The sequence below is a fragment of the Strix aluco genome, chromosome 3 (assembly GCF_031877795.1).
Source record: "Strix aluco isolate bStrAlu1 chromosome 3, bStrAlu1.hap1, whole genome shotgun sequence".
Classification (NCBI taxonomy): Eukaryota; Metazoa; Chordata; class Aves; order Strigiformes; family Strigidae; genus Strix; species Strix aluco.
The window spans coordinates 78,738,517-78,794,368 of NC_133933.1; the positions used below are offsets into that span (position 1 = coordinate 78,738,517).

Genomic DNA, 55,852 nt, shown 5'->3' on the forward strand with positions numbered 1-55,852 from the left:
CTGGGACTCTAGTAGCTGATGTTCACGTGTGCTTACCATGGGGAGTGACTGCTCCAGTTTCTTCCATGTCATTAGCTTTAGCATAGAACGGCTGCCACGTTGCTTTCTTAACAAGCAGGTTTGAATGTATCTGCAGAACTTGCATTTCTAGAAGTGAGACTGGGCTAGGAATTCACCCTTGTATACATACCTTTGAAACTTAATATTTAAGCTTTACTGACCTGTTATATCTAATAGTGTCCTTACTGTAATCCTGAATTCAGTGAATGAATTCTCATCTCTTGGGCTAAAGGATAACTTCATATGCTTGTTTTCACTTGCTTGATTCAGGTATGAGTTACTACTCTAAGAGTTTCTCTAAACAAGAGCTACACTTACATAAATTGAGGTGCTAGAAGAACATGTATAGTCATTTTTACCCTGAAAGCGAAGCAGCTTCTCTTGATTTAGCCAATGTCACTTCACTTTCACTTGAACCAAAATAAGCTGTTTCTATATGAGGTTGAGTACCCATCTGAAACTAATTGTGTAACTCATCAATTATTAACTTTTTTTCTTTAGATAAAGTCCTTAAGAAGAAATTTGACAATATGTCACTGCTTGTGTTGAATTCCCTTCATGATGCAAGTAAAAGTATTCCTCACACTGAGATGGCTGACTTGTGCTGTTATATTGTTTGGATGTGAATGTTTATTAGGCAACTACAAAACACTGAGTAACTTCACAAACACATTGAATTTCAATGGTCAAAGTGTATAATACTTTATCTTGTATTAGGTAGCCAATGTATGGAGCTTCTGGAGTCCAAACTAACTCTGTTCAAGCAACAGCATTAAGCAGGCTAAGACTGAAAGTAAGTTACTGGTAAGTGAATAATATCATGCCTATTATAGCTTATAATGTCATGTGCGTATTTTGCTGCAGTTTGCAGCAAGAAGCACATATCAGCTGTATGATAAGCTGTAGAAAAATTTTGTAATTTCTGAGAGAAATTTCCAAATGGAATATGGCAAATGCTTTTTAAATATGCTACACCACTTGGCTACATGACAAAATAGTATCTTTTTGTTACAACATGAAGAGAAGAAAATCCAGAACCTATTTTTATTTCAGCATATCCTAGGTTTATCCTCAGGGTGTTGTGTGTATATATGTGGTTTATGTAAACTTATTTTACAGTTGGTTCTCTCTAACAATGTAAAGACAATTTTTATCAGCTACAAAGACCCAGCTTCCTGCTAGGTATCTCTAGGAGTGAAAATAACTTAGTTCTGGGAACAAAAATTTAACCTGTGTTTGGGCATGTACTAGTTTTGATAAATGACATTGATAATATGTAGGCACTTTAATATAAAGGTATGTCACAACATTCAGGGTTTCTAGGTACTTTTAGACTCCAATATATCAAGGAACCTTGGTCAAGACTTCTACAATGAGTGTTAAGTCCCTAAATATTGGATTTTCATGTCAGTTGAAAAAACAGTAATCTTTTGTGTAACTGATGCACATCCCCCAACTCAGATATATCAGACTTCAAGTTCTAACAAGTGTGAACCCCTATATAAATGAAATACAAGAAAGCTGTAGTTAGTATAAATGTGATCATGTTAACTTTCTGTATTTCTTGTCTGTAGCTGAGCCAAGGCAGACAGAAGAAACTGCTGGCAGATCTCAAACTAAAACCTGATTTGGCTGTCAAGCCCTTCATATAAAGCTACAATTACTTTCATCCTGCATAGCATGCCCTAATTTTGGAAAAATTGCTATGCATCCTGTGAAGCATACTTTTAACTCCCTCTAGAAGAGGGACACTGAGCAGCAACAGGTCAGTAGGGCCCTTGCCCCATCAGGAGACTCCTACACTGCATCAGCCTGCACTGGACTCCAGCCATCTCTTGCCTCTGGTACCTGGTGGATGGGCAAGTGGGGCAGCAGTTCAGTTCTTCTCAAACAAGGGTAAAAAGGTCTTCCTTCAGGCCTTTATTAGCTAATAAAAGGGGGGGGGGGGGGGGAAGTACATAACTCCAGCACTAACAAAAATCCCCAACCGTTTTTGTTGTGGAAAACAGACTGTGTGACTTCTCACTCAAGGAGGCCACACGAAATGAGACCCCCAGCGCGCCGAGCATCTGCACCCACCCCGTACTGCTGTCCCGGGGAGACGGGCCCGGGCTGAGGTACCGGCCACCGGCCCCAACGCAGCGGGAAGCACTTCCCCGGGACCGGGCGGGGCAGCCCCACGGCCCCGACCGGTCCCCGGGGGGCGGCTGAGGGGAGTCGCCGTGACTCTAGCACTGGGCAGGGGGAGACCCGCTGTGAAGTGTGGGGGGGAGTGGCTCCTCCTCGCTGCCATGCAGAGCCGGGCCTGCAACGCGCCGGAGGGGGCAGCCACTCCGCGCATGCGCCAGAGGGCGCCGCTGAGGGGCGGGGACAGAGCCCGACGCCCGCCGGCGGACTGTACCACTGCGCGGCGTGGGGGTGAGCGAGGGAAGAGCTTCCTCCAAGAATTCGCTTACGAGGACTCCCCGCTGGCTCCTTCCCTGGTTGTGTGTGTGACTAAGTGCCAAGCCCAGGGACAAGCAGGCGAAAGACCGCGCTCGCTCGGACGCGTCCTCTCCGCCTCCTTCTCTCCCTCGCCTCCCCCGCGGCGGCGGATTGGGCGCGCCCCGGTTGCTTCCCCCCTCCCGCTGCCGATGGTCGGGCCCGCTCGCTTTGCCCGTGGCCCGGCGTCGCGAGTTCCCGCTCTCCCGCGTCCGCCTTCTCCCGCCCCCTCCCTCCCTCCCTCCGTGCCGGCTCGGCGCTCGCCTCGGCCTCCCGCTCCCTCCCCCCGGCCCCGGCTCGGCCCCGGCGCGGCGGCCTTATGGCGTACAGTCAGGGCGGCGGCAAGAAGAAAGTCTGCTACTATTATGACGGTGAGCGGGGCCGGCGCGGGAGCGCGCGCGCGTGTCTGAGAGTGGGGGGAGCCCCTCCAACGGCCGGCTGGGCGGCCTGACCCCGGCCCCCGCCATCATGGGCGCCCCCTCCCCCGCGGAACCAGCCCCCCTCCTGGCTCCTCGGCGGCCCCGGCCGGGGGTCCCCGCCGCCTCCACCTGCGCCGCCGCGCCCCGCTCCCGCCATCGGCCCTGCGCACCCACGCCCCGCCGCGGGGCTGAGCCCCGGGGGCTGCCAGGGGAAGGGGCGGCGGGAGGCGGTGGTGGCGGGGAGTTGGAGCCGGGTGAGGTGCGGGTCGGGAAGTTGCCTGGCCTGCCGCGGAGCGGCTGCCGGGCCCGGCGGTGAATGCTGTGGCTATTGTTTCCCGCCCCCCCCATATCCCCCCCCCCCCCCCTCAAAAAAAGAAGAAAAGTTGAGACACTCCCCTTCATCCGCTAAGCTTAGGGGCGTTGGAGTCGCTGCCGTGTCTAGCTCCTCCCCTGCAAAAAAAAGTCTAGGCCATGTGTGGCTTCGGCACCTGGTGGTTCTTGCGCTGGGGCCTTCCCCTTCCTTTGGCTTTCCTACAGAGGTCTGGTGTGGGGAGGGGGCAGGGGGGCTCGGCCCTTCCCCCAGACGGATACGCATCCCAGCGGGGGTTTGGCTTCCACGAGCCTCTCTCCTAGCAAAACACGAAAGTTACGTGCGTAGGTGTTTAATAATAGTGAAATTTGAGTTGCTCGCAGGCCTTCTAAGTTTGCACGCTTGTCTGATGAGGACACAGTAACTTGTGATCTGCATTGTCGGTCACGTCGAAAAACTACATGGAGCTAGTGCTTAGTTTCAGATATTTGTAGCAACTTGTTTGTGGTTCTCTCTGGCCATAGCAGGGAGAACTTTTCGTTTCCTTCTTGAGTTTGCGTGTGTTTTTCCTTTTTTGTACTGGGAGGGTAAACTCGGCGGTCAGATTAGTTAAAGAGATTTGCTTTTTTAAAAAAAACTTGCCTCCCGTTGGAACAATCCTTTAAGTTGGCATCTGAGACTGGTATTGGTAGTATCCAGGAAACAGAGGTTGAGGCTCTTCGGCCGTAGCGCTTTGGTGTTTTCACCATTTTGGAAATGAAGATGAATGGCTAAACCCACTAAGGTATCAGAGGTGTCTGTTGCTGTAGCAAATCTGCCATTCTTTAGAAATGGCAGATCTTGTGGGGCCTGTCTTGGTTTTTTTACCACACTAAAGGAGACGGAGTGGTGGTTGCCGCCCCCTTCTCTTTGTTGCTAGCTCTGGTTCTTTGTTCAGCCTAAAGGGGAAAGGAGGCCCCTGTTAGGGATAATTTTGGTGAGGCTGGGATCTTGCTTTTCCTAGGGAAGAGGAATCACTTTTTGCCTTGTTGAAAGGAACACTGCGGTGATAGTTTAGAAGCTTTCTCTCTGCAAATGTTTGAATGGTTTGGGTTTTTTTAATCAATATGCTTTATTTTTTTTAATTAAGTCAGGTGACCATAGTTTACTAGATATTGATATCTTCAGTTTTTCTGTGATGCCTGGTTCAGTGTTAGTATCAGACTCCTTTTACAGCCAAAAAGCTATACTAGTGAAGAGGGGGGAGAAACTGGAGAAGAAAGAAGTTCGGAGGTGGCAGGATAATGGCGACTTAAAAGGAGTTATAGCTCATATCTTGCTTGAATTTGTAGACTAGGATAAATGCAGTTAACAATAATGTAGAGAAAAGACTATCCTTTGTAAAGTGATTTTAAAAAATGCTTTCTTCTGTGACAGAAATGAACAGCTTTGGAATGTTTTTGATGTCCTATTTTTTTTTTTAATGCCAGAGCCAACAGTTATTTTATACTTCTTCGGGAAATAGAGTTATTAGAAGAAATTTTAGAGTTAATACCTGCAGTAAATATTTCTAATGCTAATTTGTGGTTCATTTGGCAATTCTGAGTATTTTGTAACTGTGTTCTACCAGCAAAGTCTTGAATCAAAGCAAGGGGAGTGTTCAAAGCCTTAAATAACCCAAAACCAAAAAATGCAAAGATATTTCATCTGAGGTGGTGGTATATCTCCAAGGATATCATAACTGAAGTAAATGACCATTTTTTGTCATGGTTGTCCCTCCACACATACTTTCACTCCATTTCTTTAAAACTATACACTAAAAAGTGTTGAAAAGTACTAGAAGCATATATGTGTATTTTCAGAGATGCATTAAATTTCTACATGCTTTTTATGAAACTCAGTGTGATTGTCATCTAAAGTTGCTTTTTTAAATTAGCCTGTCACCAAGTTTTCTCAGAGTGTGCTGCTGTTGACGTTTTCTGATAATTAACAGTTTTAATAGCCTTCACACTATACTCAAAACCAATAAACTTTGGATAGACGAAGCTTGATTTAATTTCCTGCAGTTTGTTTGTAATAGACTGTCAGCCACATCCAGTTTGCCAAATTTACATTGCTTGTGATAGTGCTCAGATCAGGAATTTTGTTTAAATTTGAGCCAGTATACCATGGCAAGAACTAAAACCGTACAAATTAAAATACTTCAGTCGTCTTATCTGAAATATGTTTAAGAAATGCTTCTAGTCTTAATATATATATGGCCATAGCTTAATGAAAGCTGTTCCCATACTGCTATCCATTCTAGATATGGAAGGATATTGTAGCTTTTATGTTAGCCTCTTGACATGTGTCTTCAGGTAGTTGCAACGGTCTCGTGTTGCTCAGGTAGTTCGGTGGCCTCCTCCAAAATAGGTATGTGTTGTACAGTTGCCCGTAGCAATGAGGGCAGGACGCAGATGGTCTTTCAAACTCTGTGTTCCTGTACAGCAAAGCACAGTTCTAGAGAATCACACAGCAACTAGCATGGTTACAGTTAATAAGTGTACTTATTCTGTGCCGGTACGCTAGCAGTATTGTTTAGATTGCTGCTTGTGCATAATTTAATGTGGGTGTTCAAAAGGCTCTACCTTCATGAAAAATTGGAGAGATCTGTGTCAGAATGTGGTTGGTTCCACCCATAGAGACGAGAATAAACCTGTTTTAATAAGGCAGTATGCTACTATATTCAGACATGAAGTACATTAGCACTTCTAGTTTAAGTTCATCTTATCTGCAGATGTAAGCTTTAACTGAAGTGTTTCATGGAGATTCATCAGTGCTTTGCGCAGTGGCTTCCAAATGTGGCGGTGGTGTCCAACCACCGCTCAGGGCTCAAAAGTCATAACTTTGGTAGTTTTCTGCTGTCTGCTTAATATTTAAAATCAGAACAAAACCCCCAACCCTTCAGATGCCAGTGCAGTAATTTTAGGCCTGTTTGAATAGCTGTTTGTTGGAGTGATCAGGCATTGTTGATCTTTTTTACATTCATGTTTACATGAGTTCACCCATTAGTATTGTAGAAGTCAATCTAAATGTAACTACCACTATTAAGTTTTTTTTTCCATGTGGTTTCCATTGTAGTGGTTAGATTTCTGCATTTACTGCAGTTCTGAAATACCCCATGATTTCATGGTAACTGTACTTAAAAGTAAGGAGAGATACAGTCAGTGTACATAAGAATTTATCTGTATCAAAGTTACAACGTAATGTAACTTATAAGTTACAAAGTATCAAAAAATATAAGTAAATGTCATTTCTTGCAGAGCTCTGTGTTCAGGCTGTTAAGACTTTTTTAATGGATTAAGCTGTTATTTTTCTATATATCTTAGTAACTAAAGAGACTAATGTACTTTTTGGGAGACATAGCAGGTTTTGTTGGTTGTGTGTTTGTCAGACATAATTGAAGTTCCTTTAGGGCATGTAGCCTCTTATATATTTCTATATATTAGAATATTTAACATCCGTAGACCTTGCTGAAGTGTCAGATAGAGAAGTGAGTGTCTAAAACTTATGTTCATCAAAGGAATCATGGGTTTATTTTTATTTGATAGCTCTCTTCAGAATTTAGGCGAGTAACTTCTATGCATTGAGAAGTAATAGGGTTTTTTTGTATATATTTGAACCTAGAACATGACAACGTATGTAACGACTTAATTTTCAGGTAGTCTGTTTCTGGTCGTATGTTGGTATCACATTTTGTATTGTGTGGTGAACAGTGTGGGACAGTAAACTCGTGCTAGTGGTAAATTGGTTCATCTCTTTTTAGTTAAGGACTCAACTTTTCATTGATTATGTTGTTCCTTCTCAATGAGAGCCATTTAGATGATACTTTTACTGGTATAAAACAGTAAATTTCAGTCTTTGAAGCATTGCTGTGAAAGGTTAGTAATTTGCAAACTTTCTGCATATACTACTTTGCATTTTTTCTCTCCGCTTCCTCTTTCAGTTATGTTCTTTTCTTTTGCATTTTCCATGTGCACCCACACTGGTGAGTGATATAAAATATGCTCATAACACTTCTGTATGATTTTTACCTTTGTATTGACAAGTTTAGGATCAAGTACTCATACTACTGCAATACTAGTCTTGTGCAGTTGGCCTCGCTGTACCTATTTCTCGTATATACACATACTTTAGTCAGAGTTAGTCTGGCACTATGTGCAGAGCAGTTTAGCTCCATCAGTGAGGGAGGTATCCCATCCCTGCACACACTGGCTCTTGGTACACCTTGCTTTTCTTCCCAGAGTACTCCAGTAAGACTGTGATATATGAAGAAGAGATATATAGACTTCAGAATCAGTGGATGAAGTATTTGTACCAGGAAGGGCACCTTTTCTTTCAGTGGGTAAAGGAGGAGAGACTTTTGATACCTTTGCCTTCACCACAGGATGATGGTGGGTCCCCTTTGTGATGTGATGCTGGCTGGAAATCAAGGTGCTAATGAAGAAGGAGGAACCTCTTGCTTACCTTTTCCTTCCCCACCCCTGCCAGCATACACATCGCAACAGTCCCTTGAAACTTAATGGTCTTTTTGCCCATATGTTTGAATTTATTTTTTTATGAGGCTAATGGCAAAACTTTTTTTTTAGTGGTGCTAAGATCTGAAAGATGTAAATGGTATTGCCTGTTGCTAAAGCATATTGATACCTATTGTTAGTCATTACTGTTGACCTCTAATATTGAAGGATCAATATGCTTCTGCCAGATACTCACCCACAGATTTTCTGTTTGATTAAATAAGCTCCCATTAAATTTACCAACTTGCCAATTCTTTTAAAAGTTGTCCTTTCTGGTCAAAAAGAAAATGAAAGTTAAAAGGTATGCTTAATTTATTGATTGATTTTTTTTTTTTTTTTAAGTGTACACTGCCGTGTATGGTATGTAGAATATGCTTTAATTTTGAATCTGTTTAATAGATTAATTGCAATATATCAAAGGATATGTTGCAAGTATATTTGGGAAGATTGTTAATGTTTTGTTTTGTTTTTTTCTTTTACATAAGGGAAAATAACAGATCTTACATTTTACATGAGATAGAAAGTCATTATTAATTGTCTGCTTCCTCATCCATCAGTTTTCTGAGTAAAATGTCAGTGATGACTATACAAGCTGAAGTAGTTAAAATTGAAATGACCTGTTTAAAAAAAAAAAAGATGTATGAATTACATACATGTTCTTTAAGCCACAAATGCATTTGGAATGAAGTTTCCTCAAAAGCTATTGAAAGTCACTACTGTCTTAATGTAAAAATTTGAAGTTCTTACTAGCTTCAAGCTTTGTAAATCTGGGACTTAAGTTCACAAAACAAAGTAGGTAGTAAATGGTTGGTTTCCATCTTCTAGTCATTAGTTTCAAAGACCAGTGATAGATCTTTCCTAAACACCAAATTTTTAAGGTGATGCTTTGTAAAACACTTGGAAATGGTTTTGCTGTGGGGAAGGAGTCTGGTTATACTCTCTTAATACCTTTTGCTCTTGATCTGCATGTGACCAAAACTGCAGGCTTGCAATAAGTGTCTGCAAGACTCCAGGTCTTAGTAACTGACAAGAAGTGCTAATCTTCCATTTAAACACCTAAATTAGGAGTAGATCCAAGTTCTTCAAAGTATTTAATGCTAAAACTTGGTATTTCCATAGTTACGGGATGACTAAGAGCTAGGTGTTGAGCAATTGTTTTTCTAGATAACTTCATCTTGCATTGCATCAGGTCATATCTGTTTTCCTAAGTGTCCTTACGCTCCTTGTCACTTTGAAAACTGAAAGCTGGATTTTAGAATGCTTTGAGATTTAGAATCTTACTGTAATGCTTGCTTTTCTTGGTAGTTGGTGTTGCTACTGCAATCTGAAATTTTCCCTTCGTCCTGAGCTGAAGCTCATGTTGAAAAGGTGAAACTGTTTTGAAGTGCTGCTGCTTCTTGCCTCTGACTAACAAAATTTGTAAAATAGTATGACATTGTGAAAATAGTGTTTCTTTCGTTCCCAGTGGACAAGGCAGAGCATATTGGAGGATGTGAAAGAAAAGTAAAAATTTCAAGAAGGTAAATCCTACCAGGAAATTTGGTCAAAAAGAAAAGAGTTGCTATTGCGAAGAGTTGTTATGGAATTCTCCAGCTGAAAGCCATTGACAACTGGACATACCTTTTAGGCTTGTCTACATTTCCGGAAACATATGGACTGCTAGTTCTTTTAAAATGGTTTGTGTCTTGGGAATGTCAGTATTCAAAGTGGAGGCGTGTATGTTCTAACAGTACCCAAGCTGCGGAGAAAACTTACTAGCCCATGAGAGCAGCCATTCTTTTCTTGGAAATGAGTGTCAAATTTGTTATTTTAATCATGTGTTTAGTTGCTCTCCAATTTGACAGAGCTGGGCTAATCTGGATTACAAGGTTCTGTTGAAGTACTGTGGATCTCTAGCAGCAGGTGTCCGGGGAATGTTTGCACATGTGGTTGCAGCAATGAATCTGAAGCTAACTTCTGGAATGTAACTGCTAGGGTTAGTAGTTAAGGACAGGTTGAGGACAGTATCTTAAAATCAGCTCCTGCAAAATGGTAGGTTTTACTGCAGCCTCTGTTGTGGTATAATGTGGCTATGTCATCAGTAGTTTCTACTCCCCTCTTAATTCCAGTTCTGTTTCCCGTTATTTTTTCTTCAGTTCCAGCCCACAATTTTCTTGACTGTTGATTTGAAACCACATCTTGTAGGCATCTTTGCTCCCCCACTACTGTTGTTTGTAGTAAAGCTGTTCCATTTGGCCTTCTTTTTGCCCCCTGCTTCTGACTTACAATCTTTTATGGGCAGTTTTTCTGATATAGAGAAATGACCACTTTCCTTACAAATTATTTACTTATAGCAACATACGATGATTTCTGAACGTTGCCTAAGAATCCTGCTTGCCCAGACTGTTGTGGATTCAGTGTAGCTTACCCCAGATAGTTCGGGGATTGGCTATGATAAGAAAGTAGCAGGTAGCCCTGGGGTATGAATTAAAAGGATAACTCACTGATAGCAGACTCAAAGCCCTCAGTGGGCACTTAGGCAAACTTAAACTTGAACAAAAGGACTCAGAGATGTTATCTAGGGAGGGTGATCTCGCCGATTTAGGAAGAAGACACCTGGACTTTGCTTCACAGCGCATGCTCTGAAAAGAGGGGCACCGTCAAGAAGACCATGTACTTCTCCCCTTGACCACCAAAGACCCTCACCCTATTTCTACTACGCATGCTCGGACTGTGCAAAGAGTTCCGAGAAATAATTATAATAACCACGCCTATTCCCCAAACTAATTGTAATAACCTGGCCTTTCCTAATGAATATGTCTGCTTTGGTGTTATAAATATTTGGCTACTTGCCAGAGACGGTGTGCAAGCTTTGTGGAGAAATCCCCTTGCACCCCTGCTGGAATAAACATACCTGCTTTATAACTCTGTCCGAGTTGTGCGTCATTTCCTCGTAGCCTTTTTGAAATAGACAGTAGGCCCTTTATCGGGTTTTTCGGTTTTGGTTTTTTTTTTCTGGAATCGTATCAGCTTGCTTGTCTGAGAATGATTCTTTTAAGTAGCAATAAAAAGTTGGTTTGTATTATGAATAGCTGTTCATTTGTGTAATATTGACAGGTGATATCGGAAACTATTACTATGGACAAGGGCATCCAATGAAACCTCATAGGATCCGAATGACCCACAACTTGCTGCTAAATTATGGCTTATACAGAAAAATGGAAATTTATGTGAGTATAAGCAATAGAATGTCCACTGAAGCATTTTAAGGTATTTTTAAAGGGCTTCAAGTTTTCTCACACAAATAAATGGAGAGAAGTGGAAATAGAAAATACTTAGTGTTTTCAGAGCTCTCTTAGAAGTGAAGCAGTATTTTGTGACTGGTGAGGATTGCAGTATTGTCCATGTCTGAAAGAAGTGAGGTAGAACCCCAGTAGAGAATTTTCACCAATTTTTTTTTTTACGATTGGGGGTGTGGGGTGTTGGGGGGACATTGGGGTAACTGCAAAGAATTAATCAAGTTGTATACTAACAACAGAATAGCCCTTGCTTTATGTAAAACAGCTCTACTATCAGTTTAACTGTTGTCCCTTCAAAGTAGATTAGATTTCGCGTTGTCTTAGCAAACTGTTAGCTGATTTTGCAGAGCACTCTTGATTATTTCTATAATTTGTTTTTGTTATCAGCGACCCCACAAAGCTACTGCAGAGGAAATGACCAAGTACCATAGTGATGAATACATCAAATTTCTCCGATCAATAAGGCCTGACAATATGTCCGAGTACAGCAAGCAAATGCAGAGATGTAAGTGTCAACATTAGGCTAAATCTGTGTGTATGTGCTTTGATGGTTAGCATCAGAGGTATGAACATGGCTTAATGATGTGGGTGGGTTAGAGAAATACTGTTAACAAGAGTAACATATGCCTGCCTTTAGCTACACTAATCTTGAGACTTTTCTATTAAAAGCAGCCATCTTGGCAAAAATGTTCTTTAAGTTTATGGAAGGATTTTTGCCTCCCATTTCACAGGGTGTGTTCTCGATGTGAAATAATGCTTTCTGTAGGCTTAATGCACAGATTAAACTTTACTTGTGAGCTATTTGCAAAAATGTCTTAAAATCCGTTCTAATGCAAAATCTTTCTGACAAAGAATGGCTTTTAGAAGAAGAGAAGTAAAAATCAATATGTGAAAATGTGTTTAAGTCAAGAAAGGGAGTTACTCATTCCTGTTGGAGGGAGATATTAAAAATTGTACATTATTCACTGTTCATCCTTTCTGTTATTTTTTTTCTTTAATTATAAGAATAGGCTCAAACTACTATTATATCAATTTAAAAGGCAGTATTGTAGCCTCTTTATGATGCCTCATTCTCAGCAAATTATTTTTCCAAGTAATTGTGCATTTCTTAACATGACCTATGTTAATCAGCGCTTCTTCAAAAATCTATAAGTTATCTAACTTCTTGTTAATGAGGAGGCAAAGCTTCCTGTGGAAACTAAAAAGAAAAAAAAAAAAGATAGTTGGAGTCAGCTTGGTTTGTAAAGACTTTACATTGTTTTCAGTGTTTAAAGTTTAGCCTGACAAAAATGAGGTGGGGGGGAGTAGTTAAAATGCTGAATGAACTGTGCATTGCATCTATGTTATCCATGCATATACCAATGCTGTTGGAATGATGTTTTTGAAAAGTAATACATTTCTTACACAGTTAATGTTGGAGAAGATTGTCCTGTATTTGATGGCCTGTTTGAGTTTTGTCAGCTGTCAACTGGAGGCTCTGTTGGTAAGTATAGGTTGTTTGCCAGCTATTTTGTAGCTTCATTATGTTTCTGTCAGCAACTTAAAACTTTGATAGTATGTTTAAAACTGAAGCAAATGTAAGTTGTTTTTTTATAAAGAAATAATCATATCTCAATTACTTGCTATATCTCATATTTGACAGCCATATTTCTCAGTATTGGTAAGAGATCAGATATAGGATCAACTTATTTAAAAAATAGTATCCTATTGCATGTAACAGATTTAAAAGGCCTTGAGAAGTTTCTGACTGCACTTCCTTTAATTTTTGTGTGTGTCTTTTTACAGCTGGGGCAGTAAAATTGAACAGACAGCAAACAGACATGGCTGTTAATTGGGCTGGAGGACTTCACCATGCCAAGAAATCGGAGGCATCTGGTTTCTGTTATGTCAATGATATTGTGCTTGCCATCCTTGAGTTACTGAAGTAAGTTTATGATGGGAACAAGATAAAATTATAGAAAGTGTCAAGCTCAAGTATTTAAATGTTTGAAGATATGGATTGCAATTATTATTTTGGTGACTTGTACAGTTTCAATTAAGAAAACTCCAAGCTCTGACCAGTTTGACTTCAGCAAGAAGTTTAAACTAAAATACAGGCAAGCTAGTAAGCTAACTAATAGGAGATAGGTTTAAAACAGGTATTTAGAAGTACTTCTTTACATAGAGGATAGTTAACTTTTGGAACTTGCTGCTACAGAAGGCTGAAGGAAGCAGAGGGCAACAGCAGATTCCAAAAAGAGATTAGACATAATCACGGACAAGAGATCTGTGAATGGATGTTAAAGATCCTAGCAACCATGGGCCCTGTAGAATGCCTTATGCTGTAATTCTAGATGGTGGGGAAGTACTAGGGTAGTAGACTTCAGAAAATGCACAGGCTTACATACTTTCTGTAAATGTTAATCTCCTGTTGCTACTCATGGGGACAGAATAGTGGGCTAGATGTATCACTGCCCTGACCCCCTTAGGGCAGTCATTATGCTCACAATCATACACCCATTTGGTTTCTCAATATGCCTGCTTGTTTCCTATCATTTGAGTCTTTACTAAACTGAACAGGCATATTCAGGGGAGATCATGCACTGAGCTTTCTTGGATTGTTACATGAATTACTGTGGCTGTTATGAATAAATAATGAAATGACAGCTGTGCTGCTGTGACTGCCAAATAAAAAATGAGGGCTGCTGAAAAAGTGGTCATATAATTAACTTCAAGCAGTAATGCTTCACTAAAATTTCAAATCCTGAGTGTTACTTGTACTGCTTTAGGGGACTCTGTCCCTTTTAATAACACACAAATCTCATTTTTTACAAAAAATATTCTAGGTATTTGACTCTTGTGAATGGAGCAGCTGAGTCTGCTGGTGAGGGGTGGGGAAGGCAGCTGTAATCTAGAAGTGTTTTTTAAAGATGGAAAAAGTTTCTAAAGACACTAACAAATAGTTAATATTAACTTTAATTAAGACATTCATTTTAATGTACAGCATGTATTCAGGATCTGTCTCTGCAGTCTAAGAAAAGTGATACGAATTTCTGTGGTCCAGTCTTTATGCATGTGAAGGAAGGCAACTTTCAAAATAGTTATGGGTTACGTAACCATAGGAAACTGTTCCATTCAGTGTCTTGTTAAGCTAAAAGTCTTAGCCCACCTGAAATTATGGCTGCTCAGACTCATATTCTATAGCACTATGCAAAGCGTGATGAAAATGCATCTTCTGGTGTTGATAGACTGTTCTTTACTGAACAACATAGAATTTAAGGGATACTTACTGTTGTTTCTAATGCTCTGAGGCTTCAAACAACTGGTTTCTTTGTCCATCTCAAATATAGTGATCTAAAACTTACAGTATTTAAGGAAATGCTAAGCAGTAGTATAATAATTTCATGCTAATAGTAAGTGTGATACACTTGGAAAGAAGAGCGTGCCTATCTTTACAAGTTGCGGAGGTGAAGAAGAAAAGTTGATGGAAAATAAGTATTTAAACTTATTTTTTGTGGGCTTATGGAACATGGATTATTCCTGCTCCTGGCACAGCTGTTTGAAGTGTGCACTAAGAGATGTTTTAGTGTAGACTGTGTTGGTAATTACTGAGAAGGCAGAAAGAAAGGCCCTGTGAAAGGAGCAAATTCAGCAGATGTGAACAACAGAAAGTGTGAACAGAAACACAAGGTATAGCTTTGACAAAGTGATACAACTTGGGGTAAATACTAAATACGCTACATACTTAAGTTACTTATTTTGATGAAGATAAACTTATTTTCATTATTATCCAAACTGTACTGAGAACTAAGAGAGTATGGTCATTTCAACCAAAATCATCAAAATGATCATAATACTGGATGTGGTTTGGGTTTTTTAGTCAGGTGTTTAGTTTGTTTAGTGGTTAGGGTTTTTTTGTTAGGTTTTTCCTTGTTAGGTATCGGTATATTATGAACATAACGTATAATGATGATTTCTTATACATTATTTTCTTTCTAGGTATCACCAAAGAGTGTTGTATATTGATATTGATATCCATCATGGTGATGGTGTTGAAGAAGCATTTTATACCACAGATCGTGTCATGACAGTATCATTCCATAAATATGGTGAATATTTTCCGGGCACAGGGGACCTTAGGGTAAGGTCGAACATGAAATTTCATTAGGTGATAAATTCCCTTTTGCTCTCTTCCTTGTAGATACTGTTTTAGTACTAGGTTACAGTAACTACATCTATAGTTATATGTCTATAACTGAGCAGTAAGTTTTCGGAAAATATGTTATCTAGACTGATTTGTTGAACCACCTTAGGAAAAAAAATGCAGGATAGTGAGGAAGTAAATTCTTCACTTCTACACAAAATCAATACCTTCACCTCTCGATAAATTGTCTGAATTTTAGGTCAAATATATGATTAGTTCACTCAGATTTTGGAAATGTCTCTAGGAAGATAGTGTGGTATATTTATTGTGGCATATGGTTATCTGTACGTTTCAATTCTGCTCATACAGTGAAAAGTAGCTGTTTGGAGATCACATGGCTTCAAAACTTACTTCAGATCTTAGGATAACTTCGTGCCAGAGCTTTAATGGTCACAAAGCTTCAGTTGCAACTTAAATTTACTGTGTTCTATTTGCCTAGTAATACAGTTGGCTCAGTTTTAGAATATTTCTTATGTCATAAAGTGTGTTTTCGAGTTCTCATAATGCTCACTGGAAGAACTTTAGCATGCCCCACAGGCAATTGTGTACTAAGCCTTATAGCTAGCTTGAGGGAGGGAGCACTGGCCTGTGAAGAATTATCATTTCAGCTGTTGTAGACTCTGGCAAAGCTGAGAATGGAAACCAGTTTTCCTGGCCCTTCATATTAAGTTAGCCATTCCTCATGTTAGCACAGGACATTGTTTCACTTCACAATTTGGAAGAGTATTTCCAGTATTAGGATTAACATATTCCTAGCTTCAAACTCTTAAACATCTTTTTATTAGAGGCATTTCTAGCTTAAGTCACTCCTCTGGTATTAGCAACTTTGTACTTTAGTTTGTACATACGGTTAGTAATTTTTTAAAAAATTGTAAACACTTCTAAGAAGTTGACCTACAAAAATGCTGCGTTGAGAAAGAATTCAGTATTATCCTACTATCTTTAAATTGGTTCAAGAGGTGCAGGTATTTGTGTTTCTGCTAATATTCCCGGAATTTGTGCTCCCTGGTGTGCTGATGATACCCAGAGGACACAGAAGTAGATGAAAGTTGAGCTTTAAATCAGTAGAGTGCTAAGTGTTCATTTCAGTGTTGTTGGAGTGAATGCTATTACGGTTGATAAACTGTGTTCTAAGTTGATTTAGGTAGAAATCAAATTAGGCATTGTTTTTTATCCATGTGGTTTAACTCGACTGGCCACGAGGTGGTAGTGGTGCTTCAAACAAAAAGCAAGTCAGACCAGAATGTTTTATCATGACAACCTGTTGTTGCTGAATTTGGCTAGAAATTTTTTTTGATGGGTTAGATATCTTGGCTTTTTAGAAACAGCACTTCCTATTGACAGAGAAGTTTATGGACTCTTCACCTCACCACACCCAGGACAAAGAATTTAAACATAACGCAGTTGAAATAAATAGCAGAATATTGTATGTTACTGTTTGTGGGGGGTTTTTTTAGCAGTGTTGGTGACAAACTACCTCAGGCATGGTAACTTTTATTCTGTGCTGTTAGCTAGTATTTTGAAATGAGCATTGTCTGCGTACAGACTTCAGTAGACTTTATGGCAATTTTTACATCCCCATAGGAAATAAACCACTAGCTTTTTCCTATCTCCAGAGCTTGCAAAGCTAATTGAGCTAATGGGAGAACTAATTCTCCAAAACGTCAGTGTTCCTTCTGGAGGCCAGTATTGTGCTGCTTGCTTCTGCTCAACTTGATCTGCCATTGCTGGTTGTTTACATCAACTTTAACAGCCAAATCTTATCTTGGTTTTTGTCAGTGGGCTCCATTCAAGCTTTGTTTCTGTAATTCTTTAGTTAGTTGTCTAGTTTGCTGATCAGGTTACGCTTATTTGATGCAGGAACAAATCATGCATCAGCTGATGATTTTGTGGTTGCAGCTCCATCTGTGTAGCTGAATCTCATGGAGGTTATGTAGTTCAGCTGCATTCATCCATTTTCTGCTTGAAGCTATTAGGCAGTCTGAACTTCAGTGTCCTTAGTAAGTTATTTCACTTTCTACACATCTTAGATGATAGCACTCATCTTACATATACATCGATAGGTCAGTTGAGACTGCAGTGCTACTTTGAGGCCCAGGTTCTGTGAGGAAATTTGGTCTGTTGAGGAATGGGCAACTACCAGAATGCTATATTGTTTCTTTAGTGTTTATAACCAATGCAAGTATCAGTTTCAAAAAACATCCCTTGAGTAGCTCAGGCTGAAAGTAATTACCCTGTTTAGTGGGAAATAGTGTAACATTTGGCTTTGCTATGTTTTAGGATGAAATCGATTTAATGATTGATTTCTTTTTGTTTTTTTTTCTTTTAAATCTGGAAAGCAAGGCATTGTCACCTCAGAAAAATCAGCATCTGAAAGCCAAGGTGGTTCACTTTGGGAGATTTTGGATAACTGTCATGCTCCAAATCAGCCAGAGTTGATTTCAGCAGGGGACTTCAGTGTCACTAATCTTGCAAAACTATGAAATGTTGCTAATGTGCTGAAAGGGGGGGAAGAAAAGTCAACTTTTTAACACTGTGCCAATGCTGCATTGGCCATTCATCCCTGTCCCCATGTCCCTCTGTTCCCTCTCCTCCCCCAAAAAAAGATAGTTACTGGAAGTGACACATTACCGTTGCATTCACTGCTAAGGAGGCTTTGTTCGGGAAGAGGAAAAAGTCCATGACTCTTTCAGTAGCTGGTGTCCAGAAGTTTAGTGTTTGTATTGCTGAGCCATCCTACTGGTGACTTGCAGTTTTTCAAGCGTGCTGGATTTGAAGTGTGCTCTTTCAGCAGAGCTGCTGCTTGATAACAGTTTACAGCCAAACTGAACAGGTTAAATATTCCTGTCTTCCCCACTTCACCTTTATTAGTGTCAGAGAACTGCTCTGTAAACTGGATCAGTTTCTGTGTGTCTTGGTGATGAGCTAATGGGAGGAAATTGGAATGTGTGGCAAGTAGGGATCTTCAGGTTTTAAGCTGATCATCAAAACAGAAGTGGATGGATTCAGGGTTTATTCACTCAATTTTCTTACAAAGAGGTTTTTTCTTTTAATACATACGTTGTCTAGGAAAGCTGGTAAGATAGACTACTACAGTTCCTGCCTTGTCACCTGATGGAACTGAGAATAATGTGCAATGTTTTTTCTTTAAAAAGTAAATTTCTTCAAGGGCACCTATAAATAGCTTCTGTTTGATTTTCTTCTCTCCCTTGTTCTGCAGCTAGTTCTTCATCCTATGTTTGGAGCAAAGAATACACTTTTAAAAACATTCTTAAGTCCACATCTTCTATACAGCAATGAAAACATGCATTCTTGCTCTTTTTGGTTTTCTTGCTTATTTTTGCTCAACTATTTTTACTGGGGTAAACTGATCAGTTATGTTTTGTCTTTTTGCCTTAAATCTTCGAATTAAAAAGTCAAGTGTGCTTACTGCAAATTTATTCTTGGTGTGCAACTCTTACACTCCAAAATTATTTTATGGGAGAATGGGAACCAACTAAGGTACTTCACCTCTTTTCTCTCGCATACATGAATAATGGTACAAAATAGCTCAGCAGACTTGTGTAGACTTTTTTCCATGATACTGTCATGTGTTTCTGTGTTTGTAATAAAACATTTGTCATCTTTGCTTGTAGGACATTGGTGCTGGAAAAGGCAAATACTATGCTGTCAACTTCCCAATGAGGGATGGTATAGACGATGAATCGTATGGACAGATATTCAAACCAGTGAGTACTTTTTTTTTTTTTAAGCTCTCTGGAAAGATGCTAGTTTCATTATGTAAATTTTGTTTCATAACATGAATTAATGACTTGCTGTTTTATATTGATTATAGATTATATCCAAAGTAATGGAGATGTACCAGCCCAGTGCTGTGGTATTACAGTGTGGAGCAGATTCACTGTCTGGTGACAGGCTGGGATGCTTTAATCTTACTGTTAAAGGTAAACAGAAAAGTGTGTGTTTGTTGTCTGTAACTTCTTATTTAGTAGAAAGCTCTACCCTTCATACTATTTTTCAAGACACTTGAATGATGAGGACTGGAGTCAGAAAGGTTTTGTTCATTACTACGATTAATCGCGTCTTTCTTTGCTGTACAGGGAAGGCTAAAAGAAACCCAGACGTTGCCTCTTTCTTTCCATCTAAAAAAGTTGATAAGCTTGGTTTTCCATGTTCCTCCTAGCCACTCAAGTCATTCCCTTTCTTCTATGCACAGACTTTCCATAGCTTTAAAGCAACATCTGGAATGACAGGATGACAGCAGTTGTCCTACTGCAACGCTTACTATCATGGGCAAATAACAAAACTAGTGGTTCACTTAGTAGGACTACAGATACTAAACATCAAACACCTTGTTGGGTGTAAAATAGGTATTACTGAAATGAGAATACTTACTGCATCATTAAATTTATAGTGTTGTTTGTTATACTGAACCTTATGTTAACATTTATTTTTATTAACATTATAGAATTAATTTATTTTACTAATACATTTCTACCCAAAAGCATGATTCTCAAAATTGGAATGAGATGTTAAGTTAGCAAACAGAAATATGACTATTATTAATAATAATAAAAATTTAAAATTAATAATTATTATTTAAGTGATAGAATGTCAAATGTATGTTGAACTTTTGCTAAACCTTGAATGCAGCCTGTTTGAATCATTCACTTTCTGGGTTTTCTTGGCTTTGTGTTTTCTTAATGAGGAAATTAGAGTTTTTTAGGCAACAAAATGCAGTATAGCATCTGTCAGGTCTGCAGTGTTTCAGGGTTCTTTTCTTGATTTGCACCAGGTGGCAAAGCTACTTCAGTTGCCCATACAGCTCAGATTTTTTTCCATCTTACATATCTTGGAAACCAAGAGAGCTGCTGCCTCCTACAGATGCCTTTCAGTATGCTGTATCTCCCTGGAGTGTGTACTGTCTGGGCACCAGTTCACTCTGTAAGCAAGACTTAGCGACCTCTAATACAGGTTCAAATTTAGAAATAGAAAGGACCAAATACTGATTAGCTGTTTTCCCTTCTTCCCCCATTGCGTTGACTGAGAAATTGTCCCTAGATTTGTCACTGTATATTGACATTGGTTATAAAAAGTCAAAACGCTAAGCATTCTAAGAGAATTTCAGAACAGCAGCAATAGACCATCATGCAAAGTCTCTGAAGACTGGGGGTGGATAATGTATTTTGTATATGTCTTATCTGTAGGTCTTGACTTCTTGGGAGGTTGTGCTTAACTCTAAGGGGAGGCAGTTCTGTTTTGCTTGAATCAATTCAGTTCTTACTTGATAAGTGCGACTGCTTATGTCTGATTAAATAATTCATTATATATGTTTTTGTTTAATAGATATTTTGCATATATTGTCAACTCATTTTGTGTTTGACAGGTCATGCTAAATGTGTGGAAGTTGTAAAGACTTTTAACTTGCCATTGCTGATGTTAGGAGGAGGAGGATATACAATTCGTAATGTTGCTCGATGCTGGACGTATGAAACTGCTGTTGCCTTAGATTGTGAAATCCCTAATGGTAAATATTAATACCCAAAGTAATATTTTATTAAGAAATAATCATTAAGTGAACAGATAGCAAATATTTCTATAGCTAACTGTAATGCATCAGTTTAGAATAAACTGCGTAGAAAGTTATTGTTAGGATGTAGCCAATAAATTTTCAGTAGCTTATGGACTAAACAAATTTAAGCTTTTGTGCCTTAGCAAAAGCTTCAAATGCTTGAATCATTTTTGGAAAATTCAAAACGTGTAAAACTTACAGAACCTTACTTGTAATGATTTGTAATATGGACGTCATCTGTATGATAGAATATATGCTGTGTTTCGATTGTAACAGTGTAGACCTGTGTAAGTTGGGCACCATGGACATGGTATTCACAAGAAATTAATGAGTATGCAAGTGTCTGTTTTACATAGTAAACTGTTTCTTCGTTGTATCTATGACTTAAAAGTAACTGTGAAAGTATATCGAGTTCCACACTTCCATTTGACTCAATTGTGGCTATACAAGCTATCTTAAAAATTTTAAAATCAAAAAAGCAATAATAGACTTCTTTCGAATAATTGAATAGTGAAATAATTTCTCTGAGGAAGATCCCCAAAGATCCTGCACTCCCTTTACTTCTGGCCAAATATGCTTCTGGACGTGTTTTTGGAATGCCTTTTTATGAAATTGTTATTTGGACTGTTTTGTTGCAGATTGGTCACTGGCAGTTTTCATCTTGGACTGCACTTTTGCTGATAACCTTTTGCTATTGTATCCCATGCCAGATCCATAGTGTTTCTGTCTGACTTCAGTGGAATGCTGCGGTCAGTGAGAAAAGAATATTTGGACAGTACCTTTCAAGATGTATATTTTCAATTTTGCACGTCAATATATTCTTTGTCAGACAAAGATTTTGAAGAGACAGTAGTATTTCCTTATCTTGGGACTCTTCTGCCATCAGCGTGTCCCGTTCAGTGGATATATATGTATATGAAGGTTTTTTGGATTTTTTTTTTTTTAATATTCCTCATAACTTTGTGGGTCCCTGTCATCTTTAATCTGTTCTGAGAAATAACAGTGCATTTCTAAATGTTGCAATAGCAACTTAATCTTCCTGTCTCCTTTCTGTCCACCTAACAAGATTGGTCATCTTGTAGTCATCATAAAAAGACAAAGGGTTCAATTAGAAGTGGATTTCAGTGTCTTATTTCTTCAGGGTTCTATGTTTTTTAGATTTCTGTTATTTTATCTGGGAAGATACAGTCCTATTCAATATAAAATGCTACCATTTTCCTGGATATGAAGTCTTCATCAACTTCATTTTGGTGATGAGATGTTCTAGTCGGGGAACCACTATTTATGCAAATACAAAAAGCAGGGGAAAGGGAAGGGGAAACGAACAGACATTGGCATCACCAAACCACTGTACAGCGATTACCATGGATATTGAACTTGCTGTGACCTTCAGCCTAGTAATATGTATTATATGTTTTACTGAAGGAATATTTTGAATGGCTCACTTAAACCTTTCAAACTGGACTAACTTTGAAAACAGCTATAAGAAATAATCAGCTGATCTTCTCTTTTCTGCAGAAGTAGCATTTTTTATTATTATATCAGATTTGTTACTTATGTTGTTTCAGTGTATGTTCTAACATGATTACAGTAGAACTTGCTCTTGCTCTTTGCATTTTGCTAACAAATTTAAGTTTATCTACTGAATAATTTAGAGGAAAAACACTGAAAAGTTCAGGCAGTACTTAAGTATTGCTTACCTGAATGCTTAACTAAAATCTTGTCAAAGCTAGTGATGTATTTAAAATGTTTAAAATCTTTTTGGGTCACAAAGTTGTCTTTTGTGTTTTGGTTTATAGAGTTGCCGTACAATGACTACTTTGAGTATTTTGGACCAGACTTCAAGCTTCATATTAGTCCTTCGAATATGACTAATCAGAATACACCAGAATATATGGAGAAGATCAAGTAAGTAGTGATTAACTTTCTATCAGGTAGGTCATGTGGATGGCATTTCAGAGGCTTAATTGTTAGGCAGTTCTGAAAACTGTATGCCTTTCTGTTACACACTAAAAATAAGTACTGGATAGATTTGACATATTTTTCATTTCTGTCAGAAGAGGAACTTTTTAGAAGTCTGTTCCTACAACAGTATGTATGTTTATGAAGTCCTGTGACTATAAATATGAAAATTTAAGACTTGAGTTTGGATTTTTACTTTTTCCAGCAACTAAAGAGATTACTGTTTTACTTGGCTTCCCATTCTAATTTTGTAGAAAGTTTATCCTGCCAGGAAAGAAGCTGGTATGCTGTGATGATTAGGATTTCTAATTCTCAGTTCCACGTCTAAACATGAACTGAGATTGTCATTCTTTGTAGCTGTCAGCTGTAAAAATAAAAAGTCACATGTGAGCTCGGACATCCAAAACTGTGGAAAGATAGCAATATGTGTGCAGGCAATTGACTGTGGTTAAGTGCTCGTTGCCAAGCTGTAGCAGGTATGTGTTTTTAGCCTGTGCCTCTTTTGATACTTAGTTTATTCCTCCTCACATCCTGAAGCTTTGATTGTAAACAAATATTTTACTTCAGGGATGGAGTAATGCATACATACAATTAATTCTATACTCGACTGATAAGACATAATTGGTTAACCAGAAGTACTCTGTGCTGAAGTGACTCTTGTCCCTTCTCTGGGTTTAAAAGAATAAGTCCCCACCCCTGCCCCGAGTTTCACGGTCTGTTAACAGTGCACAGGAATTCGTTTGGTTACTAAAAATAGCTTCACAATGAAGATGTGAAACTAGCTGTATACGTTTGCCTGTACTGCTATAACCTGTAAAACTGTCAAATTGCAAAATTCACCAAAGCAGTTAAAATACTAATTTTTGCAGTAGTTGGTGTATAGACAGTAATTGGTGTTCGTAACACAAGTATATAAATCACCATCAAATGAAAGGGTTTTAATTTTTAATAATGTGCGAGGGGGGGGGGGATAAAACACCTATTTTTCATTGATGCAATTCTACCAAATTTCTTGTAGCAATATAGTGCTCCAGGAGGTGATCTGCTAGGCTGCTTGCTGTGTATTGTGTATTGCTGAGTTGTGATGGTTCGAGTAGGCTGCAAAACTTGCTTGCTCGCTCTTTAACACATCCCTGGGCACAGATTGTGTGTTTTCTGTTGACAGACATACAATCTCATACCCTCATATTAGCACCCACAAGAAGAGCAATGACCCCTCATTTCAGAGACTCCTCCTTCAGTTAGTTGTATACTTTCACAGAGACCTGGCTTTAGGGGACTCCCTGAATTGGCAAAACTGCTTTGCCAGGCCATGTGATTTGAACAGAGGCAAAGACTGTAAGGATTCCAAAGAAGCATCGGTTGCCCTTTAGCTCTTCAGACTGTGCAGAAGGATGCTAAGTTAGTTGTTACAAATGCTGATATTTGATGCTTGTCAAACCTTTCTCTCTACTTGTACTTCTTTGGAATGATGGTTTTGAGTCCCAAGGGAAGCCTAGTGTCCTTCCTGTTCCTGCACTTGGTGCTTTGGAGTGTGGGGTTCATCACATCACGTTGCTTAGACAGGAGAGAACTTACCTCTGTTCTCCTCGAAACAGCCAATAAGGAGTTTCATCCAGATGGGTCGCTTTTGACCCTGACTTCATTGCTGCGTGAAGTTGGGAGGGCTTCATGCTTTAAGTGTCTGACTTTCTTTCTAAGAAACTAGAGGATAGTTTATTATCTAACTTGATACTCTAGCTTATTACAGAGTAATACTCTCACTCGGAAGTACACTGTGGGTACTGATGATCTGTTAGAGATGGAAAACTTTCTGAACTTGGGATGCCTTTTTTTTTCAGTTTTGTTTTTTAAAAATAAAACAATGACTCTAAAGGAAAGCAGGTTAACTTTGAGTGCAGAGTTTGCAGAATTTAATACAAAATCCAAGGAAACGATACTTCTGCGTAGTAATAACTTTCTTTGTCTTGCAGGCAGCGCTTATTTGAAAACTTGCGCATGTTACCTCATGCACCTGGTGTACAGATGCAGGCCATTCCTGAAGATGCTGTTCATGAAGACAGTGGAGATGAGGATGGAGAAGATCCAGACAAACGCATTTCTAGTAAGAAATATCTTTTCATGATGGAGCACGAGTAGAGTCTTTTTGGATTTTAATTGTTCAGAAATTTAGTCCTAGTAGTGCAGTATTGGAAGACTGGCAGTTTTGTTTCCCGAGTGCAACATTTTGCCACTGGTCTGCCAGTTTTGCTGTTCTTAAGGTGGAATCTTTGCACAAATCTGAACCTGTTAAAGAGACCTAAAGAAGTGCTGAAATAACTTGGTTTTTTGTGTCTTATGAATCATTCTGGCTATTTCAAATCTAAAATAGATAGTCCAGAAGTCTCAGATGAATTTTAACTAAAGGAATACAGGACTTAGCTTCTGGTTTTTGCTATATACAAAAAAGTAATGTTCCTCCTTGATGTAAAGTGAGATACTGTGTTTTCAAAAAGATTATTTTATTTGCTTTTTTTTGTTATGAGAGAGGTTTTCCACACTTGCAACACTACCCTTCACTTTATTACCATTAGCCTTTGTATGCACAATGAGTTGTTCTTCAGCTATAGCTAAGTTTCCTGCTACATTTAACCTTTTTGATGGTGATTGGAGTAATTCTATAACCTCCTATTGGTGCCCTGTCCATTTTCTCAACTGTTGAAACCATGTTTTCTCCCATGATTAGTTTTCAATATTTGAAATTCATTTGATACATGTTAAAATACTCCCACCCTCTCCCTGTGTCTCTGTAAAGCCATTTTGGAAGCCACTGTGAGAGTCCCAGAGTATCTTGAAAGATAGTATTTTTATCCATAATTTAGTTCTTCAACATTAATTTATTATATTGTTACTCATTCTTAACTTGATAGTTCTTTTTTATTAGACTTATTGTAGTTGGTCTTTCAGCTCAGTTAATTTCATAACTCTGAATCCTAGTTCGAGCATCTGATAAGCGCATAGCCTGTGATGAAGAATTTTCAGATTCTGAAGATGAAGGGGAAGGTGGACGACGAAATGTTGCAGATCATAAGAAAGGAGCAAAGAAAGCCAGGATAGAGGAAGACAAAAAAGAGACGGAGGACAAAAAAGCAGGTAGGACTCTGGTGTGATTTCATCCTATATTTTAGAACTGCAAATGTCAGTTCTGACAGGAGAAAGATGTGTTTTTCTGTTAACAGTTAATTAGCTGTTGAGATGATGATTTATTTTTTCCATCATATTTTAAGCATCTATTTTAAATTAATCTGTTTCAAGATAGAGCTATTCACACTAGAATAGTATTTTCAGCCAAGGGTTATTGTTGCTTCCCCACAAGCTTGAAATCTTAGAGTCAGGGATTTGTATAGCTTAATGAAAGTAAGGATAAAAAAGGTTCGTGCTTTAAATATGTTAAATGAAGAGTTTGTTCCTGTTTGCTTTTGTGGGGTAAGCCACCTAGTTTTCTCTGAAACAGAAGCTGAGTAGGGTTCTGCAGATAGTGTAATTCCAAGGACTTAACTTTTTCAAGAACAGGCTACATTTTAGGGCTACAAGACTACCACAAGGAGCTCAGGGGAAATCCAGGTCTCATTACTACATGCCGTCATTATGGCCAGTCGAGAGAGGCTTGCCTTGAGGTATTTTGAATCACCTGGCATTGTGCTCAGATCACTCCTTTGAATGGATGTATTTAACACTGTATGTTAATATATAACCAATGACTTCTTTTAAAAGAAGCTTGTTCCCCCTGGCTAGAAGTGTATACAAAAAAATACAACTTGGTCATGCCTTTTTCTTCTGAAGGATTTTAAGGGTTTCTTCCATCTTTTGGTATATTTAAAACCTTGTTATTTTTCAGATGTTAAGGAGGAGGATAAATCCAAGGACAGCAGTGGTGAAAAGACAGATGCCAAAGGGTAAACACTAACTAATTAATAATTAATGTCACCTTTTTGAAGAGTTTATTAAATCAATACTTTATAATATTTTAAATTCTGTAGAGATCACTTTCAATTCCTCATAATACTAAAAATATTTTATACTCATGATAGTAGTAATTCAAAATTACATTTCTAAAACAGTTAATAGAAAAAATGAAATAACTTTATTTTTGCCTTTGTACAGAGCAAAATCAGAACAGCTCAGCAATCCTTGAACAAAAAATAGCCTCTCATCAGTTGCAGAACATAATACTAGAGTTGGAGAATACCTAAAAGAAGAAAAGTTTTCGTATTGAGAGAGACTGCTGATTTCATTTTGTACTATTTGGCATGGACCGTATTTATTTTCAAACGGCTTTGTTCTGGTTTTTGGCAAGTTGTATTGTGAGTTTTCTAAATATGAGGCAGAAACTCCTTTCTTCACCATGCTCTATGTAATAGTATTTAAAAATGGATGTGAGTTATTATGTTAAATGTCTAAACTGATCTATTAAAGTAATTTGCCTTTCCTGAGCTGATTTTACCTTTTTTGTAATTTTATCTTTATTAAAAAAAAAAGAATCGTACTTGGTTGTCTTTTGTCCATCATTGAACTAGAAAGAAGAAGAACTCCATATAAATTAAGCAGACTTACCTATGAGTAGCTAGTGGATTTAAATGGATAGCTGGCAAATGCACAAGTTGAACTGTGTTGCTTTCATTGACTGCACACATTTCAGTGGCTTCTGCATGGCACCATGCACCACGTGGGGTGCAAACAAATGCACAGGAATATGAGCGCATGAGATTTGAACAGATTGAATTAATGGGCGAAGAGATTTTGGAATAAAGTGGTTGTATGAACTCATATTTTAATGTAAAGATTTAAAACTCTGCAGTCACATACCTTGTACTGTCCAAGAACCTTTCCCACCATTAGAATCTACCCAAAAGACTTCATCATTTGCTGTTCATGAAATTTGTATATGGTCAAAGCTTGGAAGTGAGTTTGGGATTAATTTAGAACCCATTCTGATTTTTTACAACTGAGCAACGTAAAACTTTGTTCCCCTTAAAAAGTTTTATTGCCTGCCTTGTTCTTTGATTCATTTAGTTAGTTCTGGTGCCTGAATTGAAACAGAAACCTGAGTGTACACATTCCATTTTTTTCTTTATCAGTCTACAACAGTTGTCTTATAGGTTGACATTCTATAAAATGCACAAGCTTTTGTATCAAGATTTCAGAGAGTGGGCACAGAAGTTTGCCAAACTTCTTTGCTAACCAATCTTTTCTTTCCTTTTTTTTTTTTTTAGTAAAAATTAATCTTACTACTTTTTAACATATTCTTTCTCCTTTCCATAAAATTCTGGGATTGTGGTCTGTGGCCTAATTGATTCATTTGTGTTAAAATTCCAATCCACTGCTTTGAATTATTTGTGCATTTGTTCTGTCCAAAGGGTATTGCACTGAAGGCTCTTCTGAAGGCATATCATGTGTTGACTAATCTGACTCTTTTTTTCCCAATGAGAATAGCTTTCACTAGTTCTATTTGAGTACATAGGAGGGGAAAAGTTCTGTTTTCTTAATGCCTTTTTAGTATATGGTTGGTGTTCGGGGTTTTTTTTTTTTTTAAATCTTACTTTAATCTTCCTGAACATTTCATCTTGGAGCCTTCTCTTCCATTTGGACTCTTGGGTAAACTTAATAAGGGTTAGATTCTTAAACGTGCAGGGAGAGATACAGTGGGATTTTTCAACACCTGTGTAGAAGTGCTGCGTTCCTCATTCCAGGAAAGTACCCATAAGACTCCTATTAGGGTTTGTATTGAAGAATCAGATTTAATTTTTTTTCTGCAGTTCAGTCGAGCTGACCAGTGCTTCCCTGATATTTGCATAACAATTATTTTAATAGTCAATTTGCCCAGTGATTAAAATACTATGCTAACTTGTTCCTGTATATGACTGCAGAAAAGCCTTACGATTCAGTTTTACAGAGATTAGTATGAACTCTTAATTGCCCGCTTTCAAGGCTTTGTTACCTTTTAGACTGAAGTTTAGCAAGAATATGGTAATTGTAGTTTAAGATGCTGTTAATTTTAAATAGCTTGTAGATTGATTGCTGATTCTGTTGGGAATGAATATTAAGTATGCGAATAGAATTGGTGGACTGAAATACAGTATTTAAGGGGATAAAATAGTGAAGTTTTTTTTATATGAATTAGACTGTTGCTGTCAGTACACTCTTTGACATGTAAGTGTGATTTTGCTAGACTGAGAACCTCCTCACTCCAGTAGTACCTGTGTCGTGAAGTATTGCTTTTGTGTTTTAACTGAGTGGAGATAGTTCAGGTACAAATGCTCTGGGACCGTACTCTGGCCAAATGGTCTGTTTGCCTTTCTCTAGTCTCATGTGACCTCTCCCTGAATTGGAGCAGCTCACTTTTTTTTCAAAAAAACCCCAGAAAAAGGAGGAGAAAGCTGTTTCACTTAATATTTCTAATGAGCAGGTGGCCCCTCTGCAGCCTTTGTGTGCTGTAAAAGGATCTTGGTCTGCAGCTGACTCCTGTGAGGATGGGGGAAGAGTATTTGTGGGGGAAGATATGATTGCTGTGACAACTAGCTTGTTCAATCTTTCAGTGGATCATATGTGCTCTCTGGACACCATAGAGCACCTGGAACATCAGAGATGCTTTTTGTGACCTGAACAGGCATTTTTCTTCTCTTGATTGAACCATGGATTTGGAGACAAGATCTGGGAGCAGGTGTGCAGTCTCCCGTGTGAATCTAATACCTGCCAGCTCTCTGGGGCAAAGAAGTTAAAAGTTGGATTTGGGGAAGTGTTAGAAAAGCTGTAGGACTGTACCAAGAATGTGGAGAGAGGTCAGTGACTCCGTATGTGCACTGATATTTGTAAGGAGTTTGGTGCTCTAAATTTTGTTACAGAAGTTGTCGCTTCATAGAACTGAAGGTAACATGTCTGTATTTGCAGTGTATGTACTACTCAGTATCTTTTTAAAGTTATATACCTTTTTCATGTCTATTACAGGGTTCTTGTTCAAGTAACCTGTAATCTCTGTAGATCAAGAACTATTCTTCATTAGCTGGGTTTCCCAGGTAAAGGTATTGAAAAGATCATGTCACTTTGGCTCACTTCAGCACAAAGCAGCAAAATGTAGAGACCTTAATAGAGGAATAAAGTCCAGGAATATGTGTGATACTAACCCTCAACTCAAAATAAGCAAAAAGGTTATCATTTTTACCTCATCCTCAGTCATTTATTGAAAATGACAATGCTATTCATCCTGATGAGGTTGATTAATATCTTTTATTACTAAGGGAGGTGTAATATTAAAATACATAACTATGTCTGTATGTGGCCTTGATACTTGGGCAACTTGAATTAACTATGCAAGTTCTCTGGACAAGCATTTGATTCCCTCTTCCCCCCTCCCCCCTTAAGAAAAGCTGTTGCTCACCCTTGTACAGCTTGTGCAGACTTACTCCTCAAGATTTGACAGTCTCTAGTGTCTTGTGTAAAGTTACTTTATGCTTGGTGTTTATGTCTGGAGGAGGGAACTGGTCTATATTTCAAGCATAATTTTCTTTTAGCTTTACCTATCCAAGAAAAGATTTTTTGCTTATTCCAAACACTGGTAGTCACCATCCAATTTTTAAAAACCTGAAAGCTAAGAATAACAATAGATATTTTTTTTTTAATGTTCATGATAGCAATTTTTTTTTCTTGTATTTCATTTATTATTACCATCTCCATTCTTTAATGAAGGATCTTGTAAAACATTTGATAATTGTTGTCACTTCATAAGGAGCTTGTGAATGATTTGTCTTAGGAATTTGCTCAGGATACTGGTATTTCCAAAATGTAGTGTTCAGATATTTTGCAGGCTGTTTTTTGGTGTAAATAACTACTTTCTGCCAAGGTAGAAATATGCGATACTCCTATTTCATGAGCTGCAGTACCTGTACCAAGACATTCTTTGAAATTATTTTTGTCTTGTTGATTTCTTTGTACAACAGGAATATAAATATGAATGAATATCAACAGCTATTTCTTGGGGAGGGAGAAGGTTCAGGATTTTTTTCTCTAATTTGGATTCCTTCTTCGGTTCTGTTCCCCAAGTGATTATGCAATGTTTGGCTGGTCTTTCAGGGAGAAGAGAAGTAACCAGAGGGAAGTAGCCCTCTCCTTTTAGCAGAAGAGCTACTTCAAAACGGACTTTAAATTGTGACCAAAATCTTGAATTTATAAGATGGTTTACATTTATGAATTTGCAAGCCCCACTGAAAATACATTTCATGTACTTGCAGCTTCCCATTCTTTCAGTAAGTAGCATTTTGGGAACATGCGTTTGTATGTGGGCAGAAAAAAAAAAATCTGAAAGGTAATTCAGAGTCCAGAATTTCTTATGCTCAGAGCCTAGAATTGACTGCTTCAGTTCATGTATATGCTAGTGGTTTAAGATGGATGATGTGGCTCTTTTTAGCCAAATTTTAAGTGGGATTTAGAAATCTGTAAATTGAACCACATTAGAAAGGATTATTATATATGGTTAATAGATGCTGCAAACATATAGTCTGTAAGATATTGTTCAGAATGTGGCAGCAGAAGTAGTACATATTTTCAATGCAGTTACCAACCATGGGGTGTTTTTTTAAAAAACGTGATAGTTTGAAATAATTACCTATTTGTGAGGTGAAGATGTCATCAAAAATGGAGACTAATATGTGACTGTATTTGGTCATATTCACTCCAAATAATTGAAAACTGACTTCAATAAATATATTGTTCTTGGGTATGGTTGAAGCACAGGCAAGAATGACGGATTTGCAGAAGGAGGGGATTGGGTAAACTACTGCTATCGCCCTTTTTCCCTCTGCTGCTCTTTCCTCAGCACCACCAAATATGTTGTTTGTTCCCCCTCCCACGTCAAGAGAGTAGCTGCAATCTCTTCCCATCTATGGCTGTACCTTCATTTAACCAGTTCTCTGTTAATCTTTTTTTTTTTTTTAGTGAGATAGTTTTGCACCTGAAAATAGTTCTTTAGCTGACTAAAATTATGAATGGATGCAGCCATTTGAATACATTATCTTCTAAGTGACAGGTTTGCTACTTTTTTGCTAGTAAAAGAATCCTTCAAAATCTTTACTTTTTTTTTCTGGCTCATTTGTGTCATTCTGTTTAGTCATATCACCTCTGTAAGAGTACATGAAAATGGAACAGGGAATTATGTGAGGTTATTTAAAAAGAATTTATATACCAGAGTCAGCAGTAAATTTAGTGAAGTGTTTAATGCTTTTCAACTTACCTTAGAGAATACCATATCTTTTTGAAATGACATTCGTTGTAAACAGACGACCTAGCAAAACTAGCTATTGAAGCTGCATAGCGTCAGGCAGAAATAAAGAATAACTTCCTAGGTTAGAAACTTGTATTAATAATAGTCTAGGCCTAATGTTTTCCATGATCATGCTGCCAGAAGTAGGGAGGGGAAAAAAAAAAAAAAAGCTGTGGGCAAGCTTTAAGTAATTCCACGTTGCAGTTGCCAAACCAGCTCCACATGGATAATGCATATGCTGAATTACTCTTTGTTTTTTAAATCTATTTTAAAAACTTTCTTTATGTGATGCTGCTTTTAACAATATTTGATTCCATAAAATGCCCCAGAGACTTAGCTGGTGGAGGAAGAAATTCTATATCATTGCAGATTGTATCATGCTGCTGTGTTAAGCCTAGAACAAAATTGACTCAATATTTTAAAAGCAATTGCTCTTTTCTTTTTCAGGCTAGCAAGCAATTGAAGACAGACAAATCAGCATTTGGGCTTGAAGTGAAGGGAAGATCAGAGTGAGTGAGAAGGGTTATGAGTCAGAAAACCACACTGTTGTGTGACTGACTGAGACCTCAATTGGTTGGGAAGGTTTTTAAACACAATAGCAACTTTTTTTAAAGTTTCTACTTAGTACCTTTCTGTGGGAGATTTCTGACAGCTCAGACTGGAAGAAAAAAGACTTGAACACCACAGATTTTTAAATGGAATCTTTTTCTGTGATAACAGTCTTCACATTAACCTTTTCACTATGCAAAGGAAAGGGGCATGCTTCCATACTTGCATCACTGTGCAGGGTTTTGGGGTTGTTTCCCTTCCCTCCCTTTTTTTCCTGTTGTTTGGCAGTGTTTGTTCATTCCACGATCAGTGAGTGGTAACACGCTAAAGGAATCCATGAATAAATAGTGCTGCTGTAACTGCAGATACATGTTACCAGTCTAAGAAATTACACTATGCACCTGAACATCAAAAACCTAGACACTCTCCTTTTTTTTTTAAGAAAGGAAAAAAGCTGGGTATTGCTAGAATTGCCCTGCATAATCTGACATGCTTCTTCCATATAAAGGGGAACATTAAAACCAGTTAAGGTGGCCCATTCTCATCAGACCAGGTGTTGGTCTAAACCATTAGCAACACAGGAATCATATGTAAATGCCTGTTCCCTCTACCCACAACCAGCAGGAGCCCGTGTCTGTGTGTGCACACAGAGCATGAGAAAAGCAGTGCCTTGGACATTGGTGTTGAGATCACAGATTTGTGTTTTGCAGAAGTAAGTACCTGTGCCGTGTTTGACTTGTGGGATGAGGAAGAAGCACCACTACAAGGCTGTGCTGCTTTGCAAACCCTAGTGAAGGTATCTTGTATGTGGTACCTTTAAAAGAGCTTGCTTAGCTTTCAGCAGCAGTTCAAAGGGGACAATACGGGTCTCTGTTAGCCTAATTTAAACTTTGTTTTGTTTACCCCTCACAAGCTGGTGTTTCTTAGCCTGGAATGCATGCAGGGAACAACTCTTAAGACTCCCATAAGCCCCTAAACTGATTTTGTTGAAAACCCACTTCATTCTTCATGCCTCTGCCTAAAGCTATGTTTGCCGTACCAGAGGGAAGCAGGCTTGAAGGAAGAAAAAAAATCCAACCCCTAGTATCTGTAAAGTTTGACAAAAGTGTTTTCTGTTCTGTTTACATTACTAGATGTTTCCTATTCCCAGATGGATGGTGCCTTAAAATGATGGGTTAAATTTAAGATACGAGCTATTTTGGGTGCCTAATCTGAAAGAGCCATTTGGGATTTGATGTTGAGAGGCAGATAAACAGCAGTTCTGCAAATCAGCACCTCCCTACGAAAGTTGCTGTGGAGAGCCTGAATATCTTGTAGTTTCTAAATTGATGAACTGAAGTTTTGGAACAGGAGTTAAGTCTTTCTGTGACAGCAACAATGACTACTTATTGTATACATGCATCTTCTGGTTTCTCTGTGCTACACAATGACATGAAAAATCTCTTTGCAAATTTCTATTTTTAATATTAAAAATATTTCCAGTACTGTTACAAATCCACTTTGGTATGGGTTCATTGTTTCCTTTTCTCAGATTGCTAAATTGTCTTCTGGAAGCAGGCTAGGAGAATTGTAATACAGGTCTTGGCATGTCCCTATTGCGTTCATTGTTAGTGTGTGGTAAGCATGTTTAGGCATGCTACAAAAGAGCAACAGTGCATGATACCATGACTGGTTTGGCTCTTTGAAGCCCGGAGTGATACAAACCTTGACAAATGGTTGGGGTATCTCCTGCAGGGACAAGTGTTGAGAGAGATGACAACTAAAGGTGTGTCTCTTTGGCTGACTGGCTTAAAACGACTTTGCTCAGCTTTCATATCAGTTTTGCCAGCACAGAGTTTGGCTCAGGTTGATTTAAAATTAGGTCTCAGGATAGGCTGAGGTTGTGTATAAATGAAACAATGCTTTTGAGGTGCTGGCAGAATGTATCCCAGCAGTGGGGAGTTGGACTCTAATGTTAAGACTGAAACTAAGATAAGTGATAGAAGATAGATAGAAGGAAAACTTGTTGTTGCTGGTCACATTAGAGGGTGCAACAAAAGGGGGGCTCTGTTAGTCCTAGAGACCTTGCTTCACCAGAGCCTCCTTCTCCCTGACAACACTTTCATCTGTCCTTGTTTAAAGACAAGGAGGTCTTGCCTGTACAGTCCAAACCATGTCATTTCCTACTTGAGCTCTCCAACAAGAGGATATGGGAGTTACCAGGAGTACTGAACCCTGCGAGAAGGGCCTTTGGGTAAGGTATTTACGGAGTTTCAGATGTTGCGAGGTTAGCTAGGGTGCACTCCTCTGTTCCCTTTCTTTCAGTGGATCACTTCTGTTTGTGGGGCAGCATGCAGCTTAGTTCTTCATGCACTCCATGTGCTGTACAAGCTGGTGGGCACGACCAGTCTTCTGTGCCTGACCAGAACCTGGCATCATTTCTGGGAAGCACGAATCTGTGGTTCTGAGGGGGTGGAAGCCAGCAAAAGGGGAACTGGGGACTCCACCTCTTCCCTTCTCCCTGTGCAGGAAGCTATGTGGGAGTTGGTTAGGCTGTCACCCTGGCGGGGACGCTGCCTCCAGGACAAACAGAGGAGGTATGACCTCACTCAGCTCTGCTGCTTCGCAATGAAATGCCGTAAACAAGGGCTGCCTGCATGTGATAGTTCTTGTTAATCTAAACATAGCTAGCACAAAAGATGTGCAAGGCCCTCGAGAAACCGTTCAGCAAAACATCAGAGCCGAAAGCCTCATTAGCAAGCACTTAACTAACATGCTTCTGATTTCTTTGAAAAGAAGCTCAGAAAATACCCAGTGAACTCCTGCAGCCTTTTTCCTGAACTCCTGAATGGTCATTAAAATCACTGTTGCCCTGTTTAAGGAATTTGAAGTGTGTTTCTTAAGGCTAAAATGTGTTCAGAGTATCCCCATATCACCCTCGTGGAGTAAGACCAGTCCCTGAGACTGAGAGCATTGGATGAGCTTTGCACTACATAGTGCCAGCTCAAGCATTGCTTGCTTTACTTGTCCTTTTCCTCCTGCCCTCACACCTCCTCAGCCTGTGCCAGTAACCCAGACAAAGGTGATATAACAGACTGGGTTGGGGAATTGATCTGGGACCTGGAATAACCCAGCAAAAAGGTTCTGAGCTCTCATTCTCTCAAGGGCTGGCACCGCTGTAAGACTTGTGCAGTGGTGACAGTATGTGGGAAGAGGCTGAGGTCACTTAATGTGGTACCAGTACTGGGAGAAAGGCTTATCAGTTTTTCTTTGGTGTTCTTTCTCCTTGATACTTATAGGGCTAATTTTTCAGGGTACAAATTACATCAATTTAAAAGCAGTATTATTGAAGTATTCCATATTGAAGGTGCCCAGTCTTTTCAGTATTAATGTTCACGTAGTGAGTAAACTAGTACTTGCTTAATAAGACAACTGGAAAACATTACCTGTTTTTTAAAAGGAGAACAGTTCCCAATTTAAAGCAGCCTTGAGCGTTTGATGCTTAACTCCTGTTGAATTCCTAGGCTGCTGCTCTAGCAAGGACGTCTTGTTAAGTTGCTGATAAAAAGTTGACTACTTTTTCAGGGTAAAACCTTGCATGCTACCTTAAAAAAATAAAGTGAAGTATCTGCAAAATACTTTGTCTTGTTTGATCTTTTCAGTGTTTCAGCTCTCTCCTCCTGTCCAAGTTCTCCAACCCCAGGTGCTGAGGCCAGTGAAATGCTGGTGCATGTTACCTGTGTTCACTTGGTTGGTGCATGTTACCCGCGAAGCACTGAAGAGCTGTTACAAACTGCTGTTGTGGTCCTGCTACTATGCATAGTCTTATTTATTGTTTCACTTCTGCCTGAAGTTTTGTTATGGATGGAGGGTTTGTTTGTAAATTCCTTTGGAGCTTCTCAGCTTGGTAAAGTCCGTAGGGGGTGGGGGTTCAGTGTGTTATTTCTCTGCCAAAAATACTTGGACGCGTCCTTCAAATGTTCTGTTGTCTTAGGCTTCTTGCAGCTGGCTTATGATTTTTTTTTTTTTTTTTTTACTATCCCTACTTTCACTGCTGAATTTTTTTCTGATTCATCATGAAATCCCAATTTAACAGTCATGGAGACTATGCAGAATTATTTACTTACCAATGTAAAGTCCCTTCTTAAATAAGCTGTGGCTTTATAAAATTTGATGGGATGACCTGGCACTCTGTGTACTTCTGAGAGCCCTTGTGAGTTAGGTGAGTTCTATTGCTTCCTTCTGTTGATAGAAACAGGGAGGCAACCATTAGCAAGTCCTAAACCTGGGCAAATTACAGACAGTCTTTTATTGATATTCCCCCCCCACCCCCCCCGCCCCCCTCCCATCTCTAAGTTTTCATACCACCACTGAGTCTCCTTTTTATGGTCTGAAGCAGACAACAGATAAAGATCCTAGTGAAAATAGCTGCGGACATGGCAAATGCCAGATATTGAAAGAGCATGTATAGCGCTGGGTAAAATATTAGCAACTCATACATTCATGTTGACCTTTGTCCTTTTAATGCCTGAATGCTTGTGGTACTTGAAAGCAGCATATTGAGAAACAAATCACTTATTAACCGCACCCTCACAAAACAAGGCAGTTGTAGCACACTGTCACTGTCCTGAAACGGAAGAAAAAGCCCTTGTTGTACGCATGGGTAGGAATGCATTTTGGAGATTTTAAAAGGCCTGGTTTAAACAGTCTGAATCCCTCTCCCCAAGCCCCTAAAATCACTAGTCTTCTGGAAAAGTCCTATTGCAATAGGAGGCCATATGGCCTGAAACGGAATGGCGATCTATTTATGTGGTTTGGATCTGTCATTTTAGAATGCTCTAGTGAAGAAGTAATTGCCTTAAAGTCACATGGATGCTATAAAAAAAGCATTGCAATGTTTTTAAGCCACCTCTCAAGCACCCCTTGGCAGATGCACACTGAGAGGTGCTCCATTTCCCTCCAATTTCTCTATTCTGGACCTCCTGAAAGTAGGTACCTGAGTGTTGAATTTAAAAAAAAAGGTAAAAAAATGTACTTTTCTTCCCTCTCTGCAAATTGCAGTTGGTCAAAGGTTAGTGCTGCTTCTTGCACAAGTCATTTTGGCTTTAGAGCTGTGATTAAATCATGCTTTCTTTGGGGCTACCTCTTTTGCAAGTCAGTAACTGCGTGGGGTTGAATTCTCTCATGAGGAAGATAAAGAGCTAAAGTTTTTTGCATCTTGGGCATTTCCTAACTGATCTGTAAAAGGAGAAATACTGTGTAGGTGTCCTCATGGGATGCAGAAGGCTCAAGGCTCTCGTATAAGAGAAGCACAGGAACAGCAGGCAGGCTCCTGGGTTCTTAACCTTCCCTGAATGTGTTCCAGAGATCTGAATTCTGAAACCTGGTGTGCTTCTGCACTGCAGACTAGAATATTATGTTAGCATTGACTTGGATGATTGTAGGATGCTTAAATTCCTACAATGATATGATTTTCATTCTCCATTGCATAGCATAGCAAGAGAGTATATGACATATATTTGTGTCTGTATTATTGCCTCTACCTCCCTCCCCAGCCCACTAGATGCTGTCTCATCACAGGGCTTCCCAGATGAAACTCCTCTCATAGTAGTGTATTGGCAATGCAGAGAATGGATAGGTGCTGGTGGTGTTCTCCAGCATCTTCAGGCATTACATATAAAGCAAACATGCTAGCTGTGCTGCATTTCAGACAATAAATCTGTCTAGAAGTTGAGAAGGGATAGGACTGGAAACATGGAAATCCTTGAAGGGTCTCTAGTTCAAGAAAAAAGTTTAGGGTATGTCAGCATCTCATCCTCAAGTGAGGACGAGGATGTTCCTGAGCTGTCTTTAGAACTAGATGCAGCATAAACACAGTGGCTGGTGTTCCCATCTGGTGTTCCCCAGATGGTGTTCTGTTGATAAAGTCCATAATCCCCTTTTCTCATCCTGGGAATGGCCATGCTAAAAAAAAAAAAATTTTTTTTTTTTTTGTAAGATTCTAAACATCGTGTAGGATCAAGATAGAGAAAGAAGATAATTAAATTATCTGCACCAATCTGACACTGAGGTTAAATCCACCCAAAGGGCACATGTATTTATTGTTTTAGTATACAGGATGTTCTGCATTAACTGATCACGCTGTTTCCAGGTAACTATCCATAAAAAAGGGACAAATCATTCAAAATTAAGTAGCTGGGTAATACAGAAACTACAGCAAAACATCTTTTAAAAGGTCAACCACAGACAATGAGGAAGTACCTCATTCAGGAAGTGGTGGTAAAAACGCACTGAACAAAAGACATTGGGGAGAATTCTCATCTGATGCATATAAACGCAGCTATACTGACAACAGGCCTGTTGAATCCTTGCTATTACTTTTCAGCATTCACAAGACAAGAAAACATATTGACACATTTTCTCACTAAATACTTATTTACTACCTTCAAATATACAGGCCTTTGCCACTTCGATAGCAATTTGGATGCATTGTTTTCCAGAGAAGACAACAAAGCTGCATTGTTCAAGATTGTCAATAGGCAGAGAATATTCTGCCACATATATATGTTTCAAAGTTGGGTTGAATGTTTGGGGTTTTTTTTCCCCAATGCATTATGCACTAATTCTGTTCCATTAGTCAACAGGTGCATTTGATTCTAGGTATCAGTTCTGGTGTCTGTGTATTAGCTCAGGATTATTTTATTAAGACTTTTTCTTCCATTGTGGAAAGAGTGTGGGTGTCTGAGCCCACTTAATCTTTAATTCAGTGTGACTGTGCTCACTGTTTCTTTGAAAGACTACTGTAGGTCAGAGTTTTAAAGGCTTGGATAAAAGCTTTAATTATCGTATCAATCCATCCACCAATGGTCTGGTTTAGCAGAATGTACAATAAGCTGCAGAGAAGAAATCTTTTTTTTTTTTTTTTTTCTTTGTAAGGCCATAGCAGGCCATTAATTTTTTGAGAAAAAAATGCTTTTTCTTAACACAAGACTGCACTTGGATGAGAATATCTTTTGGGATGCTCTCATGGGACTGACGTTTTTTCCAAGAAACACTCAGTACCTGGAACGGCTTGTATGTACAGATAACATTTTCCCGCTGTCCCAAAATAAGGCCATGAGAGTGCATATGTGTGTGTTGGTCACAAAGAGTACCTCTCAGTTATCTTCATTCTGTTTTACACACAGGCTTGACCTAAGTAGGTCCTGAAGAAATACTCACCAATCTAGAGAACAAGCATATTCTCTGTTTTAAGGAAGACTGATCCATACGTGATTTTACCCTAATGGTTAACATGGAAACCACTGCATCTGTGGATAGCATCATTCTTTCCGTCTCTGGTGCTGGTGGGTTCCCTTCTCACTCTGGGAGTCTTTGCAAATAACTCAAGGCTTTGAAAATGCCGAAGTCATACTTCTAGCTTTCACCTCCACTTGCAAAACTTGTTTGCCCCTCTTCAAAACCAATTTACATTAGAAACTCTTATGGTCCTGGCACAATACTGAAAAACATCACTTTCCTTCATTTTTTTTTGTCCTTTGGCTGGAGGTTGTAATTCTTTAAACCTTTGGCATTTAGTGCTTTACCAATCTGAGGTACTCTGTTGTTCTCTGCCAAACAAAACACAATATCCTTCTTTACAGCCTGGTGACTTAACACATACTGTATATTACTTTCTGCATCCTTGTATGGGATTTGTACGTTTTTGGAAAACCCAAAGTTTTCTGTAACTTTATATATATATATTTTATACATATATATGTATGTCCTGGTAATCATGCTGTGGCATTACTGAAACAGCACATCCTCGACCAAGTCCATTCATTGAGCTTGAAATTAAAGAGTTAGTGGAGAAGTTACACAGTTCTCTATCAATTAATCTGTATTAGCAGGAGGAAGTTTGTTTCCATGAAATTTTCAGGTAGGGGCTTTAAAATGATCGCTTTACTTTTTGGGCCAACTTGAACACCACAATTTTTTTTTCCTTCTGTTGTTATACTGTTTGTTCTTGAAAAGCATTAGTGCTGTGGAACTGTTTGACATATTAAAACATGTGACCTGTGTGTGTTCTTTCTGTGACTCTTTCTGCTTGATATTTGATTTATTTGCAGAGATATCACATGATGCAATTGCAGCTTTCCAATATCTGTGTTTATAATCTTCACTTAAGCAGCAGACCCAGAACTCTCTGTTATGAAAAGTTTTCTGTAAAATCAAAAATGCTTTGCAGTCCCTTCCTGCTTTGGAGCCAATTCTTTTCAGGCTTTCTGCAATCTCAGCAAACCTTCTGCTTGGTATTTCAAGAGGACCAGTTAGACATGCAGCAAGCTACAGATTTCAGACCTCTGTATACAACAAAGCTACTCCCTTTTTCTCACTGCAGATACCATGACCTGCTAGACTTATCCAGTCTCCCAGTCCTCACCTAAGCTCTTAGACATGTCAACTCTTTCCAGATTTTTAAATTTTTTTTTAATCCTGGTTCTAACTGTAAAGTAGGTCATTCAGAGTTAGAATAGGATTAAGTTTTTCAGATCTTATTCCCAAAATATGTCACTTAAAATTGACTGAAACTTGGCTTGAAATTGAAGCACTTCCAAAAGCTAAAACTATGCAGAATAGTCAAGTATTTCATTTAAAAATATTTCCTTTTTTTTTTGAATCTTCTTCCTAGCAAGCTAACTACCTTTAAGTAAATTTTGAATTTAGAAGTAAACCTGAATTAGTGGTGTATATTGCCTTTATAATTACCTGTTTCAAGAAAAAGAGATTTTCTTTGGATGTTTTTTAAGGTTGGCCAAAAAAAGCCTAAAAAAAATAAAACCAAGAACACCCACACCAGCAAATATTCGCTTTGATTAGCAAATGAAAAAGCAAACTCCAGCAATCTTCAGGAGAGCTCTGTTGCCAGTTCTGGTGCTGGAGGCTATAGACTTTTCTTCCCTTTCCCTACAGTGCTGGGGTCACTCCTGATTCTGTTCTCTTAGTCAAAATTTGAACATATTAGGCATATGGGGATCTATATAAGGATAAATGTAACGCAATATTATATGTAAGATGTGAGTATATGGGTAGTGAGTGTATGGGAATATCTATGCAGCTGCACCTGGGTTCCAGGTTGCTTTATTAACTGCATACAAATACACTAGTGCTCCAGATGTTGTTCAGCTGGCCTGCCTCTTGTGTGGAAGGCAGAGACATGAATAAATATTACATGGTTTCTATATACTGTGTAATCTGTTGATCTGACAGCTGAAAATCTGTGCCATTATCTATAGTAGGATCTTTCCTTGAAGAGGAAAAGGAATGTTTTTATGGATAGATACATACTTTTACAGCTACCTTGAAGAAAAAGATATCCCAGGGGAGGGGCAAAACTAATTTGAAATTAGCTATGTGGAAGAACCTGGAATAGTCTTCTGAGATCTGTTTAAAGTGTGTTCATTTATCCTAATGATAGTTTATTGGATAGATTTAATATTTCTAAGTGTAATGGGACTTTGGGTTTTATAATGCTGAGATAGATCATATTGCTTTTCTAGCAAAAGAAAGGGGAAGAGACTGAATGTAAATCTCATCCTTCTTGAACATTAAAAAGCATGTCTGGAAAACAGTAAATACAGAAGAAATATTTTGTTCATTATTATGCTTTTCAAAGAAGTGTAATAGTAGAGTTGTACTTCTGGAAGTATGCTAACTTTTGGGGATGGGAGGGTAAATGATACTTAGAGTAAGGGATGCTTCAATAATACAAGTGTCCAAAATAGTACAGGCAACAGTCTGAACACCCATGGTTATTGAAAACACCAGCAGAGCACCACCCTACCAAGAAATGAAAATACTTTAACTGCTTCTATGGAATAGTGAGAAAGATGGATTTGAGCAGATGCCATGAGATGTATAAATAACGACTATGATTACAGTGGCCTTCCTGCATAATTAAGGCCAAATGAAAAACATGCTCTAGCAATCTGTTCTGAGGATTTAACTCCTGAATGTGTAGTGGTGCAGCCCTGTAAATTCAGACACCTGTGATGGCCACAATCTTCTTCGTGACATGTGCTGTCAAGGTCAAGGTACTGGAGATGGCCTTCACCAGCAAACCACACATTTCTTCACAGAGTCCCAAAACATTTCATGCTGCTGCAGCAGGTCCAGAGGCAGATATGAGGCTTGACATTGTTGCAGTATGGTGCCAGCCAGCACTGTGGTGCTGGTTGGCACCTGCTTTTTGGAGATCAGATGTGATAAAAGTAGTTCTGGATCTTTCAGATTCGAGCTGACTCCTGTGGATGCCTGTGAGTTCAGTGGCTGGGTCTGTGCTTTCCTGGTTCAACGGTTTGTTCTCTCCTTCCTGGTGTAGAGCCATCCTAGGTATATTGATTATACCACTGTCTTCGCTTAGACAGATAGATCAGTAACATTATTCTTGGAAAAGTCATAGGCATGTTATGTCCCAGTTGCTGGCATAGTGTTATTTGAAAAAGCAGTAAATTTCTGAACTTGATCTGTTTCTGACACTTGAAATAATAACAAAGTTCTACATAAGTTCTCTCTCACACACTGATGTGAGAGAACTCATGGGAAAATCACAAGGACATGTTTCTCATTAATTAAAAAATGCCCCAAACTCTACAAAACAATAAACTAATAAAAATCAAATAACAGTGTGATAGTCCTTTACAAACAAATCATGTGGGTAAAATCTGAAGATTAAAATTGAATTTCTTACAAACCATTATTATTTTCAACCTGACCTAGCCCTGCGAAAGGAGACTTAAACTAGCCATGGGCAGAATTTTGGTAAAACACTGAGTGCATTTATTTCCTCTGCTTCTTTCACTGGATCAGATCTACTGCAGAGATAACTTTGTCTACCTGATCATCAGTTGGAGTAGGACTTGTGAGACAAGAACTCCTAAGCTCAAGTATGAATCTGTGCCATAATATTAGAGTCTGAAAGGAGTGATTTAATCAGGACTTTACTGATTACTAGGTTTCTAACCTATCTCTGATCCTTTACATCAGGTGTCATTCCACATTACTATTTCTCAAGTAGCAGAAGTGTTTCCCACTGTCCTTCAGTTCTCACTTTCCTCCCAAACTCACTTCTATCCCCAAACAACCTTTTACTTGTCCCTTCATCTGTGACATGTTCCAGTGCCACACTAACAGAATGTCCTATGAAATAATCTGAGTTAGGTATTTTTTGTTTAGATCGCTGGAGGATGAAATTTCAGAAATGAATTGCAAATATGACTTACAATTTGGACTGAAATTCCATAAACACTCTGAAGTTGGAATAAGTGGTCACAGTCACGGAAACTACATTTTCACAGCTGAGTTGAGCTCATCCAATTGCTGTGGTTGAGCAGTGGTCATGCACATATCACTTCTCTGCTGCCCAGCTTGGAGATGTAGTCCTGCTCCATCATGTGCACTGGCTCTGGCACACATCTGACCCTACAGTAAGCCCACGCTTTAGGGACTGAAGCAGAGAGTAGCCTGTGTGCTCTGACACATAGGTCAGCTTTCTGTAAATTTAGGCTTCTAAACTGCCTCACTGTAGAGTCACATGAGTGATGCCAAAGCCAATGCAAGCCTTCCTGAAAGACGTCCAGGCTCGACTGGGAGACATCACGAAGTAGAAAGCCATCTTCTCTTTGACAGTGTCTTCTGGTGCTCAGCAGTCCTACCCAAAGAAGAGTTGTGTCATATTTCCAGTTTCCCCTATCCAGCCTACCTCATGGCTATTGATTTGCACTGTGATGTGGATTAGGGGGGATGCGAGATAAGCAAAATTTTATGTGTAAAAATAAATTTATGTGCCCCAAAAAGAGACATATAAAAAAAAGTAGAAAAGCATGGCACCATGGCCCTTTGGAGGTCTCTCCCATTACCTTTTGTCTTCTTCCCCCAGGACAGAGTCTGGCACAGTGACTCTGAACTCTTGACAGTATGTTCTGCAGGAATGCAGCTACGTACTTAGACATGAGTAGCCTCATTTTTGAGACTGAGCAAGGAACACTTCTGGGTGTGCATTAACACTGCTGCATGTATTTCCACAAGACAGGAAGCTGAGGTGTGCATTTGCAAAAATGACCATTCTGCTTCTTTATATATAGTTATTTTAAGTCTCTTAATTCCTAAATTTCTTCCAGAAAAAATCCTAGCTGCCCCGTTTCTGCTGGAGGCAAAATTGCCCAGCATTCAGCAGTGTTGAGAGGCTTAATGATAACCATAAACCTATACCTTAGGGGGTGCTCAGAGTAAAGCTATTACCATGTAAAGGAGTGAGAAATGCATCTTGCATTCATCCTGCCAATATTTAGATGTTTCAAACCTTTAAATTGGGCATTGTGGAGATTGAAGTCAGCTCTTCTATTAGAACTGGAGTATATTTATTTTCTCCTTTTGATGCTAGTCTACTAAACACGGAGTACTAAGTAGTTTTTGGAATAAGGCTGAAATCTAAATTGCCCTGGTGAATTCAGTAACCATGAGATTCTCTGTGAGCTACTGAAGTTCACCTATGCATCTGGCCACATGGATTGCAGCTATCTCATCTGCTGAACAGGGCCTGTAATGGGTAGACACATGCAATGAGAAGGCTACATCTGTTGAATTTAAAAGAGGGCTTTCACACCTCATAATTGCTAAAGCAGCAATCAAATTATCTATAAAGTTCTTTAAGCATAAAACAAGAGTATATATATGACACCGAAGGGGGAGTTACAGGTAAATTGGTATTAAAATTAACAAGGCCAATTTGTGTTTTATACTGATTAAAATCTGGAAAAACAACTTCAAAATCCAGTGACTATTATTTGACATTATAATGTGCCAGGGTACATAACTTCAAGGAAACTGAACAATTACCTTTGACTGGCTGTCAAACTGACCCAAAAGTGTGATGGAATTGATTCATTATTTTCTTTTCAAAAGCATAAAATATAATAGATTATCACAGTTCCCCTGCTTGGGGACCAGAATGCCATCCTCAGTCTTCATGGACTAACACTGAGCTTGGAGAAAAGCTTACAGCTTCAGTAGGTCTTTACAGCATCCCAGGAGTGTACAATATTCACACTTTAAAGAGCTTGTCACAGTTCTCCTTTTACTTATCTAAACAGAAACAAACATTTAAACTGTAGGCACAAACTCTGTTGTAGGCAGATCCCAACAGAGGATTTATTTTTATTGCTTCTTTCATTTTTTTCCCCACATAAAGCCTGTCTACATGCAGGTGACAGGAAATGTTCCCTATCTCTACAAAGACATGAGAGGAGGATTTCAAAGATTTCAGTAACTATGAAGTTTTACTTATTTTGGCCTTTCAAACTCTGTGTGCCCCTAATTTAGCTGAAAAATGAAGAAGTCTGAGGCAGGATACAGTTTCCTCCATTAAAGAGTCCTCATTCCGTTTTTCATGTGGAAATAGAGGAAGGTCATGTTACCCTAAAATATGCCCTTCTGGATCAAAGCCCTGTTGCTTTTGAGCTCCAGGAACTGCGTATTGCAGTTGACCAGCCTCCAAGGCTTCTTCCTTTAATCCCAGCCATACCCACACAGCAGGCAAAGCCTGCCCTATAAATTGAAGATACTCCCTTTTTCAAGAATCACCATTAGCACAAGAGGCTTGGAAAATGACTGCTACGAAAAACTGCAGTTACATAAATTGCAGCCTATTTTTAGAGCTTCCTGCTTTTAATTTCATGAAGGGGTGAATATTACCCATGGCAGTAACATCTGCAGAAGGTCCCCCAGGTGTCCCCCAGCATGCCCCTGCCAGGCAGCAAACCCTTCTGCAAAGTAACATGAGTTTGTTGTGCTGGATTTCTCCCAACAGAGTGCCAGGAGCTCAAAGAGAGAACTCAAGGCGACTAAATAAGTGTCAGCTTTCTAAAGTGCTCTCCTTACTGAAACAAAAAACCTGAGTGACTATGTTTCCATTTCACCCCAAGATCTCTACTGTGGGTCAGCTTGGTCCCATGCATCCCCTGGTGCAGGCGGGACCCCATGCGTCGGGACCCTCCTGCACCCTGCCAGGGGCCTGCGGGTGCTCTCAGACACACTCAGGCAGCCCAGTTGAAGGCAGATTTTAGGCTGCCAGGTGGTTGTGTGGCCTCAGGGCACACTGGGCTCAGTCCTGCTTGTGCTCTCGCCCTTAGCTGCAGCCATGCTATAACCTGAGTGCTGGGGTAGAGAGATTAATTTTTAAAGCGTGCAGCAGAGCTTTTGACTTTTACAGGAGTGTTTCAATGTGCTTTGACCACACTGGTAGATTCTGGTTCAGTTTAGCAGAGCAGTATGGAGAAGCTAACCATAAATGGGTTAAAAGCAAACAACCTGCCCCTTCATAACTCTTGTATTGTCCCAGGTTCCTCCAGTGCTGTATCTACAGGAGAAAAAAACCCAAACATTTCAACCAGCCTTGCAAGCTTGTGGCATTCTCGTGATAGGACCCAAGTGTCCCCAAGGCCATTACAGGAGCCTTTGTTCAGAGGACGGTGCACTATCACCACGTCCTGCATCAGAGCACTCTGGGCAGTAGCCCAAAGCTGCTGCTTGTGCATCACCACACATATGCCCAGTGGCCTTGGGAACTGCTCTGTGCTGTTCACAATTTGAGACTAGCTTTGATTTGAGATAATCAAGATCACCAGGTGGGCAGCCCCAGTGCATGGATACTCCAGTGAAGAAAATCTATGGAAACACGGTCACTATGGTGGATCCTTTGGATGCATCATTTTCCAAAGTGGTTCAGTTAATGAGATTCTCTCATGTACCTACAGCTATTAGAATAAATGAGTTCCTACACTGTGTAGTGGCAAGGCCTTGAGCTAACAAACCTCAATCCTATGAAATACAATTTTGTTCCATTCAGTTCTGCTATAGGAGCATTTAGTGACCCAGTAGACTTGTAAACCCTAGAAACATTCTTTTTAGTCTGAGGTAATACAGTTTCTTTGCAACGCATAAGTTGAAAGCCTCATAGTGACAGAGACCTAAATTATGAGCACCAGGAAATGCTAGAGAGAATCACAAATTAATGTATGTAGAAACACAAAAGTATAAGTAATGATCATTCAGTCACAAGAGCTTGGGTTTCAGGGTGAAAATGTCCATGTCAGTGCTGTAGAAGGGATGGAAACCCACGCAGCTGAGGTGGACAGAGGTAGAAGAAATTAATTTAGTCAAACCTAGTTTTGTTGGAAGGCAAGGTACTTCCCTATGACGATGTTCATCTTTGTTGTGGTTTAACCCCAGCCAGCAACTAAGCACCACGCAGCCACTCATTCACTCCTCTCTGCTCCCAGTGGGATGGGGAAGAGAATCAGAAAAAAAGTAAAATTTGTGGGTTGAGATAAGAACAGTTTAATAACTAAAATAAAATATAATAGTAATGACAATAATTACTATTAATAATAATAGTAATAAGTAATGAAAAGGAATATAATAAAAAGAGAGAGAAATAAAACCCAAGAAAAGACAAGTGATGCACAATGCAATTGCTCACCACCCGCTGACCAGTGCCCATGCAGCAATCTGTGCCTCCTGGACAACTCCCCCCAGTTTACATACTGAGCATGATGTTCTATGGCGTGGAATATCTCTTTGGCTAATTTGGGTGAACTGTCCTGGCTGTGCTCCCTCCCAGCTTCTTGTGCACCTGCTTGCTGGCAGAGCATGGGAAACTGAAAAATCCTTAACTTAGGATAAGTGCTACTTAGCAACAACTAAAACATCGGTGTGTTATCAACATTATTCTCACACTGAATCCAAAACACACTGCACCAGCTACTAGGGAGAAAATTAACTCTATCCCTGCCAAAACCAGGACAATCTTCCTGAGAAAAACAGCTCCAAAACTTCTAGAGCTTTAAATTCCATCCACCCTGAGAGAATGTGGTAGGTGTTTCACTGCTGAGGACAAAACCCATTTGCAGGCAAGGGTGGAGAGACTGAAGGAAATTACCACGTTGCTACATTTACCTTATTTAATGGTCTAGAGGGAAGTTGAAGATTTTTACTCTTCCCATCACATCAATAGATAAACCACAGCATTATGGATGAGATTTTAGTCATCCACATATGTGTGCATGTCTGTGCATGCACGAACACGTATGTTGCTCTCCCAACATAATCAAATTGGACATGGTTATTTCAGCAAGGACTGCATTGTTATAAGAAAGCCTTTTAGGGGAACAAGTTTACAGTTTGATTTCCTATAAACCCAGTAAAAGAACTTAGAAAGTACAAAACAGAAAAAAGAAAGCTGAAATGGAATAAGCCTGTTGATCTCGTTCTTTTCAGCAGCACCCAAATTGACAAGAAAATCACTTACTGATTGACAGTTTAACAGGTATGAACCTTCCCAACATTGTCGGCACTGGCATTTTATCCAGTAATCACAATAGAGAAGCTGGAACTCAGGAAATACAATTTTTCTTGCAAATGGTGTGAAACTGTATTTATACATGGTGTGAGGCTAGTATGTCTGTGCTACTAGGATTGATATTTGTGCCTGCATTTCCCATTTAAATGAACACTGTGGTTTTAATATTTATGCAATGACAGTTTCTGTTCTCCACCAAGAGCACTAGGAGGTATTTGAAAGAAAACAATAGATACAAATCCATACTGTGCCATCAGTATACTCGTGTTCTGCTTTGAACAGACGGTGCTCAACACCAGCTATTTTGAGCTGCTTCAGCTTATTTCAAAAAGCTGCTACTCCTCTCCATGGGTTTGCATGTGAGCAACCAGCCCCTAGGCAGCCCGAGAGCAGGATCACCCACCCATCAAATCCCCGTACAGAGATCACAGCTGGAAGTAAAACCTTACAGCCCCCTGTCCCAGCAAGCTGCCTGTCTGTGTTGACAGAGAGAGTGAAAAGGAGCATGTGTTTCTCAGACAGGCGTATTTCCCCTGGGAGTTAGGCTGAGCACATCCCACATATTTCACATAAGCTACTGAAGAGCCCTCACTTAGTTAAGAGCTCTGAGTGGTTTTCTGGAGGGGTAGGATCTAACTAGCTAGCCTGAGTGAAGGAAGGCATCATACCCTGTTCTCCTCTCTGATCTTCCCCAGTCATCCAGACACTCACTTTTTAATGTGTGTAAAGCAGTATGCTAAACTGGATTCAGAGGGTGTGTCTTCAGAGGATAACATATAAAGACCAAAAGCCGAAAGAAGAGAACAGGGAATCTCCTAAACCTCCCATCCAACCCGAAAAACCTCCTCCAGGCCCACCAACAGCAGCCTTCACAAAAACACAAACCCAGAACTAAACAATGGTCACAGTTATGTTTTGTGCTTGAAAAAAACAATTAGATAAGTGATACTTCTAAGAAAGTAAACTTCTATAAATGCTTGCTACAGACCTAAACATTTTCTGAAATACAGCAGTTTGCAGCTGGAGAAAGAGAATGCCACAACATTTATGTGTAATCATTAAGAATTATGTTAAACAGTTTGATGGGGAGAAAGTGCAGTTTTCCTGAAGAAAAATTTCTAAAGAAAAAACTTGCAACTTCTGGAAACAAGACGCGGTGTACCAGATGTCTCTGATAAGACTGAGTAATTTCAAATGTTTCTTACTATTGCTATGACTTGTTCAGCTTCATGGGGTTCAGCAAAAGCCAGCATTCTTGCACAGACAGACTTCCACACAGCCATTAGTATCTTCATTACAAGCTTGATCACAAATCCACTGAAATCAAGAAAACCCCTTCTCATTTTCCAGTGGGACTGAGTTGGATAGAACATTTTATGTGATGTCCAAGAACGAAGCTAAGGACCATTGAGGATTTCTTATGTCAAACTTCAAGACACCATACAAGATTGACTCTTCATCATTAAGAAGAGTCAGCGTCTTTTAGAAATCCAGGATGCCTTTATTTTTAACCTGCTATAACATTAACTACTCCAAGTTTTTTTATTCCTCTGATGTTATTACCCAGCCCAGTCCTTGGAGTGATGCTATCACATTCCCTTTTAGCTTCATTTCCCTTGCAAGGGACAGGAAAGAGGACAGAGATATCAACAGAGAGTAAATAACACAAAAGGATTATATTAGTAAATATATTTTTTTTCCTGTCACTCTCAATACAAACTGGAGAGACGCGATAAGAAGAACTACTGCTCCTGTCTCCAGCCGGGCCCTTGCTTCCAGTTGAGGAAGAGAGAGGGAAAGAGCAAATGCCTCCCTGGGTATAGCAGAGACAGGGCAACTGACAGCTGCTTCTTCTTATGATGCACTTCATTGTCAACAGAAGTTATTTTCTTTTACAAAGCACATTGCCCTAACATTTATTTTCTGACATAGGAGCTTCCTGCTCAGCCATGAAGTTTGTCATTCTTCACTCTTCCCAGCTTGGTAGCTACAGCCAAACCCCCAGTTAACAGAGGTCTAAGGCAGACTGATTTCAGATCCTACAGATCCTGTCAGTGAATCCTATAAGGAACCAGAGAAAACTTCCTTTGACCAAGCCCCTGTTTGCTGACTACGAGCACCATGTTCATTCCCTCTCTGTGTGAACTGACTCATTGCTCTGTGGAAAAAACACAGGACAGACAGACATTTGGACAGATGTATCTGTCCCTATGCCTTTAAGATGATTAAGTTTAGTCCTTGGATTGCTCAGCCACAACTGTCCTTTTTTTAAAAAAAAAAAAAACAAACAAAAAAACCCCCCCACCACCTTGGGAAAAGAGGTTCCTTATTCAAGAAAGGGTTTTATTCTGCATGTGGTACAGAGCAGACTCTGACATGCAGAGTATCAGTTATTAAAACAGTCAAATAAAGTGTAGCCTGGTCAAGGCAAAAATAAAAATGGGTTATGTACATACTTCAATTACATAGTCATATTACATAGCATATCCTTTCAAAGGAAAAGACTGTCAGGCTGTGATGGATAGATCAGCTGCATTAGATTTTCTGTTACTAAAATGTAGCAGTGAAATAGTTAACAAGTCTGGATTTTACATTGTCATAAGCAGACTTCATTGCTAGCATCCCACTGAGATGAATGAAGGCAGCTTATGTCTAGTGTTATTGTTTCCATGTGTTTGGCTCCAGACTCAAGCCAGCATTCCCCTCAGTTTATACTTGAAAGGTTATCTTCACAACCAGAAGAGACAGAAACTTTCTGTAAATATATGTATGTGTAAAGAGAAGGGCAAATACAGGTTAACTCCACTTATTCAGTTCCAGCTTTCCTGAATTAATGTTTTGATAGTTATAGTGAAAAGAATTTTGTTTACAGAAGCTTCTGATTATCTGAGTGGCTGAGATGTCCCTTACAGCACATTTACTGTTTTAAATATAGAGGGCAATCTGATCAACACTAATTTTAAAATTTTATCTCGCGGTTGATAATTTTTAGTTTTTTAGGCTAGGCAATAAAGTACCAACTAACAAAGAACGCAGCAAAGTATGCAACAAGGAATTGTAAATGGAAGAAACAAAGTCTGAGTGTATTTTTGAAAGGGAAAGGCAAACAATCTGCATTTAGGTAAGTGAAAATATACAGCTTGTAACAATAGTGCTCCAGAAGGAAAATGTCTGTGAAGAGTGGAAGTATTTCAGCTGGCTTGAGTTTCGTCATGTGATTCTCTCTAAAGCCTGGGTTTGTTTCCCTTTCTCCATCAGTAATCTACCACTGAAGTTTCTGCAGGGAAGAGTACACATAATTGTGCATTACCTGTGCTTCCCCAGAGACAAGAAGGATTCAGAAACAGCTTATGCAGATCATTATTTTTACCCTACCTTGAAAATTATCCTTCTTCTCTGAATGACAGGATTCAGATAAAGGATAATTATTGAAGTATTTCTCTTAGGGAACAATAAAAGTGCTAAATACAGTGTTTCCAGCAATATCTAATCTTGTTTTTTGCTGAATCCAGAATTCTTCTGATACAGAGCCTCATACGTACTCTCTAGCTATAACACTGTGTGGTTTTTATTTTCTGTAATACTAGCTAATAGCTTGGGATTTTTCCTCTTCAGAACATGAGATTTTTATTTCATTTTCAAACTGATCTATGAGGCTATCATTCCACAGACTATTTTATTAGACATCTGGCAAGAAAGGAGGTAATACATTGACAAGGGTGATGTAGGAATGTCATTGCAGTGCCTAACTTCTAGGCACCCCCCCTTCTCTTAAGGTAGTAAGAGCCTCATACAGAGAGACATCAGAGTCATATTCAGGTGGCCTCAATTCCAGCCTTGTTCTGAGCCCACAGTTTCTTCTCCGCAAGAAGCCTCTGGGAGCCTAGCACTACCATGAGGAAACATGGACTTAGGTGAAATTTACCATGTGGTCCCTGGGAGCTCAGAGAATCAGACCCACAAAAGCCAGTCTGCAGACTGGGATGCAGACCTGTAAGCCCACTGGAAATGGGAAAGAGAGGCTTATGCCTTAAGCTTGGTCCTTTTTAGGAACAGATACAGAACAGGACTTTAACAGTTCCATTCTGTGGGAGGCCCTTCTTTAGGCATCTTAGTCCAAAGCTGAGGTCAAGATAGCATTATTCATGTGCCCAACAGCAAAAGCATAGGCTCCCTGAGGGGCTGTATTGCCCCCCCAAATTAGTTACTTGGATAAGTTAGGGCCAGGTAGATAATTTGAGACTTACAACTCTTGCTGTAGGCACCAAATGTTCACAAAGGAAGGACTAAATCTATTAAATATCTAAAATACATTAAAATATAAAGCCCATACTATTAATTATGGGTTTTTTCCTGTAAAATTCTCTTTTTCATGGATTTCTAGTTTCCACGACTAAATTTGCTAAATAGCCAGAGACAAGGTAAATTTTTAAATGTACAAATGTTCTAATAAGCTTTTGCTAAAGGAAGCCTTTGGCCACCTCAGAATCAAAAGCAGCAGGCCCATTTCTCATCCACTCTAAAGTGACATGAGTGATACACTGATCTATACCAGAATGTAAGAACCTGTCATACAAAGAACCGTTCCTCTATTCAGCTTAATCTCATGGAATTTTACTAGCACTAACCAACATAACTACTCAGGTCCATTAGCAATGTCAGTCTTCTGGTGCTAGTATGACAGGCTTTAGCAATAGGTGTTCACTGAAACTCAAAGCTGTACATGACTCATATACAAAACTTTTTGCCATTACAGTCAGTTCAACAATGACATTTTCTGAGAGTCATTATGCAAAGATTGAAAGGTCTTGCAGAAAGCCTGCAAGGTCTGAGCAGTGAATGCAGATGAGGTGTTCCAGAGAAGACAAGCCAAAAACAATGTGGGACGGGATGACCTGGAAAGGTCCGCCCTTTCAATTGTTGTTATGGCAGAATATTGCTTTGGTAACCTTAATTGCCTTTTAATGAAGGTTTATTTTGACGTGGGAAGCAGGACTGAACATAGCTGTTGGTATTTTTAAGAGATACTGAAAGAACAGGCTACAATCAAATTCCTATCATTAGTTGATGACAAAAACAGAAATAATGAGGTTAAAGCAGCAGTAGAGAAAAATTAGTCTAAATAGAGAAGTCTTCATCTGTAGAGTTACATAGAGATTGATTTTGTCATAGTAAGCTGTGTGAACAGTTTCATCAAAAAATATAGAGGCTTAGATTAGACACCTTTCCAATGAAGCTGGTTCCCAGGACAACGGGTTCAAGATGTGGGACGGACTAAATGTCCTCCGACTTTCAGCTAGGTCTCAATCCGTTCTTCTTTATGTACATCATCCTCCTGTCCTTGAATGACTCAAGAAAAACTACAGAAATTCTTTGGGCTGTTTTATGACCCAGCTTTTACTCTTTTGTTTTCATGACCATCCCTTCTCAATCCTCTGGGACCATAAACTCTGTATCCCTTGGCTGCAGAAATTTAATAAGAACCAAATTTTGATCTTGGTTGCATCTATTCAGCTCCAGTCTAATAAATATCATTATGTGAGTGAAATGGTAATTAGAAAACACAGCTAAGGTTAAGTGTGAGGGGAATCTTTCAGTCTCTGTCATGCTCTTAGGGGTCAGGTTCTGCTTTATGGCTACATACCAAACAATATTATGTTCCCAACAAGAAGGCAGTAATCTTCTCTGGGACACAGGCTTGGAGTTCTTTTGGCTGCTGGGTGGGGAATGCAGTGGCTTGGCAGCATGGAGCCAGCGCAGCAATAGTTTCAGCTTGGATCACCCTCATGCGTTTCGCAAATATCAGCAAATTTAGCCCTTCAGCTCCCAAATTTGAAAAGATCTATTTCAGCAGAAACAAACTCACAACAGAAGTGCATGCAGGAATTAAAATAATATCTGGAGGGAAGAGAAGGGATTATGAGCAGGTAACATTGCCTGAATATATGAGTCTCTATTATGTTTTTGCTTGTATTTGCATCTCATATTGGCATTTAATACCATAATTATTTTGAGCCGGCACAGGGCTCACCTGAGAGGTGAGGCACAGTCACTGAAATCAAGGGAATGTCCCTCCTGAGGGACATCCACATCTACAAAGTAAACTATAACAAAAGGCAGAAAATCAGGTCGCCTAGTCTCCATGGGGTGAGGAAATGTAAACCTCCCATAGTGGCTTACACAGACTTGTGCAGAGGACAACTGCAAAGGCAGGATCTGTTCTGTCTTGAGGTGTTAGTTAGGCAGTGGAAACCAGTGAAAACATCATTTCCATCATGCTAACATTGCACAGCAAACACTGCGGAGGGCTCTCCTCTCTTTTCTTCAGCTTTGTGTTAAAGCCATCGGTGTAACAGCTGCAGGGAACACACACGAAAGACAACTTCAAGCCATTGCTGCAGGCAGACACTCACCCCAGCCAACGTGCTGCATTCATAAAGCTACCAGTGGAAACTGGCCCAGCAAATGCTCCACCATGGGGAAGGGAAAGCCATTCCAGCTTCTAGGGAGGGGGTATGCAACAGGGAGGTCATGTTGCACCTGTGTGTGACAATAGGCTGTTCAAAAATGCCCCCAAACCAGTTCCAGATCTCCTTGAGCCTGGAAAACTGCTATAAGAAAGTTAAATCTGTGTTTTCATCTTCAGCCATACAAATTGTAGGTTATTATTACACCTGGTCTTTAAAAACTCTCTCAGACACACCTCCATGTGAGAAGGCTTGTCCAGGGACCACAGGCACTTTGTTCTGACTGTACTACAGACCCACCAGTTCTTATATTACAGATGAACACCCATACAGAACCTTATTTTTTAGGTCTTATCTCTTATGAAG

At 39.3% G+C, this 55,852-nt stretch overlaps 1 protein-coding gene across 1 annotated transcript; it reads left to right on the top strand.

The window, feature by feature from the left end:
• Positions 1–2,706: 2,706 nt before the first annotated feature.
• Positions 2,707–27,325, top strand: HDAC2 (histone deacetylase 2). The gene is made up of 14 exons (XM_074819293.1): positions 2,707–2,912; positions 10,902–11,014; positions 11,471–11,588; positions 12,492–12,566; positions 12,869–13,007; positions 15,062–15,203; positions 18,902–18,994; positions 19,102–19,210; positions 20,653–20,793; positions 22,638–22,746; positions 24,774–24,904; positions 25,777–25,932; positions 26,678–26,735; positions 26,944–27,325. Exons 1-14 carry the CDS (start codon positions 2,861–2,863, stop codon positions 26,972–26,974), a joined length of 1,467 nt encoding a protein of 488 aa, XP_074675394.1. The 5' UTR covers positions 2,707–2,860; the 3' UTR covers positions 26,975–27,325.
• The last annotated feature ends 28,527 nt before the right edge of the window (positions 27,326–55,852 follow it).

Bases quoted from the DNA above. Each gene is read 5' to 3' on its own strand.
- HDAC2 (XM_074819293.1), top strand. From the start codon at position 2,861: ATGGCGTACAGTCAGGGCGGCGGCAAGAAGAAAGTCTGCTACTATTAT. The intron at 12,567-12,868 runs GTAAGTATAGGT...GTCTTTTTACAG, and splicing joins GTCAACTGGAGGCTCTGTTG to CTGGGGCAGTAAAATTGAAC. The intron at 15,204-18,901 runs GTAAGGTCGAAC...CTTTGCTTGTAG, and splicing joins CGGGCACAGGGGACCTTAGG to GACATTGGTGCTGGAAAAGG.